This window comes from Dipodomys spectabilis, unplaced genomic scaffold, assembly GCF_019054845.1.
Source record: "Dipodomys spectabilis isolate Male_0828 unplaced genomic scaffold, ASM1905484v1 ptg000163l, whole genome shotgun sequence".
NCBI lineage: Eukaryota > Metazoa > Chordata > Mammalia > Rodentia > Heteromyidae > Dipodomys > Dipodomys spectabilis.
This window is the reverse complement of record NW_024870840.1, coordinates 17984483-18056571: the sequence shown is the minus strand read 5'-3', so window position 1 is coordinate 18056571 and position 72089 is coordinate 17984483.

Here is a 72089-nt window from a genome sequence, read left to right as displayed (position 1 = left end):
GTCATTAAGTGGAATTATTCTTTCACCTGAGGCAGAAGCTCATCTCAATCCCAGCTTGTGCCAGGAACGTTCCGCCCATCCCATTGCTGGCACCCTGGTTACCTCCAGCCCCAGAACGTACACATGCCGTACCTATTAAGCCTATGGAGATGTGGGGCCTGCAATCAGTCACCCTGGGCTCTTGGAAAAGCAATGCAGAGGCAAACAAGAGCTTGAGTCAGAATGGAGCAGGTTGTTATTTTCTGTTGGACTCCATCTGTGAGACGGGTAGAATTTAGAGAATTAAGTGTAAGAATTTATGTAGTGCCCAGCTGGTTTGCATTCAGGAACTGTACACTTTGCTGATGATTTATGAGGTGAGAAGTTGGGGATTTAAACCGTTTTATATTAGCCTTTGCACTTTTTAAAGTATTCCTAGCTGCCCATGGCTTCCCTCCAAGTCTGACAGTCCCCAGGATAGCTTGCTTTCAGACTCATCCACTACCAGCAGCTGAAGAACACCCAATGGTTGGTTCCTTGCCATGAAAGTACTCTTGCTGTACCTACAGAGCATTCTGGCTGCTTTCCCAGACTTGAAATTCTCCACTATCTGTAAATTTAGAAAACATCTTCAAGCTTCTCTGGGCTTCAACATTTCAAGGCTCAGTGAAGAAGCCATTGACTACAGGTAGGAAGGACCACTGTAGATGAAATGAAAGAGGGAGGGCCAGGATGGGAGAATCCGTGAGTGTCTCATAGAACCCAAAGGAGGGGAACACTGCAGAGCCACTCAAGCATCTATGACCACAGACAGGAAGGCCGGTATGAAATGAGTGGCCACAACCCAGTCTCCACTCCCTCACTCTCTCACCACCAATATTCCCCATCTCCCCCAAACTCTGCATTGCATGAGTTGTCTCTTCCTCCTTGCTGGAGAAGTTTCTCCTTGGTGCACAGGTAGAGACGGTTGTTCCACCATGCCCCCTGCATTCTGCATCCTCACTTTCAGCCATGTCACAACTGACTGGCTGTTGTTTTTCTTTGACATTCTAAAACTGCCATGACGTCTTTTAACCATACTTAGAGGATGCCTATGATATGCCAGAACCTGTTCAAAGGCTACACAAATTTCCACTCATTGAGTTAAGCCCCAATCCAGCATTGTAAAGGTTGCATGGTAACTTGTATCTAATGACACAACTTTCCCACACAAATATACCAAGTTATTGGAAAGAGAAGACTATCAGGGCAAATTTGTCCAGGCATGGTGTTATATGCTTGTGATCCCAAGGTAGAGAGAGGAAGACTGGGAAACACAGAATAAGATCACAGTTCAAAGTCATTCATTCCCTCTTTCATTTCTGTATGCCTAAACTCATCTTCAGTGGGTCCTTCCTACCCATAGTGGATGAGAGGGCTTCTTCACTAAGCCTTGAAATGCACAGGCCCAGAGAAGCTTGAACACGCTTTCTAAATTTATAGATATTGAGAATTTTGTGTCTGGGAAGCCAGCCAGAATACTCTGTATGTACAAGAACCTATCTCAAAAATGACTCCCAAAGCCAAAGACTGGGATATAACTCACGTGGTAGAGTGCTTTCCTGGTCATCACAAAGCCTTGAATTCAGTCCCCAGTACCACCAATGGAAGGGAGGAAGGGAGGGAGGGAGGGAAGGAGGGAGGAAGGAAGGAAGGAAGGAAGGAAGGAAGGAAGGAAGGAAGGAAGGAAGGAAGGAAGGAAGGAAGGAAGGAAGGAAGAGAGGGAGGGAGGGAGAGAGGAAGGAAGGAAGGAAGGAAGGAAGGAAGGAAGGAAGGAAGAGAGGGAGGGAGGGAGGGAGGGAAGGAGGGAGGAAGGAAGGAAGGAAGGAAGGGAGGGAGGGAGGGAAGGAGGGAGGAAGGAAGGAAGGAAGGAGGGAGGGAGGGAGGCAGGGAGGGAGGGTAGGTGTAAGGTTCACCGGAAAGGATATCCACCACATGGTTCTGGCAGAAAACATTGCGGGGAGAGCAAACTGCGGGCCCCCCAAGACGGAGGTGTGCAGAGGCAGAGAGGAAGAAGAAAGAGAAAAAGAAAGAAGAGGAGGGCGCTTGTGTTGAGCAGGGTTACATAGGAAAAGGCAGGCGGCGGGACTAGAGTAGATGCGGATGTGATCTCAGAGCCTGGGGAACCTATTACTGTCTGAGGAAGGCGTCACCAATGCAGTTCAGGAAATGACCTCAACCGCTGAGGAAGTGACCTTAGCGCTTGGGATCCTTTGCGAACTCACAGTCAGGTGAGTGATAGTCAGGTGATTACTCGTTTCAGGCAGGTGAAGAGGAAGGGGGAGGGGCTGTTCTCCCCACTGACCTAACAGAAGGGAGTGAGGGAGGCAAAGAGGGAGGGAGGGATGGAGGGAGGGAAGAAAGGAAGGATGGGAGGAGGAAACAGGAGGGAGGAAAAGAGGGAAGGAGGGTAGAGGGAGGAAGGAGAAAATGGGAGGGAGAGAGGTATATAGAGAGAAGGAGGGAAAAAAGAAGAGGAAAAAAGAAAATATCAGGTTAAGGCAAGTATCACTTTTATTATTAATGAAGACTAGGAAAACATGTGAGTCCTACGTGTTGACAAATAAGGCTCTAATGCCTAACCCTACAATTTAAAAGCTTTTCCTCTCAGACACTTCTTACCCTGTCAGGATGGAGCTCCAACCCTGCTCAGACAGAAGACTTCCTACCTTCCCGAGCTTCTCAGAACCCATTTACCCTAAGGGCAGCTCACTCTAAAGGAGAAACAGGAAGAGATGAGTTGAGCTTGATCCTTTTACTTCTCTTAAATTTACCGGAGATAAATCACTTCCACTTCCCTGCGGCTAGAGCTTGAAGAGGCTGAGGGGCCAGAAATGGTAGAACTTAGTAAGTGCCATCTACAAAGAAGGAAACATCAATAATGGACGTACTAGGGCTCTGCATAGAGCCTCCGAACTATAATCTCAGCTATTGACGAAGCAGAGATTAGGAGGATCACAGTTCAAGGACAGCCCAAAGGGAAAAGTTAAAACTTTATCTCAAAACAAAATTAATAATAATAAGCCCTTTGTGATGGTACATCCTGTAATCCCAGTTAGTCAGGAAGTGGTGTTAGGAGAATCATGATCTATGGTCAGTCCTAAGCAAAAACTGGAGATTTTATTTGAAAAATAAACTAAAGCTATAAAAGGCCTGAAAGGGGGGTGGGGGGGCTCAAGTAATAAATATAGAGCTTGCCTAGCAAGCATGAGGTCCCAAGTTCAAACCTCAGCAATGCCAAAAAAAAAAAAAGATTAGTAATTCCCTTCCTCAGTCATATTCAATATGGTTTTCTGGTTCTTTTGTTCTGTTGTGTTTTGCTTTGTGCCTTTGCTGTCTTTGTTTGGGTGCTGGGGACTCAGTTCAGCTCTAGGTCTGAGTTACATCCTTAGGTTTCAGTCTCCATTTTTTAATCACTTCAGTTTTTTTTTAATCTCTCACTTGAAAATCCAATTCCTGTTGCTGCTTGTTTTCATTGTGTGGGCACATTTTTTTAAACTACTCTTTTGAAAGGCTTGAATTTTTTGCTGCTATTCAGTTTTGTTTTTTGGGTTTTTTTTTTGTAGTACTGGGGATATGAACCCAGGGCCTTGCACCTACTACTCTACCACTTGACCATCCCTCCACCCCACTACCAGTGGTTGTCTTTTTAGGTTTATCTTCCTTTATATTTATTTTATTTTTTTGTCGGTCGTAGGGTTTGAACTCTGGGCCTGGGCGCTGTCCCTCAACTCTTCAGCTCAAAGCGAGCACTGTACCACTTGAGCTACAGTGCCACTTCCAGTTTTCTGGTGGTTTATTGGACATAGGAGTCTCATGGTCTTTCCTGCCCTGGCTGGCTTTGAACCGCAATCCTCAGATCTCAGTCTCCTGAGTAGCTAGGATTACAGACATGAGCCACCAGCACCCAGCTTTATCTACCTTTAATACTTAACTCTTCTTTTCTCCACCACGAACCATAACAAAGGAAGTTTATTTTGCCTTCCCCTCACATCTTCTTCCTTTCAGTCACCATTCAAGTTTAGTTGTTTTTATAATATTAAAAATATACCTTGGTTACATGGTTTATCAGCCTTACGTGATATTTGGTGGCCTCTAGCTAGCAAAGATGAAGAAGGAATTCCATGGACCGCTGTTTTCTACTCTTCCAGGCTTTTGTTCTCTTCCAGCTTTTCATAGTGGGATGGTTCCTACATGGAGGGATTGGATAAGTTTTTGTTCTGAAATCTAATGTCCAGATTCTTTTAGTCATTATCTTCCATTAGATGGATTCCACACACAGTGATTCTCCCTTCCAACCTGAAGTTCACTGTCCAGTGGCTTCTTTGGGCTCTTGGAAAATTCATGCTGGATTATTTTGTGCCCAAGAATATCAGCCCCCCTGCTTTTTTCACGCAGAAAACAACGCAGTGGCGCATGAAACATTCTTTTACCACGACTTTTCTGCTTCTTAGAGGTTTTGTGAGTATTGATCCACTCACTACTTTCTCTCTCTGAAAATGTCTGTGGAGAAGTGGTATGATATTTTCCTGGTGCTGTAAAGGAGTGGTTTTCCCCCCTTTGAAGTTTAGTAAATCTAACCAATAAAAAGCCTAGGGCTGATCATCCTAGGCCAAAGTCTCATCTGTAGGCCCATTCCTTCTGAAACATAGATGAGAGAGAGAGAGAGAGAGAGCATAGATGATGAAGTTGTAGATAAATGACAGATAAATATAGACAGTTACTTTCTAAAATGTATTCATTGCCTTACTCATGTAACTGTAATCCCTCTATATGCCATCTTTACAATAAAATAAAATTAAAAAAACTTTCAGTGAATCACATATGAGAAGTTTTTGTTCTGCTAGGTTAATATATAGTCTTCCTATGTTAACAAAAATACCAACATTTATTATGCACAAATTTTGCTCCTTTATCTTCTACTGTTACTATTTCTTTCTTCTTTCTTTTCTTTTTCTTCCTCTCTTTGTTTTTCTCTTTCTTTCTTTCCCCTTCCCTCTTCTTCTTTACATTTTTTTTTACAGTTCTGAGGATTAAACTGCTCTACCATTGGTACCAGGACCCCAGACTTTTTGGTTTGACAGATGGAGTACTGTACATTTGCACACAATCCTCCTCTTCTACTTCTGGAGTACTGGGGAACAAAAGCAAGTACCACCACACCTGTCTTGCTTTTGAGATAAAGTCTCACTAACATACTGGTCTGGCCTCAAACTATAGTCCTTCTATCTTCTCCCAAATAGCTGGGATTACAGGCATTAGCCACTGTACCTGGCCCACTTTCCAACCCATTTTAATCCTGTGACTTTAGCCACCTTATTTAATAGGATTTTTCCCCCTAATCTTCTCTGTGCTACTTAATGAGTGTAGGCCTGTTTCATCTTTGTTTGTGTGCCTCGTGACCTACTATCACTTTATTCTCAGTCTTTTTTTCCTGAGTTCCACCAACTCACATTTCAGATCCTTTTGTTATTTTATTGTCCATGACTTATTACATGTCTAATTCAAGCTCTCATTTTATGGAGGTGATTGTTTCATTAAGGGTTTTTTAAGTGCTGATAAAATATCTCTTTCAACGATCTTTGTAATTACATACTATGGTAGAGCCCTAGAGCATTACTTGGTCTTGAAAAGACAAATTAGTCAACCAACCAACCCCACTACCTAGCAAAAAAAAAAAAAAAAATCCACAAAGAGAAGAAAATGCCCCAACCTCACAAACACAAACTGCCTTTGCAGTCTGGACCACGCTCTACTTCTGCTCACGTCAGATAGCATCAGTACTCTAGGATTCTCTGCACATCATCACTGATTGTTGGACTACCTTCTCACAGAACAAACAATATTCATTAAACTCACCACGGACATATCTTTCCAAATGTCTAGAGAACTTTCTTTCTGTGCTCTGGAACTCATAATCTACTACCAGCAAAATAAGGTTGTATTTTCAAACACTTCTCTAAATTATCCCTTCTGCTTCCCCGTTAACGTGAAAAAATTGGTCCTACTTAAGGACAATTCACTCACCACAGGAGCCCAAAGCCACAGTGGTGAGACTCAGGAATAATTTAGTAAAGGCATCACTTGGGGATCGGGATGCTTCCATCAGGGTGTTGACCTCTAGGGCTGGAGTCCAAATACAGAAAAAGCAAATGCTTGGCATACCACCCCTTTCCACTCCTCTTCCAAGTCTAAGCCTCACCTGTGTGTCCAGTTGGGAGAGAATTTACATCCCAAACTGTAACTTCCTCCGAGAAAGCAGTGTTCAGATATCTTAACTAGCAAGTGTAGAAAAGCATTAGAGCAGATGATGAAGGAGGCTACCCGAACTACCCAACCCTGTCTTGGCTCTCTCTCCCTACTGCAGAGCTCACTTTATTAATCCTTAGCTAAACCATACACTGAGCTGCCCCGTTCCCCTTCCCTTAACTCTTGGTCCTTTTTTTTTTATAGGTATCTATCTATATAACACTACACTACATTCATTGTCAAATGTGTTCATTATGAGTGAGAGCCATAGATTCTGCTAGTCCCGTTTTGTTGACTAGGACACAGAAGTCCAAGAAAAGGTGAAATAATATGTCTAATGTTAACTAGCCAATAAAATGATGGAATGGAAAACTTAACCTCCTGATTGGACTTAAAGAATCAACTTTCTTCTGTTAAATCAGTGGGCTTCTTTGACTGGGTCTCCTTGCCAGCGGAGAAAGACATTAGCTTCTCCAGGGAAGTAAAATGAATAGGTTGTTTTCTTAATTGTGATTTCTCTGTGATGCCAGCTTAAGTTATGTCTCCCACTTCTGTGAGCCCAGATGGTTGACACTGCTGCCTACCTGACCAAGAGCCACATAGAACATTACTCTGCTCTTAAGTGGCATCTGTCTCACAAGTTTTCCTTCGTTGGTAAAAGTTATTGGTGGTTCTTTGCTCCTGAACTTCTAAAACCACCTAGCCTCTCGAAACCACAGGATGTATTTAGTCAGCAAACATGGGGGCCTTCGCTCCTCCCAACCTTTTTCTAATAACCATTGTTTTCTTCCAAAGAATTTCTTCCTGGATTAAACCCTGCTTTTATGCTTTGCTTTTGCTCTTCTCTTCACGTGGATTCTCTTTCTCTTTTCCAATGCTTGAGTACCCAGTTCTTAACTCAACTTGTCAGATTTATCCTTATGACTTCCTTTTTTACAATATCTCCCTTGAATTCCTAGCTAGAAGCAAGTTTCTAAGTCTTAAGTTATTTTTATTATTCTGTGTTTAACTCTTTCATAATACTCCTGAATTCTTACTTGATATTAAACAAACAATCATGCTATAGTTTGAAACACCTGCAGTAAATGTTCAACTGTGGTATGATACAGTCGCATTCTTGTCACGGACAGGAAGATGTAGCTTTGGGCTTGGCATGGGACTTAAGAAGCTTGAGGTTCTGGGCTGGGAAGGCGGCTCAGTGGTTGAGCACTTGCCTTGCATGCCTGAGGCCCTGGGTTCAATTCCTCAGCACCACATAAGCAAAAAGAAAAAAAAAAAAAAAAAAAGAAGCTTGAGGTTCTCTTGAATAGTTGGGTCAATCCAACTGCATTTCTGCCTTTTACCAGAACAATGTTCATCGGGAAAATGTTGACTCAAAGAGGGTCATAGATCAAATACTTATTGTGTATGCTGCTATATACTAATGTCTTTACCCAACCAAGTCACCAGTCAGTACAACCTCACCCCATCCCCAGACCCTGCACTTCCAAGGCCAACCTGCCTTTTCCTCTTCCATGTGCATCTTTGTAACATTAACACTTTGTGACAATAACAGCATCTAAACACTGAGGATGCTTACTATGCATGATGCAAAAATAACCCTGAAGCCCAGCATGGTACAAATAAATTATCTGAACTTACATCATGAAGTAAAGATGAACTTGGGGTTCAAACCAGGCAATCAGACTCTGGAAACTTAGTACAACACATTCATAATGGATGTACAAGAATACAAATATGGGTTGAAAACTGAATTCATGAGCTGAAAGAAGGAAAGATATAGAAAAGAGCTCTTTGATTTTTTTTTTTTTTTTGCCAGTCCTGGGCCTTGAACTCAGGAGGGCCTGGGTGCTGTTCCTGAGCCTCTTTGTGCTCAAAGTTTAGTGCTCTACCATTTGAGTTATAGTGCCTCTTCTTGCCTTTTTCTGAGTAGTTTATTGGAGAGAAGAATCTCATGAGTGCACTATAGCTCAGTGGTAGAGTGCTTGCCTAGCATGCATGAAGCCCTGGGTTCAATTCCTCAGCACCACATAAATAGAAAAGCCAGAAGTAAAGCTGTGGATCAAGTAGTAGAGTGCAAAAGAGGCTTAGGGACAGTGCCCAGGCCCTGAGTTCAAGCCCCAGGACTGGCAATAATAATAATAATCTCATGGACTTTTCTGCCCAGGCTGGCTTCTATCATGATCCTCAGATGTCAGCCTTGTGAGTAGCTAGGGTTACAGGTTTGAGCCCAGCTATGATTTTTGTATCAATTTTTAAAACATTTCTACATTTGTCTCTGAGATTCTTTTTTTTTTTTTAATTTTATTTTATTTTATTTGAGAACATACTGTACAGAGGGGTTACAATTACATGGGCAGGATAATGCATACATTTCTTTTTTTTTTATGTTTACATTCTTTTTTTTTTTTTTTATTTTTCACCTCCCTTCCCAGCCTCTCCCCTCCCCCCCACCCAATCATACCCCCTTCCCCCCACACACACCGACATTGTAAAGCTGGTTTTGACATGACATTTTGTACTTCTCATTGTTGCAACAGGTCCACCTGAATCCTTAAACGACTTGTTTGTCCCCATCTCCTCCACATGTTATACTGACATCAAATATAGTGAAAGCGGGGGTTATACTGTGGGGGAGGGACATACAAAGCAACCAAGAAATAATCTTATAAATGTGTTAGAAACAATCACATGAAAGAAAAAAAACATTAAAATACATATTTAAGGGTTCGTTTTCCTAACATCACATTATCTGACCTTTTCCGCTTGACTCATACCTATACTAGATATTGCAAATAAGGGAAACCATGGGACCTATGTTTCTTTGGGCCTGGCTTACTTCACTTAATATAATTTTTTCCAAACCTTTCCATTTCCTAACAAATGGAGAAATGTCATTCTTTCTGATGGAGGCATAGAATTCCATAGTGTATATATACCACATTTTCTTGATCCATTCATCTACTGAGGGGCATCTGGGTTGGTTCCATATCTTAGCTATGGTAAATAATGCTGCAATAAACATAGTTGTGCTGGTACCTTTAGTGTGGTCTTTTTTGTAAACATTAGGGTAAATGCCCAAAAGTGGGATTGCTGGGTCATAGGGGAGTTCTATGTGAAGTCTTTTGAGGAACCTCCATACTGCTTTCCAAAGTGGTTGAACAAGTTTACATTCCCACCAACAATGAAGTAAGGTTCCTTTCTGTCCACATCCCCTCCAGCATCTGTTGTTGTTAGAGTTCTTGATTTTTGCTGTTCTAACCGGAGTGAGGTGATATCTCAATGTTGTTTTGATTTGCATTTCTTTTATGGCTAGGGATGTTGAACATTTCTTCATGTGTCTATTGGCCATCCTTCTTTCTTCTTCAGAGAAGCTTCTCTTTAATTCTTTCGCCCATAGCTAGCAAGATCAATAGAAAGTCCACGGACTGGGAGAAGATCTTTACTAGCCATACAACGGACAAGGGTCTCATATCTAAAATATACTTGGAACTCAAAAAATTAAACCACCCAACAACAAATGTCTCTGAGATTCTTGAAACATAAGAGTAATTGGCATGCTCCCTGTTAGGAAACACCTCTACCTACACAACTTAGGTGATGTGTTTCTGGGCCAGGCCTTTCCACTCGGGTCACTTTCCTTCATCATGGCACAGCCAAGGGTGTAGCCTTGTTTTCCAAACTGGCCAGTTGGTTTATCCCTCCGGCATGATAGGACAGATGGAGAAATATGCTTAGTTGTCCTGGGAAGAGCATCTCAGCCTCACTACCATGGGCTGGGAAGCCTTGGCTGGCCCTCCTGCTCTAAGCTCCACCTGAACCACTCAGCTGCTCCCAAGTTTCCCTGTCCGTGTCCCCCCACCTCCCTTACACCCATGAGTTCCCAATGTGCTTCCAATACCTTTTCTGTCCTGTTTAAGAAATCCAGGGTGGGTTTCTGTTGTAATCAGCAATGCTGACAGGTTCCGCTCTCTCTTTCTCTCCCCAGTCTTCAGAGCCTCAAAGCAGACAAGGCTCAGAAAGAAGTCAGTTCCCAAGACAAAGTTGTTTGTGAGTTGCCCTTCTGTCAACTGCAGTGAGTGGGAGAGCGCTCTGGGCCAGCACCCAGAGGGCTGCTTTTGTCCACTGCCAGGGGACAACCATAAATGTGTTCTACTTGACAATTGTCCATCACTAGATCGTAGAATGATAAAATGAGACAGAATCTTAAACAAGGTCTAGTCTTCTCTCATTTGACCAATGAAAGCAATCTGAGTCCCTAAGAGAAGATGAGGGGCTCCGAGTTGAGCAGCCGAGTAGCAATATGGAGAAGGGATTGGGGCTCTCCTGGTTCTTGGCATTTCCAGCTGCATGTCCTTAACTAAACACAGCAAGAACCTTAGTAGTAGATATACAGATCTCTCTCTTTCTCTGTCTCTGTCTCATACTATAGTCTGAACTCAGGGCAATACACTCGGTACTCTACCACTTGAACCATACCCTACTTCCTTTGTGCTTTGATTATTTTTGACAAAAGGCCTCACATTTTTGCCTGAGGCCATCTTGGACTAGAATCCCCCCTACTTATACTTCCTGTACAGCAGGGATTTCAAGTACACACTACCATGTCCAGCTTTGTTGTTGAGATGGAGCCTTACTAACTTTTTGGCCTCTGCTGTCTTGAATTATGATTCTCATGATCTTTGCTTCCAGAGTAGCTGAGATTGAGATTACAGGTATGAGTTACCATGCCCAGCAGTGGAGCTTAGTTTTACTAACAGCTCATATCTAAACGGTACTGCTTATCCACTCGGACCTCAGAGAATCACTTACCAGTCTGCACTTCATTTTACTAATTTATAAAATGGGGATCATGGCAATATCCCTCCCCCTAAGATTGTTATAAGGAACAAATATTGCAAGTATGTGAGCCTAGTTGTGGGCATATAGCAACAGCTCAATGAACATTAGAAAGAACTCCCATAAGAAAACCATCTTGAATATCAATTATTCCTTACTTTCGCAATGAGGAAATAAGGTGCAGCTATAAAGGGACCTGTCCAAGGTCCTGTCTCTTGTCCTTTCAAAGACCAAAGTGATGCTATTCCCATAAAACATGTGCTGCTATATAGGCTGAAGGTTTGTGTCCCCTGCTCCAAATTCAGACATGGAAACCTAGTCCCTAAGGCAATGGGAGGTGATGAATGCGATGAACACATTCATAAACAAGACCCCACAGAGCAACTTTGCCCTTTCTGCCATGCAGGGAATTTCATGAGAAGATAGCTATGTAACCATCTAGAAGAAGACCCTGCCCAGATGCCCCAGACGCTAACCCCTTTACCTTGGACTCACAGTCTCTACAATGGTGAAGAATTAACTTCTGATGTTATAAGCTACCTGGGACCATGGCATTTAGTTACAGCAGTCTGAACACCATCCATGTCACTGTAAGCCCAGGTTACTTCCAGTAGGAATTCTCTGGAAATCTTCTTTTAAGGAGAAGTAATCAACTCAGTTAACCTTTCTAGAAAGAATGGTGGCTGATTTCAGTAGTGTTGAGTTCAGTAAAAATTAAATAATTTTTTCTTCTCTCCCTCCCTTCCCCTTCCCCTCTTTTCTCCCTATTCCACTCCCATCTTTTGGCTTTGTTTCTCACTAAGTTGGCTTTACTATTAAATGACAAAGCCCTTCTCACATAGACACTCTTGACTCTTCAGCCTTAAATTAAATGACAATTGTTGTGGGCAGGGGGGAAGCTATGATTCCCTAATTATTCTTACCCAAGTTCTGGAATCCTGGTGACCAGGGATAATTGGAGTCAAATCTTCAAGCCCGACCAGTCCCTGGGCCAAGGACGCTCACTGTAGCGATTGGGCAGGCTTAACTTACCCACTCATTGCTGGGTCCAGGGAGGATGGGGTCATCCCAGAGAAATGGATGAAGGGGATTTGGCATGAGAAGAGAAGATGGCATGCTTGGGCATGGGTGAAGGCAGCCAGCATCAGGGGTGCCCTCCCTTTCCGTTCTCCATTACGTGAAGACTCCACAGCATATGGTACCACACTTCCCAACTCTTCGCTCCTCTCCAGCCTCCTCCTCCCCTCCCATCTCCACATTCCCTTACACTGCCTCTTTAGGACCTCAGCACTCTTAAACGCCTCCATGGTCCCTAAGGGATCCTCAATCCAGTCATTGAGTGAAACTCTGTGCACCAAATGCAGAAATGTGGCAACCTACAAGCACAGTTTTCTTTGAAGCAGCTCTTGGAGACTCCACAATAAGAGGGTGACCTACTTCTCTTTCTTTAGCCATCTCAGAGTCCGCCTGGGTCAGAGGCTATTGGCTTTGGGACTGTCTTCACCTTTAGCAGCTGGGGTCCTCTAAAGAGAACAGTAGGGGCTCATTTTTGTTAAGAGTCAGCCTGGCTTTGAACACAGCAAGGCAAAGCTAGTCATCCTCTCCTACTGGGGGAAGCAGTTGTACAGTAAGCAGGCTGTTCCATCACTTATCCAGAAGGCCAAGGGCCAGACAAGGGGCTGTATGCTGGGAAGGCATTGATTCTTATACCAAATCTGCCACTCAGTGGTTAGATGACCTGGAGGAAAAGTAGCCTCTTAGAAGTCTCTGTATTCCAGAATATTAAAATAGGAGCACCACAATGGAATTCTATACCTCCATCAGAAAGAATACATTGCCCCATTTGTTAGGAAATGGAAAGACTTGGAACAAATTATATTAAGTGAAGGAAGCCAGGCCCAAAGAAACATAGGTCCCATGGTTTCCCTTATTTGCAATAACTAGTATATGTCTGAGACAAGCAGAAAAGGTCAGATAAGCTGATGTTAGGTGAAATGAACCCCAAGGTAAGGACTCAACTGGTTTTTCTTTCTTGCAATTGTTTCTAACATATTTATAAGATGATTTCTTTGTTGCTTTGTATGTCCCTCCCCCACGGTATGACCTCTGTTTTCACTGTATTTGATGTTGGTATAATTTGGGGAGGGGAAGGGAAAAAACAAATTGTTTAAATAGGGATACAGGTGGATCCATTGCAACAATGAGATGTACAAGACGTTATTTCAAAAAACGAACTTTACAACTTTGGCTGGAGGGGCAGGAAGGCAGGGAGATAGGAAGGGATGGGAAGGGGAAATAAAGGAGGAGGCAACAATGCTTGATAAGAAATGTACTCATTACCTTGCTCATGTAATTGTAACCCCTCTGTATGGCATTTTCACAATAAAAAAATAAAAGTAAATAAAATAGGAAAAATTAAATAGCCATCCCAGGAATGATGTAAACCATGAATGCTGTTATGTGTTGACTTCTAGGGGATGCTCTCAACTCAATTCCTACTCTCATTTTCCCCCATTTCTGCTCTTTGAGAATGACTCAGGATCTTGAACAAATATCTCCACGTACACCTTCAGGAGTTGTTTCAAGATGATGAATCATACTATACATTCTAAGGTACAGATGCTCCACCTCTTTCTCTGGCTTTTCAGGGTGAGAAATAGGACTGCCCACTGATCTCTTCCTTCCTTCCCTCCCTCCCTCCTTTCCTTCCTCCCTTCCTTTCTTCCCTCCTTTCCTTCCCTCCCTTCCTCCTCTCCTTCCTTCCCTCCCTCCCTCCCTTCCTTTCTTCCCTCCTCTCCTTCCCTCCCTCCCTCCCTTCCTTTCTTCCCTCCTCTCCTTCCCTCCCTTCCTCCCTCTGTTCCTTCCTTCCCTCCCTCCCTTCCTTTCCCTCCCTCCCTCCCTTCCCTCCTTCCCTCCTTTTCTTCCTTCCTCTTACTCTTTTTTCTTTACTTCCTTCTTTCTCTCCTCTTGGCTTTAGTTCCAGATCAAGAAATATTAGTGCTTGTAGTCCCAGGCATTTGAGCTGATTCCTTCTTTCTCTTCTCTGTGTCTCCTCTCTTCTACTCTTTCTCTTCTCTCTGTCCAATTCCATATCCCCCAGAGCTGGAGAAGAGCCACCTCACAGTGCCATGGTCTGTTGTGAAGCTCTGGTCTGAGCTTAAGAGATAACAGCATTTGTTACTCTGGTTTGGTTGCTAAGCTGTCTTTACAAGTAAGAAGCAGAAGCTTCTGATTTAACAGTCAGCTTTTGAGCCAGATAGAGTCCAATGCATTTTTTATTTTGCTAATAAAGTTTTATTGGCACACTGCCACATCCACTCATTTACATATTTCTATGGCTTCTTTTGTGCTCCAGCTACAGGGTGGAGAGTATGCAGCAGAATCCATATGGCTTTGCAAAGTCTCATGCATCAAAGAAGTTCACAAGACTCCATCTCAACCAATGGCTGGTCACAGTAGTACACTTCTATCATCACAGTTACCAGGGAAAGCACAATGGCTGAGCATGGTGGTGCACACCTGACATCTTTAGCAACATGGAGAACTGTATGCTACTTTGAAAATAACCAATGCACAAGGGCTAGGGCCATTGCTCAAGCAGTAGAGCACCTGTCATGGAAGTATGAGACACTGAGTTCAAACCCCAGTACTGCAAAAAAAAGTTTTCTGACCCTCCACCTATGTGACCTACCTAACCTTACCAGACTTCAACTTTGAGGTTTGGGACCAAAACCCCATTAAATAATAAAGACGACTTTTCTTTCTTTGATGATATCACTCCCCTTATAAGATTATGTAATAGGCCGTGGTCAAGATATGGATATACCTAGATCTTCAGGCAATGGAGGCCAAATTTAATACCCTTTTCAACAATATTAGAATTCATTCTCACTTAAATTGAGTACCATGATCATCATCGTTCATTGGTCCACAGTCATGGGACAGGAATAGTGTTCTAGCCTCAACAAAACTCATTAAGCCAACTGCAGTGCAACATGGCTAACATGGCTAGCAGGTAGGTGCAACACTGGGTGAGAGACTTAACCTTCCAGGACCTCAGCCTGCCCATTCACAAAACAGAGAGAAATAAACCTGGACTGCCAGGTGCCAGTGAAGATATTCCAGGTCTGTGCTGGGACTAATGGAAGCACTAATTGTAAATCGTCCATCCTTTACTCTCATCCACCTTCGTATAACAAGATGGCATCTATCTTTTTATGGATCGCTAACCCAGCTCTATGAGGTGGCTGCGATAAATATATGTCTTCCCCAGACAGGGCCCAGGGCCCAGACATTCATCTTGCTCCATTTTCATAATGTATCTGCCAATGCCCTGTCTGCTCAGAGCTCTTCTCGCTCATATCAAACAATCAAATCATCTGAGAGGCTGTTTCTGTATCTCTTTTATGACATTCATCATTTTGCTTTACAGTAAAGGGAAGAGACTTACAGCCATGCAGTCTGCACTCTGCTAAGCGCCAGCTGTATGCCTTGGAGCACATCCCTTCCTTTTTCTGATTCAATTTCCTGTTGTGGCATCGGGTCAGAGATAGTGTCCTTATTATTAAAGCATTCAAGGATGGTTATGACATAAGCCATATAAATACAGGGTAGTATTAGTACATATTTATAGAGAGATTTTCTACCAATCCCTCTCTCTATATATAGATCTCTCTCTTCCCTACTGGAAAGTACTTGCCTGAAGGCAGCGTGTCACCATATTAATGCATCATCCATCGCATCATCTGTCTGATGGCTCAAGTTATAGCAAAAAGAAAAAGTAGTCCATCTGTCAAGTAATTGGCTTTATGGAGATGGTCTTTGAAAATACATTCCAATTTATTCAACTTACAGGACCACCTTTGGTGAAGATTTTTTTCCAATTCATTGTGCCTCGTGTCTGTATTCTCAATGTCTACTTGTTACCCAGTAAACGGTTTCTAGATGAATGATTAAACACATAAATGAGAAAGAAGGCATGTCCTTCTCTCCATTGTTTGCTCTTCAATGTCCCTTCCTCGTACATGCATTGATGGCCTGAATTGTGATGGGTGCTTTGGTGTCATCAAACTCCTTGCTTCTGGCAAGAAGAACACACATCACACAGTAATGATGATACATTATATATAAATATACATATATATCATAAGAAAGTGGCAATGTGTTGTGAGAGAGGCACTGGGTTGTAATTATTAAGTTATTATCACAGGCTCTGAACTGAAACTGAGCTTAAACTCCAGAAAAATACCACTTATTAACTCTATGACCTTGGACTGGTTAAGAACTTGTGTCAGTAATGTGTACAAAGCAATTAGAATGGTATAGGCACATAACATTATTATGAGAGAGATCTCATATTATAAGAGAGATCTGCGGATCGAAACCCAGTCATCTGTGAATTTGACTTTAATTTGTGGATGTAGTCAAATTAAAATAAAGCAATCAGACTTGATCTAACATGGCCAATGTCCTTATCAGAAAGGAAATTTAGAGATAAATGCACCGAGGGACGTGAAGCAAAGATACAGAGAGAACATGTGTGAAGGGAGAGGGAGAGACTGGAACTAGGAACTCCCAAGGATTGCTATAAATCACCAGCACCTAGGAAAGCACAGGAAGAGTCTGTCGAGCCTGTAGAAAACAGGAATAGCCCTGTCAACACCTCGATTCTGACTCATGAGACAATACATTTCTGTTGTTAGAAACCTCATAGTGTGTCATAGTTGGCTATATAGGAACTTTAGGGAACTAACACCATTGTTGATCATCAGTATTATTATGTGGTTGAAAAAATTATCGAAACAAGAATGGACTCACACATTTGTTTATCGAAGGACACCTCCTTTAGATGTCTTGGGTTCTTTGGAATCCTAAGTATAAAGATTTGAGAGAACAAACTAGCTTGTAGACACATTCTTCTCTTCTCCTCAAGGCACCACAGACATAAGGCCATGGCTCATTAGGTAAATTTGAATGGAGGATTATGTGTGTCATAAAAATTCCTGCTTCTTGTATATTCTCACCATCTTCAAATAGTCTCACCCCCAATTCCCATCACCATAATAAGCCTTATACCATGATAAGCGACAGACAAATCTTATGAGATATAAGAAGAACCAGCCAGGCAGTGCAGCCTCAGCCCAACTTCAGAAGTGCCTTCTCTCATAAGTTACATCTGTGAGGGTTTACTCCATGCATCCGGGTCTCTTTCCCATGAACTCTGAAAATGATCTGCACACAAGCTGACTTCAGTCAAAGAATCTTGGCATGGAGCACATGGTCTAAAATCCTTCTTCCAAGAGTATGTCTGTATCAAACTCACATCTATTGCAAAGTGTGTGTCTCTGAGGGCTAATGTGTATCCATGTGACACAGTTCATTGCCAGCCAACATCCCTTTATCCCTCTTTCTCTCTAGCTAAGCAGCAAAGCTGGTCAGGCCTAGCCCTCCTTTATAAGCCATGCATCGCTGGACATTATTGGCTTCGGACATGGCACTTTCCACCTGAAGATGTAGGCAATGCAAGACAGCAGAGAGGTTTGAGTGAAATTGGATCGAGGAAAATGTTGGCCTGCTTAGTCAGTGTTAAAAACAGACATAATTTTGGATATTTTCTACTATACGATCTTATAAATTTTCTTGACTATTTGAGCCAATTTGAATGAGCGTTGCTTCTAGTAAGATTAAATACATCTTAATAGGTAAAATGTCACATATTTTAAAATAAAATGGACAATGTGAAAAAGATAAAGTTTATTCCAATGCCTTTCCACATGCTAGGAGCATTTTCCTTATCTTTATAAATTTAATCTTGGAGGGGCATTATAATGTTTTGAAAATGCATCATAACTTACTTAACTACTGAATATATTTTGGGTAATTAGATTATTTTCATTTCTCAGTATTATAACTAAATAATATTGAGGTCAACATCTATAAACAATCCTACTTAATTGCTTAAGTGTTAGAAGCATTACTAGTTCAACCAAAAAAAAAACTTTTTAGAGGCTCTTGACATTGCCCAACTGCTTTCTAGAAAAACTAAATCAATGTATCTTCCCAATAGCATGACAGAAGAGAACAGATTTTACCACATGTGAATTGCAGGCAATTTGGGATAAAAGAATTATATTGTTCTTGTTGAAATGTTTTGATCCATACTGACGTTACATTTCCCTTTGTTCATGGCCACATACCCCTTTCCTCCACACACTGCTCATTCATACACTTTTCTTGTTAGATTACTCCATGTTATTCCTTTCTTCTTAATTTTTAAAATTTGAATGAACATATATTTGTAATATGAGGGGGTTTCATTATGGTATTTCCATATATGCGCACACTAACGTAGAAGAAGAGTGCTCCCATGCATCACTGACTAAATCCAAGAGAAAGGGGAGATATGGAAAGCCTTCTCTGAAATTCCACCTGCCTCTCAGTCTTTCTCTTCCTTTCTCCTCCACAGCAGCCTTTCTCCTGCTGCTAATCAGCGATTATACACAATATGCTTCAAGATTGCTAATATAAGGAAAAAAATCTCTCTTCCCCGTGTTTACAAATCAAGCTATTACGTGTAATCTTCTATTACACTGTCTCTTCGTGACCTTGAGTTTCCTGCCCATTCTTTCCCATCATTGTAAGCAACTAGATAGACTCAAACTCCTCTGATAGACAAAAAGACTATGATTCCTAGCCTGCACACAGAATGGTCAAGAGGCAGCCGAGGGCCCCAGAGCTATTTGGCAGATGAACAGAGACATCTCAAGACGCAGCTGGGATCAGACCCACAGGCAGGAACTCTGAAAACATCAGAAAGTGGAAATATGGCTCTGAGATTCAGAGAAAGCTGAAGATGGGGACGTTTGGAGGGGGCACGGAGACGTCAAAGCCAAGTCAGGAATAGAAGAGACTTACTTGTGCTGATGGGAGCAAAGATCCCAGAGGCAGGCGTGGGCATCAAAACCCACCGACAGGGTGGCGCTGGGTCTGTTCCACATCTCAGTTCCTCCTGTGCAGACTGCTGGCACTGGGTCGGAGATGAGGAATGAGTTTCATCTTGTATGTCAGCTCTAATCAGTCAACCGTCAGCTAAACACTGTATTGAGAAGGATTTAAGGCTACCTGGGCTCATAGAGGAAGAATACAATGATGGGCCGGCAATGCCCACTGTAGATGTGTGTGAGGAGAATCACAGCGGGCATGCCCGGTGTTCTCCATCTCTGCGGTGGATTACCCTCTAGACTCAGATTTCAGCTCTAATACTCTATGATTCCAGACAGGCATGACAAAAATGTAAGTTTTTCTTTCACTACATCACATTTTCCCCCTAAAATTGTAGTTATTACCTCCCATCATGGAATATGAGAGAAAAATAGGATAAAAAGGATATTTAAAAGAGGGGACATTTGTGGCTCCAGAGCTACTAGAAATAGGAGCCAATTAGAGTGCGGGGAGAGACTGGCTGCTTTTTGCCTCCCTGGGAGAGTTGGAAGGAGGAAGACAGCTGGCAAGATTTAGGACAGTTGTACTTGAACTTTCCAAAACAACCCCAGGCACTGCGGTTTCTACTACATACATCCTGCTCACAGAGAAAGACATACAGAAACACAGCCTATAGGGATGAAAACGCCACGGCACGTGCTCAGAAACACCTGAAAGACAGAGTTCAGTGAGTCAGGTCCTCTGGTTGCTGCAGTCTGGGGACAAATGGAGATCCCTGGCAGGAATTCCAACCTGGTGTGTTCAGGGAATGGTGATCTTTGGTCACAGAATCCCACAGCCAGGGGCATAGATAGCCCTTCCTTAGGCTCCACTCTCCTAAAGCTATACACTGAGATGCTCTGGGAGGGGATATTCAGATCCTCGATACTTGAGCAACCTCTTTCTTTCTGCCCTTTCCCACTGCTTCCTTGGCAAAGGTCCTCATGGTCTTGCAGTTAAGCTCTCTTTTTTTCCCACCTCTTATCTGATCCTCTGCACTACCCTCAATCCTACATGCAGAATGGTTTTTTTCTAGATGTACATGTCACTGTAGTGCTTCTAGTTCAATCCTGATCACTCTTTCTTTACATTTAGATAAACTCCAAAGTCCAGAAAATGTTCCGAGAGACCTGGCCCCTAACCACACCTGCAAACCCGCACTCCATAGGTTATGGGTGTCAGCACAGCTGAGCGTCCTTACACAGTGTGCTCCGGCTTCCCTCTATTCCTTTGCCCCTCTGACTTCATCTGGAAAGGCTGATCCATCATTGTCTACCTGGTTAACTCTAGTCCTGCATCTTGCTCCATTCTGCAGACTTCTGCCCGCTACATTGACCTTATTTTTCTATGATCATCCATCTATCTCTCTATTCTTACAGGTGGAATCTCTCCTTGAAGATAGAAATCACAACCTCATCCTCTCCAATTTCTGCCCTCTGAATATGTGCTGGGCACCCTGCAAATCTTTGCCAAGTAAAATGAGTGTATGTATACAAAACAAGTTCTGACCTTATGTCAGCTTCCAGCTCTTTAGCTAACTTGCACAGTGGAAGATCTGGTGTATCCTAAAAGGATTCCATGAGTCAACTTTGTGCTGATAACATTCTACCTTTCCCCCTATCAACTAATCTCATTCTAGCACTGATGGATCATCATGGTTTTAGAGAGCAGGTGAGGAAACCTTGGCAGAAAAGCATAGATGATCTTCTTCCTTCTTCTTCTTCTTCTTCCTTTCTTCTTCTTCTTTCTTTCTTCTTCCTTTCTTCTTCTTCTTTCTTTCTTCTTCCTTCTTCTTCCTCTTCTTCTTCTTCTTCTTCTTCTTCTTCTTCTTCTTCTTCTTCTTCTTCTTTCTTCTTCTTCTTTCTTTCTTCTTCCTTCTTCTTCTTCTTCTTCTTCTTCTTCTTCTTCTTCTTCTTCTTCTTCTTCTTCTTCTTCTTCTTCCTTCTTCTTCCTTCTTCTTCTTCTTCTTCTTCTTCTTCTTCTTCTTCTTCTTCTTCTTCTTCTTCTTCTTCTTCTTCTTCCTCGTCCTCTTCTTTCTTCTGCTTCTGCTTCTTTCTTCTGCTTCTGCTTCTTCTTCTTGCTTCTTCTTCTTCTTCTTCCTTCTGCTTCTGCTTCCTCTTCTTTCTTCTGCTTATGCTTTCTTCTTCTTCTTCTTCTTCTTCTTCTTCTTCTTCTTCTTCTTCTTCTTCTTCTTCTTCTTCTTCTTCTTCTTCTTCCTTCTTCTTCTTCTCCTTCTTCTTCCTTCTTCTTCCTTCTTCTCCTTCTTCTTCCTTCTTCTTCCTTCTTCTCCTTCTTCTTCCTTCTTCTTCCTTCTTCTCCTTCTTCTCCTTCTTCCTTCTTCTCCTTCTTCCTTCTCCTCCTCCTCCTCCTCCTCCTCCTCCTCCTCCTCCTCCTCCTCCTCCTCCTCCTCCTCCTCCTCCTCCTTCTTTCTCTTTTGTCCATCTAGGGCTTGAACTCTGGCCTGGGTGCTGTCCCTAAGCTCTCAAGGCTAGTGTTCTACCACTTGAGCCACAGTGCCACTTCCAGTTTTCTGGTGGCTTATTGGAGATAAGAGTTTCACAGACTTTCCTGCCTAGGCTGGCTTTGATCCTCAGACCACAGCCTCCTGAGTAACTAGCATTGCAAGTGTGCGCCACCAGCACCTGGCAAGTCCCTGTATCTTTTCTGCAAATTTATGACATCTCAATAGGGTCCACATTTATTCATTTTTTTTATTCCTTGAATATGACTAACCTCTCAAGTTTCTGTTTCTGTGTGTGTGTTTCTGTCTGTCTTTCTGTGTCTGTGTGTGAAAGAGAGAGAAGTATGCATGTCAGAACCAAGCTTGAGACCATCCTATTTCTGCTTTGCAAAGAAAATATAGTAAAATTTCATTTTGTGAAAGAAATCATATAATTGCTTAAGATAATAAGTGGAATTAATCTGATTTCAAAGGCTGCTGGAAAAGTATGTTGTTGTTGTTGTTTTCCTCTGCCTGATTCTTGACATTTTTCTGCCCTAGAAGGAATTCCCACTTAGTCTAATTAGGTTCTCTTTTCCCTACTACATCTCCATCACTCATTAGTTTCCAGCTGGGTGATACATTAGGAGGGATTTTCTAATTACCTTTATTTTGTAGGCCTCCTTACCTGCAGGTGGCCATTGAATGCTTATTCAAGCCAGATTGCTGATCTTCACTGACCAGCAATCTAGTACCTCCCATCTGTTTGTCCTCTTTCTTCCCCTATTAGGAAAGGAAGAACAAAGAAAGACATGGTGTACAGCACAAAAAATACTGCCAACTATAGGTTTCTTAAAGTATGAAGTCATTAGAAACAAATGGACTCACTATTGCATTTAGCCTCCTTGCTGCCTAGGGTTTATTTAGCACAAAATTTCCAGTCAGAGCGTCCTGGCCTACCAGACTTTCTTAGGCTCTACCTTCTGACACTTTGAGCTGGTTACTACTAATTGTCACTCTTTACGTACTCTGCAGCTCAAAGACATTTTTCATGTTGGCAAGCATGTATAATAGATCAAATGTGCAGAAAAGGTCAGATAAGTTGATGTTAGGGGAATGAACCCCAAGATAAGTATTCAAATGTTTTGTTTTGTTTTTTTTCCTTTCATGCGATTGTTTCTCAACATATTTATAAGATGATTTCTTTGTTGCTCTGTATGTCCCTCCCCCATGGTATAACCCCTGCTTTCACTGTATTTGACTTTGTGACAAACCCTCCGAGCTATGACCAAGTTCTTACCATGATTTCTTACTTCAGTGTTGATTGTTCCTTATCTCAAATGCTTGGGACCTCAATTGATTCAGATTTGGCCTGCAAGTGACAGGAAATGGGTCTTTCTTGTGTTCCTAGCACTTAGCAGGTCTCCCAGGATACGTCATTGTTGGTTTTGCACTCAAAAGTCCCTGCCAAGGACCATGCCTGCTAGTCACTCAACAAAAACCTCTGGAGCATGGTGATGATGACAGCCCATTCATTCCTCAATTCATTCTTTTCTTCCACTAATTTAAATAAAATTTGGGGGCACCTTTCCTATACCAGCCAGCTTCTGTACAAAGTAAGAGGTACTTGATCTCTGTAACTTTATTTCTTCACATTCTCTCCAGTGGATCCTTGTGCCTCTTAATTCTTAAATTTTCCTTTTCCATGTTGCTGTCCAAAACACTACACCTATTTTCTAGCTTCGAAGATTTGTACATTTCTTTCTTTTTAAACTAAGTCGGCAGATTTTTGATGCCAATATACCACAATGGGATGATATGATAGATTAATTCCTAAACAGACTTCATTTAATTTCCCTTCTCCAATAAACCCAATGTACCTCAGTGGAGGTGTGACACATTTGGTTAGACACTGTGCTGTGGGAGCAGACAGGCTTAGGAGGAAGAGAGTATGTGTGTGTGTGTGTGTGTAAGTGTGTGTGTGTGTGTGTGTGTGTGTGTGTGTGTGTGCAGGATGATAAGAGGTTAAAATGGAGCTGGGCTCCCCATCCTGACATAAGTTGTAATGTGGCAGAATGTCTGGTCCAATTGTTCTTCCTGTCCTTCTGATGCTCTTCAATTAGAGATGATTGTGGGGTGGGGGCTGGGAAGAAGAGCTGGGTTCAGCCCCCACTTAGGACCAGATTGCATTGGGAGAAGAGATCCACAGAGGAACATCAGCTGCATCATTCAGAACTTGGGCTCAAAGCCTCGTTGGTCAGAATCCAGCCTCTTAGAGCCCTGCTAGGAAGAATAGTTCCGCCTCTGACACAGCCATTTTGCTCAAGAGCTCTTAAAGGAGACACTGATTTTGTAAGTCACTCTTTATGCAAATTTCCACATTAGATGGGTGTTGGTTAAGTACCTGTTTAACAGTTAGGACACAGGATTTTTTGGCCACATTATTGTGACCTGCTCTGGGTAGAGAGAAATGAGCAAGACTTGCTAATTAGATGAGTAGCTCCAGAAAGTGGAGGGACATCTAGTCATCATTTATTAATTAATCTCTTCTCCAAACCTTCAGAGATTTGAGCATTCAGCTTTCATGAGAGTACATCCTCAAGCTCCCTCTCACTCCATCACTTCCTTTCTCTGACATGATAAAGACATATTTCATTCTCTGTTTCTGCCCTGACCAAGCTGTGTAGCTTCTGGCTACTACAACCTCTCTCGTTCCTTAGCTCACAATGGGTGAGGATAATAGGAGCAAATGGAGATCATGAAAAGTCAGCTTTTCATCGCTGCAGCAAAAACCTGGGTGAGGCAACTTAAGGAAGGAAAGATTTATTCTGGCTTGATTCAGGATTTTCAGAGGTTTCAGTCCATGAATGGCAGGGTATTCTTGCTTGGGCTGTGGGAGCATGGGATGGAGAGTGTTCATTCCAGCGGGAAGGTAGCAAAAAGAGACCAGCAGGTAGGAGCCACAGATAAAAGACTCCCCTCCCACCCCAAAGACACATCTCCGGTGACCTGCTTCCTCTAAACGGACCCTGCCATCCATCACTTCCCGAAAATTCCCTCAGATGATGAGCCTCTCAGTGGATTAATCCATAGGTGAAGTCAGAGCCCTTGACATCCAGTCACTTCCCAATCCTCACTTCTGCACAGCAAGCCTTCCACACAGGAGCCTTTGGAGCAGATATCTCATAGGCACACCGTAATAGCAAACAAAGCAACATGAAAAGCACCAGTCTGCATGTTCTGAGGAAGGAAGGCCCACTGCCTCGTCACCACCAGGCCTGCCTTGCTCCGGAGGTGGACACCGTTCAGACAGCCTGCTGCGTTCAGCAAGAAGCATCCATCACCATCAGGAGTGCAAAATGACCACGAGAGAGAGAGAGAGAGAGAGAAAGAGAGAGAGAGAATGAACACACCCCTTCTCGGTGGCTCTTCAGAACAGAACCCAGATTTTAATTAAGCAATGAAATGGGAGACACCATGCATTTCTGGGCCATGGTGGGAACCACGGTGGGGGTATTGCACATTAGAAGGCTGCAGTTTGTGGGATTTCTGAGGCTACATGTCCACGGAAATCCAGAGTCTGGCCTTGGTGGCCATGAGGAATACTATATGTCAATGACGTGACAGTGCTGATTCAGATACAGAATTCTGGCCGCCTAGTTCTGAGCACACACTGGACAGTTCCTGATCCCAAGCAACAGGCTTGATATCTCATTTCAAGGCATTAAATTCACGTCAGCACCTGAACCACAAGAGCAGGATAGGGGTATTATAGACGTGTATCACCATGCCCAGCTTGTTTATTAAGCTAGAGTCTAACTTTTTGGAGATTTGATCCACCTCCATCCAATGTCCCAATTTTGTCTTGCCTCACCCAGAACACTAAGTTTATGAAATAGTTAAAGCTCTAGAATGTTCTTAAGGTTCAGGGCTGTCCAGGACTCTCATCTAAGAAAATACAAAAGGGAATGAGGTATTTGTAGAGGAGAAAAAAACAGGAGCTTTTTAACCTATGAGGTATGTTATGATTTAATATTTCTTTCCTTCCTTCCTTCCTTCCTTCCTTCCTTCTTGCATTTTTCCTCTGTCTCTCTGTCTCTGTCTCTCTTTTTGAACAGAAGATTGATAGGATGGGGTTTAAGGAGGTAAAGAGTCTACCATCCAGAATGGGGTAATTCGGTTTGATACGTCAAAGTTGAACTACTTAGAACACCTGAACTAGATCACTCTCCTCCTATAAATACAACAGCGCAGCCTAACCTATTTCCAGGCAGCATGACATTCATTCAAGAGTGTGATTTAAAAACAGGCGATCAGCAGCATGGCCTCATTTGCTGTGATGACAGGCCAACCCTATTGTTTTCCTGTTTCCTTCACTGCCTTCCAATCAATTGCCTTGAAATTTTAGAGCTAGTTACATTGATTCCTAAAATCTCTCTATTCACCTTTCCATCAATACTGAGTTCAAGGTCACCGGAGGTACCATTTGTCTTATTGATGCAATCCTCCTCCTTTTTTTGCTAGCCTAGCTGGGATCGATATTATTAATAATATAGCCGGTGCCTTTCCACACCCTTCCCCTCCCTCTGTTTTCAACTACACATCCACTTTTGCTTCCCTCTTAAAGTCATTCCCTCTGTCTCAGAATATTCTGGAAGATGACACCCTCAAGAATGAAGCCTCCTTCTGTTGTTTGTGCGTTAGGGTCATTCAGCCTTCAGTGACTATTTTTAAAAGTTCATAGTGTACCAACAAGGGCACACGCTTAGCAACTCTTCATTTCCAGTGTTTACCCACTGTTTTCATTACACAGAGTTCTAAAGTTCAATCTCAATTTGTTTCTTTTTTTGTATAAGCCATCGTTATTTTCATATGTTGCATATCCTTTTCTCTATTATAAGCATCTTGAAGGTAGATGCTATGTTTTAGCCAACACTGAGTCTCCCTCAGAGCTCCACAGAGAGCTGGAACACACACAGAGGTGCTTGCTCATCATCAGGAGAAAGGGTAAGTACATGAATTGCCAAGGTTTCCACAGGAATGGAAGTTATTCACTTAAAAATTTCTAGTATAGGGGGCGGGGGGAGGATGGGAAGGGATGGGAAGGGGAAACAAAGGAGGAGGCTACAATGCTTGATAAGAAATGTACTCATTATCTTGCCCATGTAGTTGTAGCCCCTCTGTACAGTATTTTCACAATAAAAAAATAAATAAAAATTAAAAAAGATTCTAGTATATAATAAACTCAAGATGGTGGCTAGTCTTCCATTGTAAGGACAAAATACCTGAGATAATCAACTGACAAGGTGGATGGACTTATTTGATCTTCCACTGTCAAGAGATCTCAGTCCATGCCTCTTGGCCCTGTTACTTTGGGGATTGTGTTGGGAAGGAGAGAGGGAAAGATGGGTAGAGGAAGGGAAGAAGATAAGAAGAAAAAAGGAAGAGAGGGAGGAGAGAACAAGATACAGAGAGGAGGGGAAAAGAATGGAGAGAGGGAGAGAGAGAGGGGCAGACAGACAGAGAGAGATTTAAACCACAAGAAACATTGAGAGAGTGGTGGGAGATGGAGCTTGCCTATACCCTGGAATGAAATATACTTGTGCCCTTGAAGTGTACTTGGGATGGAGGGGCCCTACTGGAAGGTCAGATATGTCCCTTTCCTTCCAAAAGCAGCCATTCTGCTGTCTGACAGCAGTTCTAAGACAAGGCACACTCAACTAAGCCCTCTCCCTCTGACTGATCCTAATGTAGTTCTCTAGAGTGATGGAGATCTTTTTAAAGTTCATTCAGACTTCTCAAGGGAGTCTCAACATTTTTAAACTGAGATTTTATCCTATAGATGCATACTCTTTCTCAAACTATATCTATTATTTATGTACTGCTTTGTAGTGGATAAAGTGCTTTCAAGCTGATTTTCTGGTTTCAGTAGAACTGGTCTTAGGTCTTGTGCTTGCTACAAGGCCTCAGTTATTTTTCGTACAGGGTCTCATGTTCATGCCCAGGCTGGCCTAGACAACAATATTACTATTTATGTCTCTTATATAGCTGGATTAACAGGCCCATTCACCGTGCCCAGGTTTTTATTGATTGAAATGGGGAGTGTCATGAACTTCTTGCCTTTGCTAGCCTTGAACTACAATCCTTTGGATTTCTCAGAAGTCATTTTCTCATTAGTTAGGAAATAAAAATGATATCCTGGAAGTTAAGTGTGTTTTATTTTTCAAGACAAAGTTGGCAGTCTAACCCAACAATTTTGAATATGTCATCCATATTTGAAAGAGGCTCACGACAAATTAGAGACACAGGCACTTCTTTGTGCTGGGAAATACTGGTTCCCAAAGAGTCTTTCCTCTCCTTCTTTGGCAATATCCACACTGTCCAATTTTACTTACGTATGTGACCACCCAAAACAAAAGCAGCTCTAAGCTTCCCCAGAAGTGAATAACATCCAGTGACTAAGTTCTAGCAAAAAGATGTAAGCAGAGAGTTGTGCCCATTCATCCTTTAAGAACTCTTCTCTGTTCTTCATACTTCTGACTACATCCACAGATGTAATGGCAAGACCCGAGCAGCCAGTATGAATGAATACTATTTCCAAATGGCCAACTAAGAAGGACTTGGGTGCCTAGGGATCATGGAAATGCCTGCTAACTCTCCCTTGGACCACTAATATTTCTGTAAGGGGGAGTGAACACCTATCCATTTTGTTGAATTCATTAGTACTTCTTAAGGTCATTTTCAGCCGATCCTAACATTAACTGATATGATTTTTTTTTATTTACAAAGGATCAACTAGTTTGAATTCTGCAAGATACAGGTAGTTTGCAGAAACTGATTTTGTAGCAGATACTTAGAAACTGTTTTTGGTGCACAGCACTAATTCCATACTGAGTGCTCCCCATATTAGGGGGTTAGGGAGAGGCAATAACTAAAAGCCAGAGAGAAGCATAGCATCCCTTCCTCCATTTTTGAATCTGTGTCCTCTGCCTTGAGCCACTCTCTCTTACAGTCACTTAGAATCTAGGAAGGACAAGACTAAAGGATAAACACTCTGTAACAGAAGACAAAGCTGTCCTCTGTCAGACAGCAATGTCTCATTCCCTACTTGACCAGTCTTGAGAGAATGAGCAACTGGTCTACTTCATCACACCTGTGATGAGCATTGTCAATAATAGTGTAACATCTCTCCCCCTGCCCCTACTTCTCCTTCTCATTAATCCTGGAATCCATGTCTGTATGGGGAAGATGGGCTGAGGTTCATACCCTGCCTCTTCTCCATCCATGCCTGTGCTATGATAACTAACTCTCCTTTCTCTGCCTTCACTGTGTAGCTCCTTATTTGGTAGATTGGGAGAGTGGCTGGACCTGACCTGTTCAGGGCCTGGGTTTGGGCTTGTAGCCTTGAACTCTGATTTCATTTTGACTGCCTGAAAACTGTAAAAAATATGTGAGAATGTTTGAACTAGACTTGTACTAAGCTACAGAATAATGAATAATAAAAGCTGAGATGTGGCTGGGGGAGGGGTTCCTTACATGGATGTTGACACGTCCTACGTGTTTTAGGCTTTGCTACTGGTAGAATTATTGCCAGTTATAAACACTGGTTAAGTAAGTAGGCTTTGTATAGTTCATTTATCTTGCCTTTTTTTTTGTTGGTAGCAGCTTTCCTGAGAGATAATTCACACAGCATCCATTCATCTGTGTAAAGCATATAATTCAGTCACCACAACATTCATTCTTATCAAAGTTTGACACATCAGAAAGGAACTCCATACCCTCTTATAGTCCCTCCCTTCTCTTCTAGCTCTCTGGTCTCTAAGCAATCATTAATCCACTTTGCACTGCCAAGGGCCTGTGTATTCTAGACATGGAATATAATAATGGAATCACTCAATGTGAACCTTCATGATTGACTTTCAGGACAGCTAGGAGTTTCAAAGAGTTGGAGTGTTTCACATGTGTTGGTAAAACTGGAAAGTGTTGGCATTATAAAAAAAGAAAGAAAGGATAGGGACCAGCATTTCCTAAGTGTCTTTGCCCCTTCTTTGCCACAAGCCTCTTGCACATGTTGAAAATATATTCAAAGTTCTTGGGCTTGATTCCAAACTCTGTGTTGGAAGTTACCTCCATATTGTGACTAGGATTTCTTCTTCCTTTTATTAGAGAATAATATCCTGTATATATGTTGTGTGTTTATCCAGTGTATTTAGTGGATGGACAGAGAGGGTCATTCTAGTTTGGGGCTATGGTGGACAGTTCTTCCATGAGCATTTATTCGTGTGCTACTTTGTCTTTGAAGAGTTCTATGATCAACTTCCCATTCACAGTAAATTACATTCCTGCATTCTCTAAGTTTCAACTATTGTTCCTCATTTCATTTCCTGATAATTATCTCTGAAGGATACATGAGTAAACTTACTAGTAAAGTTGAATTATAGGCATGATGGCATGGAGGGTGGGGAAGGTTGTTAGAAGAGTCAGACTCTATCAACAGCAACAATGATGTGGATAAACAATCATAGCAGTTGCCAGTTGTAGCGATTCAATGTGCTTATCACTTTCTATTCATTTAATTAAGGTGGATTGATGCACCATAATTCATGTAATAATCTCCCCACTAGAAGTGAGCTAAGATAATTTTTTGTTTTATATCGTAAAATATTTTCATGCCAAGTTTTCTTATGGTTATTTTCTTAGGATAAATTTTCCATGGTGCTCCATGGAGATAGAACTTCCAATGGGCTTTGATGTTTAATTGCCATATCAATTTCTAAATTCATTTAGAAATATTGGCTCCGGCACCCTTCTCTAGCAGCTGGAGATAACTTTTTAAATATTTATAAATTTTATCAGAAAAAAATCCCCACAAATTCCTCAGGAATGCCTTCGTTTGTCTACTTCTGATTACTGGTGAGAGTAAGCCTTTTTCTGCTTTTGTGAAAGATGAGAGGTCAGTATCTTTGTGGAATCTTTGTGTTAAAAAAAAACTGAATCAAATGAACACAAACGTAGCCCAAATTTCCTCTGGAAGAACTAACCAAAGATGCAATATCATGTTTGATTTGCACATGATTTCTGAGAACAAGAGCAGCCTCTGTGGAATTTCCCAGTGATGGCTGAGAAGCTCAGTTACATCCAATGTTTTATCTTCATTAATGATTTGGGAGAAAAGAGTAAACAGCACTGAAATTAACTTCACAGATGGCTCTCAATTGAGAAGATTGTAAATGGCAATGAATAATGAGAATCACACAGGGACCAGAAAGGTGAGAACTAGCAATATATAAAAAAAAAAATCCATCCAGGGAAACAAGGCTGCCTATTCAAGAAAGCCGAGACTGTCACCAAGAGCAAAAGCACTGTGCCCTGGCAATTACCAGGGGCTCACATTAACTCCCAGACTGTTTTATCATCACTTGCCTCTGCGCCCAGCTTGGTCCTTCAGCTTTGCTGTTCTTTATGAAGGCCTCTGCTTGATCGAGACCCTCTAGTCACGAGCCGAGGGGAAAGGCAAAATAAAAGGGGGATGAATTCACAAGGCCTGTGAGAGAAAATATTGTCGTTACTGTACTCTTGTTGAAGCTTTCCTTACTCACAAGTGACCCCAGCCCTATGCACTGGTCCTAGAGATAGGAATTTCTCTCAATAGGTATTCAATGCCCCAAAGCTAATGCTGCTGTTCACACCCTAGAGATGATCTGGTTTCAGTCTATTGAAAATGTATTTATAGGGCTGGGAAGGTGGCTCAGTGGTAGAGTGCTTGCCTTGCATGCATGAGGCCCTGGGTTCGATTCCTCAGCATCACATAAGCAGAAAAAGCTGCGAGTGGTGCTATGGCTCAAGTGTTAGCATGCTAGCCTTGAACTGAATTGCTGAGGGACAGTGCCCAGGCCCACAGTTGAAGCCCCATGACCAAAAAAAAGAAAATATATTTATAAAAGATACATAAACTGTTTTGACTGCCATGAATTAACTTAAAAAGAAGAGAAAAGCCTAGCATCTCTACTTCTATTTTGTGTTGTCATTGTTCTAAATCATTCTCTCCAGAATAGTTTGCAATCACCTGGGGCTCTAGAAAAGACAAGACTAATCAATAACATTGTTATGACTAAGAAACAGCAGTGTCTTACAGGACAGGCATCCCCCAGGAAGGATAATTACCTATAATGAGGAGACTGTACCCCAAATCCAGAGCGATCATCTCAGTGGAACCACACTGCTCCCCTCAAGTGATGGCAGGAAATCTCTAGAACCCAAAAGAAGCAGAATTGAGATGATAACCGGCCAGGCCACCTGTAACTAGCCCTTGTAAATTATACATGCCTTTGCCTCCCCTCCCCCCAATTTTCCCTGTGCTCAAAGCTAACATGTCTGACAAAGATGGCTGAAGATGCACAGAAGTGCCACCTTCTCTCAGGATCATAGCACTTACTAGTGTCCTTCCTCTGCATGTTTCTTCCCTAATGAACTTTCCCATCACTTCCTGTACATTTTGCATCTTGCCTGAGTGTTTCTCTGGCAGGGTAGACAAATGCACTGATTAATAGCAATGCTCTGAGGTCCTGTTCAGACAGGTTACCTCTTCTAGGGACCTGCTCTGAGTGGCAGCTACCTAACCCCCATCTTTACTTTCTCAGCCCTTGCAGATGTACTACAAAGGATGATAAAACTCAAGAGCAATTAGAAATGAAAGAAAAAAAAAACAGTAGGAAATTAAGAACTCAAATAGACAACACAGAACAGTAAATAAACTATAGTGACATAAACCAATAGAAAAAGAAAGATGAATGACAGAATTTTTAAAGGAAAATAAAAAGAATTCAAAAGAAAAAAATGACAAAAATATAAGACAATAATGTGTATAAAGTGGTAGAAAGAAAATGAACCAAGTCCATATCAATAATACTAACTTCAAACTTAATTTTAAATTTGAAACTATCTCTAACAGGGCTAAACAATATAAGGACATATTCTAATAATGTTTCTTGGCTTAAATGGGAAAAAAAAGCAAAGACATTTTGAGCATCCAGTAACAGTAGTCATTTATAATAGCAAGAGTCCCAAAATATCATCAAATTTTTGTCAGTGGAAACATATTTAATAACTCTTGTAAGAAGAAAACATAAGCAAAGGATTTCATATGGACTTCAAAAATATTGTTCCCAGAGTACCTCTTGGGAATTTATTTGGGTATAGGCTTCAACTGTCCAAAATAACAACAGCAAAAGCAACACAAAGGTGACATATGAACATGAAATACTCACCCTAAATATGCCCCCACATAATATGCATATATATACACATACACAGACACACATGATCACATATACACACATGAACCCATACAGACACAAACATATACACACAGAGACAGAACCACATTCATACACATGCACATATACCTCACAGAGCTATTACTACTGTAAGGGAGAGTGTACAGAATGGAAGGACTATGTTTGGACTCTGTGAATGCAGCAGATCTATCAAAAAGGGGAGGTATGTGAGGAAACCAAATGCAAATTAAATTAAACTAGTTGATTTATAATTATTAGCTGGGAATAAACAAGTACTAATGGAGCAGAAGAGAAGAGATGGGGAAAAAGAGATTATTAGCTAATTTCAGTATTGTCCATAGTAGAGAACACTCAAAGCTGAAGGAACTGAGAATATCTAGAGCTATAAAATATGGACAAAAATAGGAATGAAGAATATCTCTCTATGTTGTTATGGAGTGAGTCCATATAGATATTACATACATATATATGTTTTATACATATTGTATTATGGAGTGAGTGCATACATATATATGAATATATATTCAAGAAAATTGCACACAGTATGTTCTGGTTAAAGAGTTGAGCACATATGTATATACTTGCATTTTTTAAAATGAAAAGTATACCATAATATTTTCATGGTTATCCACAAAAGAGAGAAGAAAAAGAATAAAAGGTGGAGACAGAGTATCTGGACTTACTTGGATCTATCTTGTCTTGAAGATTTGACTTGTAATCATGAACTACTTTATGTAACTGTAAAATGAATGACTAAAATAAATTTAACCACACCTAAAAAAATCCTAAGCTAAATTCAGAATAGCAGAAGATGGGAGGGAGAATACTGAAGCATGACACCAAGCAAGATGCATTGTGCTCATAAACTCACATGCTGAATTGAAGGTTCTTTGTGTGAATACTGTAAAATAATAATAAAAATTTAAAAAATAGGGCCAGAGTGATCATAACAAACAATTAACCCAGATAACTTTTTAAATGTAATAATATTAACCATAAATCCCAGTGTATTGTACACTTTAGGTTTTTTAAAAATAGAAGACAAAATGTTGGTCTCTTCAGTAATCACCTTAATTGGAAATAATTTAATTATTCTGTTGGATTGTAACAATAAGGCAAACTTCTGCTCAATTTTTGATCCTGTATGTTTTTCTCATTTTTTTCTAAGACCAAGAGTCTCAGAGTGGAAAGAAATTAGTTGTGATGCAGAAGATGTTCAGGAGAAATCCTGTGATGCTAGCATTGGATTGGAAATATCAGTATAAAGTCATGATGCATTTTTATCTCTTTAAAAACATTTCTTAGTGCTCTCCACTGAAACTAGAACTAGAACAATGAGTACTCTACCAGTAGTGAGAATTTCTATAGCATTGATGATTCCATTTCCAAGTAAAAGAAATCAGAACTCCTTAGAAAAATGACTAATTCCAAATGGAGAGCAAGGTACAGACAAGATGAACCTAAAATTGCCAAACCAAGTTCTTAGAAAACTATCAGAGACAACAGAAGTAATGTCAAAAGAAACCATCCACCTAACAAGAGATTCCACTAGCCAAAAATGGAACATTTTTTAAACATCAATTGAAAACATTTTGGTGGATTAAAATAGGCAACATTTATGTATACTCACAAGTACATAACAACGCTTTTTTCCTCAAAATTGATTACTATTGTATGCAATCTATGTCTTAAATTCCTACCTTCATGTTGTACTCCACATTTTGCAAGCAACAACCATTGTAAGTGACCAGGAGTAAAGTTCATGAATCTCTCTATTACATCTTACAATCATGTGAATCTATAATTATATCAGTAAACATTCGAGTTAAAAATACAATGTAGCCTAGTGCCAGTGGCTCATTCCTGTCATTCTAACTACTCAGGAGGCTGAGATCTGAGGATCACTGTTCAAAGTCAGCCCAGGCAAGAAAGTCCTTAAGTCTCCTTATCTCCAATTAAACACCAAAAAGCCAGAGGTGGAACATTGGCTCAAGTGATAGAGGGCTAACACTCAGCATTTAGGCCCTGAATTCCAGCCTCAGGACTGGCACAAAGAAACAAAGATAAAAAAGTAGAGGGTATATGCAGAGGTATAAACACAGATTAGTGACACTAGAAGTGAATGATGAGTACATTACTTGTCCATCATTGTTACCCTTCCCTTGTTGTTTTCCCACTATCCCTTCCTTCCCCCACCTCCCACACTCCCTCTCCGACCCTTACCCGAAGTTGTAAAGTTCGTTTCTAATATACTGTCCCATGGGTATCATTGTTGCAATGGGTCATCCTGTGTCTTAGTTTCAGCATTTCAAGACAGACTTAATTCTTTTGTTTCAGCTTCCCAGTTTCTGGGATTATAGTTGTGACCATCATGCCCAACTATAATAGAGCTTTAACGTATGGACTTTTTATATCTCTCCATTTATCAGCCTCTCAAGTACGAGATTTACATCTTATACATCCCTATGGCTCCAGTTATTTGTGGAGGAATTGGTTGAAAATAAGTTGGATCAACCATGGATAGGTAAATGGAAAACCAGAGTTGTGAATAACTTTGTAACTAAATTGAAAAATACAGGGAATAGAAGAGAACTACCAAATTGAATTCCAACAGTTACCAATTACCAGCAAGCTAACAACTTTGAATGATAGGAATAGAAAAGACCACTGCTTAGCCACATCTGATTTGTTGCCTGGCTGGAGAATCATCGTTCTGGACCCCGTTGAAATCAGGTTTATCATAAGAATTGCATTTGTAAATGAAATATGATGGAAAGTCATCTGTGCTACTGTTAGGAAAATCTATCTGTAGGAAACAGTTCCCCACAGTCTCTCTCTTTGCCTTGGACAAAAACACTTGCATTATTCCATCAAGACCCCATTCCGGTGCAAGGGTTCTAGAATAATATGGAGCAGAGAAGCGGCTGATTGGTAAGGAATATGTGGTCCATGTAAGAATGAAATCTTTGTTGTTGAAACTTGCCTTGACTGTGTTAGCTTTTCCTCATTTAAAAGGATGGTGGGTTTGTTTCTGGCTCATCATTTCAGACCTTTAGTCCATGGTTAGCCAACTCCTTTGATTTAGGCATGAATCAGGACAGATGGTCCCTGGGGTGGCAATGTGTGTAGGAGGAGGCTGCTCACTGCCTTTGTGGTCAGAGAGCAAGAGAGAAAGAGGGATAGAGTGAGGAAAGCCCCTTCAAAGGGGTGTTCCCCAGAGCCTGCTTCCTCCAAGTAGGCCCCTGAACTCAACAAGGGTGCATGATAACTCAATCAGCTCCCCACAGTACGATCACCTCTCAAAACTGCCATCCCCTGGGAACTAAGCCCTCAACCACATTGATATACATGGGGAAAATACAGCTGACTGAAAAGGTCAGTTAGGTTTTGCCTAACTGGAGAGAGACTATTAAAGGCTAACCCTGCAGCAGCCTCCAGAAAACAATTGATAAGCGGGAGTGGAGAGAGATGATAGTACAGAGGAGAATCCTCAGCACTGGGACAAAGCACACAGGAGACCAGGAAAGGAAGACTCGAAGACCTGAGAGCATGGTGGTCGCATCTGCAATCTTGGCATTTGGGAGGCTGAAGCAGGACCATCTCAAGTTTAAAGCTAACCCAGGACACTCAGTGAGACCCTATCTCAAAAAGCCCCCATCCCATCCCACCTCACCCCACCCCCCAAAAAAGAGAAAAAGAAATAATAAAATGAAAAGGACTCCAGGGGACTCCCGGGAAGGCCCGTGTGAATGGTGATGTGCTAGAAGATGAGGAGAGGCTTTTATGAGAGATGTGAGGATTTGAAAGGCTCAAGCAAGATTAAATTTGCAGTGTACATACCTTGGCTGCAAACTAAGCAAACTAGAATCTTGAAGCAGACTGCAAGGATAGGAAGAGTGGAGATGTGAGCCAAGCTCTTCCCAAGGTCACAGATTCAGTCCTGGTCTCCAAGCTGGGCTGGGCCTGAAAAACTCCTGACATATGGATATGTTCATGCTTCTCAGTCTTTGCCAGGAAACTTCCCCAGGAGCCTAGCAATAGCTAGCAAGGCCTGTGGTCAGCACGTTTCCCCCTTAGTAAGCACCTACATCCAGCCCAAAGGTGGGCAGGGTGCAAGAGTGTTAGTCAAGAATCACGCTTATCAAGGCTTTCAAGAGCTGGCTTTGAAGGTAGGGGTTCCTGAATGTATGGAGTCATTCTATGCTTCAACCTTAAGCAGGCCTCTTTCTAAAACCTCTTTTCTTGTCAAAAAGAAAACAAGCTATGAGAGATAAATAATGCATCTCTACTTGGTAGCTCCCTATGCTAATCATCTATTACTGGCAGTAGGAAATAACAAAATTACAAGAATAAAAATTACATTTAGCACTTCATTATTTGCTAGATATTATGCTGAGTGCTTCATGAACATTCCTTCCTTCCTTCATGTAGCTTTTGCATCATTAGCATGAAAGCATAAAAGAAATAATGAGATATAAAATACAGGCCCTATTTACAGAGAAAGATAAGATCTGTGGGTCCAGGTCTTGCCTGAACTGAGTAGGATGACAGGAATACAGAGGTAAGCTTTGAGGAATCAAAATTAAATTGTTCTATGACATCAGAAGAAAGTAGTAAAGGGAGAGTAATGGAAAAGAGGAAAAGAAGATAAATTTCTAGAAGTTGGAGCCATGAGAGAGTAAAGTCTCTCATACACAAATAAACATACATATGCAAAATACTCATGCAAAATATTGATACATACTCATGCAAAATATTGATAAGGGTCTGGACCTACCCAACAAGCCAGTGATTGTTGCATGATGTGCCATGTAAAATTCCTCTGACTTCCCTCTATAACATCTTTAACAAAAGAGAAAAGCTGAGAGTGAAACTCACTGGTGGATGACTTGCACTGTGTACATGAGGCCTTAAATTCTATCCCTGGCAATGAAAAGAAAAAAGATGTCAGCAATCCCCCAAATCTGCAGGCCAAGGTAGGCCAATAATGAGTTCAAAGAGCCTGGGCTACATACAAAGGGAGATTGTCTTAAACAAAATATAGATATTTCCCACTACCGCTTTGAGAAGTTATAAAGAGGTCCTGCTTCAAAGTTAGGACACAGCAAAAATAAGGATGCTCATGAGGTCTGTAAAATAGAAACAACGGTAACATTTTTATTGGGCAAGACAATGCAAAGTTCTATTTGAAATAGATCAATAAACTCTGGTACATCTATAAAATGGGATAGTACTTGACAATGAAAAATATTCAGCTGTGGATTTAGTAGCAATGCAGATACATCTCACAGGTACTTTGTTGATTGAAAAAAAGAAGTCCAGATCTGAAAAGCTTCATAGTATATGATTCCATTTATGTAACATAAAAGACAAAAAGCACTGGGTGCCTGTGGCTCATGCCTGTAATGCTAGCAACTCAGGAGGCTGAGATCTGAGGATCACAATTCAAAGCCAGCCTGGGTAAGAAAGTCTGTGAGACTTTTATCTCCAATAAACTATTCAGCAAAAGCCAAAAGTGGTGCTGTGGCTCAAAACGTAGAGAGCTAGCCCTGAGCAAAAGAGGCTCAGGGACAGCACCCAGGACAAGTTTAAGCCCCAGGATCAGTAAGTAAAATAAAATAAAAAAACAAAGTTACAAAAATAGATAACAGAACAATACTTGCCAAAGGTTAGGAGAAGTGGCAGTAGTGATACAGATGAGGTCACACAGGAGAATGTGTAAGGTGATAAGACTATTCTGTGTGATTCTGAGGAGTGAGTATATAACACTAGGCATTGAAAAAATACTTTCACAGCATACACTTCAATGTACACAGACTTCCTGTCTTTTTGCCACAGAGTGAAATAAGGAAAGGTAACTCTCCGTAAGACAAAGCACAGATATCACCAGGTGCCAGGTGTTACCTTCACCTGGCTATCAAGTTCAAGTTCATCCAGGCTGAGTCATGAAGATATCATCCCTCTGTGTTATGGACAAATAAGAAGAATTCAGCCAGTCTCCACCAAATCCAAGAACCCCCGTTTAAGGAGAAAAACATCAGTAAAACTAAAGCTGGAGGAACATTCTATAAAGTACTAAACCAGTGATCTTTAACACTGGCCAAGTTATAACTAACAAGGGAGGAACACACACGTGCCACAGACTAGATGGTACTCAGGAGACGGAGAGACTATACGCAGTGACATCGCTTGGACCAGATTTGAAAACACACCCAAAAATGACATCCAGAGAAATGAGGTGACTCTGAGCGCAGTCTATAGTGCAAGTAACAGAAATGCATCCACATGAATGCTTTAGTTTTTGATCAGCATGCCACAGTTATGAAGGATATTCCTGTCAGGACCAAGATAAAGGGTATGTGGGAAATCTCCATATTATCCTTGAAATGTTTCTGGAAGTCAAAAAACGATTCCACCGTAATACCATAACCTGAGTTGACTGTAACACCTCTGCCCACATTCTACTGGGTAGAACTCGGACACAGGTAGACAGTTCCTAACCCGCCTGCAGAGAAACTGGGAGTACACAGGAAGAGGAAAAGGAAAGAGAGACAAGTTGGTGAACACTCAGCACCACCTCTACCGCTATCAAGACACAAGCCAGAGGCGGAGGCAAGGTGAAGTTCACCATCTCAGACTCATGCTGCATTTTCCCTCAAATGAAATGCTTTTGACCCTAGCCTTTTACCTCCCACAGAGCAGCCAAAATGCTTTGGGAATAGAATCAGGATGTGGCCACAGCTGTGGTATCGTGGGAAGATTGTGTGGCAATGGTGGGAGCTCATCTTTGGAGCCCTTAAATAGCTCTGTGCTTTGGATGTGTGGTCCTGCTGCATCCCCAGAGCCGCCTGCCAGCTTTAGAGATGTAGAGCCTGAGGATGTGAGAGGTTTGGGGTTTGTTCACCATATGGACCTACCAAATATCAAGCTGTGGGCGTCTGATGAGTTCATTCCATTAAAAAAAAATTTAAAAACCAAAAGGAAAATCTATTGAGTCTTTGTTAGAGCTTGAATTTTCTTCCCCCAACTCCAGATCAGATGCTGAACTCCAGCATCCCAACATTTCTGCATGGTTCTGAATTTGGAGTTTTTTCAGAGAGGTACTTTAGTTAAAATGAGGCCATCCAAGTGGAGCCTAATCCATTATGACAGTCTTTTTATAAGAAGATGAAATTTGGCTATAAGCAATGCACGGAAAATGGCAGCCAAGCCCCAGAAGAAACCAACTCTGCAGACATCTTGATCTGGGTTTCCAGCCCACAGAACTGTGAGAAAAGGTTCATGTCATTTGTGCCCTCTGGTCTGTGGCACCATGTTATAGCAGCTCTACAAAATGAACACAGTTCCTCTACAACATGAAAGAGGGAGGATCGAGTTTCTATTCTTACAACCTTTCCCAAATGGAGAATTCGCCCCAGATGAAGCCAGATCCTCCCTGCTAGCTTTACTCCTTAAAGCAGCAGATTCTTCATCCAGCCCACCTCCCCTGCTGACGTCAGTTGCCTCCCTAGAAAAGTCTCATGGGACAATCTTAGGCAGTCCCACTTCTCAAATGGGCCATCAAAACCAGTGAGACATCTGTAATTTGCCCAACAGGCTAAACAAGCCTAATAGTTGCTAGTGCTAAAACACCATACCTAGGACAGATTCAGCCAGAGCAAGGAAATGGGATCTCCTCAGGGCTCTCCTCTTGTGAGATTTTTGGTGAAGAGCCAGTGCTTGAGAAGGAGATGTACCTGGGTGCTCAATCCTAGGTTAGCTGCCATTGGAAGTAATAACAAGAGCTCCTCCCAAAATGACTCTTGGGACCCCAAATGGTCATGCTCATGAAGATCTCAGCAGAGCGTCTGGCATAAGTGCACATCAATGAAGTTATTATACATTTAAAAGATTTTCTTTTCTTTTTTGGTTGGCTGTGGGTCTTGAACTCTAGGCCTGGACACTGTCCCTCAGTTCTTCATCTCAAGGTGAGTGCTCTACCAGTTGAGCCACAGCACCACTTCTGGTTTTCTGGTGGTTCATTGGAGATAAGAGTATTGCAGACTTTCCTGCCCAGGCTGGCTTTGAACTGTGATCCTCAAATCTCAGCCTCCAGAGTAGCTAGGATTACAGGTGTGAGACTCCGGAGCCCAGTTACTTAAAAGAGTTTTTACAGGATTTTCTTTTTTCAGGGTCATGCCTTGTATAAGCCCCAACTCATCTGGATTCATTGGAGGGTGCTGTGTTCTAATCACCAAGTGGCTGGTCTTTAGATGGACAGAGCTTGAAGCCTGATCATGCACCTGTAGCAATTCACAAGGAACATGATGGAGCCCCACAGTGTGTTTTTAAAACCAAGCTTTCATGGCTTCTGGGGAATGGTTGCCTCTTTACAAATCTTTATTTTGGAGATGTTTTTTACTTAAAAGGGCAAAAAGAAAAGTTTGGGGAAGGAGGAATCTATTCTGGTTCCCAGACATCATTGTGGAACAGGGAAAGAAAGTGCTCCCAACAGGTTGGCATTGATACAATTCTATATTTAATAGTGTGGTTTGCTTCTGTGAATTCCTGACTAGCTGGTCATTAAGAGTATAATCGCTGATTGGAATCGGTGCACAGGGAGGACTTTGCTTGCTGTCTGCCTCTGAATCTTAATTGTAAGGCAGATGGAATAACTTTGCATACTGACCCAAGAACAGACCCAGAGATATATTTTAATGGAGTCTAAAACAAACAAACAAACAAGCCCATAGGAAACCTGGTTTGGGGCAGGAACAATCTCAAAGGCAGCAGGCCAGGCAAAATGAGCAAACCCACCGGGGTTAAGCTCTAGGTGCATTGACAAAGGGACCCAATGTCCCGAAGTGTCCTCTGCAGCATACAGATCCAATGTACTGATCACATAGATCCAAGAAGCTTGTGAACATCTCAAGTTAGTAGCTCATGCTGTATGCTTCATTACATGCCAATCACATAAGCCTGGAAAGTTTCTCACTCTCCCCAAGGCGGAGGCTCTGATTCTTCAGTTCTAGAATGAGAACCACAGTGCCTACTTAATAGAATTGCTGTGAGATTTAATGAGCTGATGTTTGGTACCTGGTAATTGTTTGGCATGAATGATGATAATTATAATAAGACTTTATACCAAGTGTTTACTATGTGCAAAGAATTTTGTGTGGGTTTAATACACTCAATGCTATCAGTAAGTACTATTATTCTTATACTAATTGAACTTAGCCAGTTGTTATTGGCTCACAACTGTAATCCTAGCTACTCAGGAAGCTGAGATTTGAGGATCACAGTTCAAAGCCAGCCTGGCCCAGAGTAAAAAGTGGAGCTGTGTCTCAAGTAGCAAGGCACCACCCTTGAGCAAGAAAGCTCACAGCACCCAGGCCCTGAGTTCAAGCCCCAAACACCATATACACACACATATGTATACACACACACACACACACACACACACACACACACACACAGATTTACAGATTTAGCAAAATTCAAAGCTTTCCTTGCTCACAGAGTCCATAAGTATAGGCCAGAATTGGGCTTTAATCTCAGGAAATTTAATTTCAGAGTCTGCATTCTTAATTTTTACAATATCATGATCATCAGCAGAAACACCTAAATACACTTGACTGAACCACAATTCTGTTCCCCCAAGCAGCTTACAAACCAAAGGGGGAAACACAGAGGGGACCAAACAATGATGGCTGACCCCTGGAAAGGAGTCAAACAGAGATGAGATTCTCTGAACGCTCAGTGAAAAGAAGAGCTTCCTTGTCTGGAGTTGCAAAGACCTCTCAGAGGCATCAACATGGAAGCCAAGGAAGAGAAGGAAAGGGAGGGTCAGGTGCAGAACAGAAAAGGGATGAGCAGGGACAGGCCATGTCTTGCCCAGGCCATGATGAAAATCGCAGGACATCTTTCATGGATGGAGTGTGAGTGGGGAGAACAAGAGGTCTTCGTAAAGAGGTTTGGTGGAGACAGAAAATGAAGTATCTCATCATAATAACAATGATATCTTATAATAATATCATCGTACATAATAATATATTAATATATAATATAATTCTAAAATTGTACCATATACAATTCTAATATAATTATATATACAAATATTTATTATATAATATACAAACAATATAATAAATATATATTAATTGCTATAATAATGAAGTGTGATGAATAAGGGTAGCTTGTAGAAACAAGGGGTAAACTCTCTGGTGGTCGTAGTTTGTGATGGTGGAGACAGTTGAGTAATGGGGCGAGAAAATGGAAAGAGACAGAACCCTGGTGTCAGCAAACTGTGCCTTACAAACTCTGAGCTCTCTGGCCCAAGAATGAATTATTTGTCCACAAACTTGGGAATCTATTCAAAGTGAGATGCATAGATACAAGAGACTTTCAAATGAGAAATGAAGCTCACAGGTAGAGCACTTGCAGTGGAGTGTGTGAGGTCTTGGGGTTGATTCTCTACACCACAAATGAAGAAGTGAGAAAATGAAGGTAGGCAGAAAAATCATTTTTTCTGGGGGTGGGGGGATCCTCATATATTTGGACATTCAACAGGTTCAGATTATCCATTCCTTATGCTACAGGTATAAAGATGAACCAGTCGCCACCATTCCTGACATCCAAGAGCACATCATCCAGACATACAAACAACAGTGAGCCTGGAAGATTCCTGGGGCCACAGACAGAGACATGGGGAAACAAGCCTGGCAATCTTTGTCCCTTCCTACACAACAAAGCCAAGAAACAAGCAATGTGGCCCCCAGCATCACCAAGGACATCTCTCAAGTGTCCCACTGAAGTGCTGAGTAGGACTCAGTCAAGACAGCCTGGGCACCATGAATAAAAAGTATGTAGATTCTACACACCAAAAAAATGGGAGATTTAAGTGGTAGAGAAGAGTGGCATTTTGTACCAACACTAGACAGCGTAAGTACCCTTTATCCAAAATGCTCAGAACCAGAAATGCATGGAATTTGGACTAGTTACATATGCTTAGGTTTTGGATTATTTACATATGCTTAATGAGCTACCTTGGGGACAGATCCCTCCCAAGTCTAAACAGGAAGCTCATTTACATGTCATAGATGCTTTCTATATGCAGGGCGAGGTTAATTTTGCATAGTATTCTAAATAATTTCCTGCTTGGTAGAAAGATCCATGGTGTAGAGTTCTCCACTTGTAAAGACTCACGTCAGGGCTCAAAAGTATGGGATTTCGTGATTGCAGGTTTTCAGATGAAGGATGCTCAAACAGTGATGAGATAGAACTCTCCTCCTGGCCCAGAGAAAGTAAGGAGAGGAAGAAAACCCAAGAGGAAAGATCAAAGTCAAATGCCAACTTTCTTGTGACTGTAAAATTTAAAATTTAGTAGCTTAAGAAACAACCACAAAAAAACCAATTTACTTTGCTCTGACAGCTGTCATGTGGACAGAACTAGGTAAGGACTGCCAGCTCTGTTTGATTTGGCATCAGTTGAAGCTGTTCCAAGGTGGAGGGCTAGAATGATACGGAGGTTCAAGGGCTCACATCGCTGGCAGTTAATGCCGCTACAAGCTGGAACCTGCGGCCAGGACCTGACAGGTGACCCCCTTCATCTACCGGCAGCCCCAGAAGACCAAGAGGAAGACATGCTGCCTTTTATGACTTAATTGTATTAGCAGGCACAAAACTTCAGGTCTATCATTTTCAGAAATGAGAAAACACAGGCCCTCCTCCCCCCTTTCCAAATGGAGGATTATCAACATCCGCTGATAAGAAAGGCAACTGGCAAACTGGATGCTGGTAGCTCACGCCTGTAACCCTAGCTACTCAGGAGCCTGAGATCTGAGGATGGCAGATCAAAGCCAGCCAGGGCAGGAACTTCCATGAGACTCTTATCTCCAATTTAACCACCAGAAAACCAGAAGTGGCGCTGTAACTCAAGGGGTAGAGAGCTTCGGGACAGAGCCCACGCCCAGAGTTCAAGACTCACAACTGATAGAAAGAAAGAACGAAAGAACAAAAGAACGAAAGAAAGAAAGAGAAAGAGAGAGAAGGAAGAAAAAAAAGGAAGGAAGGAAGGAAGAAAAAGGCACCTGGCAGGCGAGATGAGTATTGGTGTAACCATCTTCATGAAAGGGAGGCTAACATACTTTCTGGATCACAGGGTCGAGTTTAATAGAACAGCTATTTGTGAAGCTATGTGGTAAAAAAGCAACAAGGCCAAGCTACAACAGAAGCTGTAAAGTCAAGGAGACAAAAGGAGGAGGGGTCCTCAGACATAGTCACAGATTCCACAAAAGGTTCAAAACCCACCAATGCCCAGGCACCAGGAGAAAGCCAAGGGGCTAAACATCTCAACCCTATGCTCCCTGCCTTTCCATCTCCTCCCCCAGTCAGCAGCAGTGTGTGCACCTGCCCAGGGATGGCACTTGGTGCACAGCAGAAAACAGAGAAGGAAGTGGGGTGTGGGGGAGAATCTCAGCAAACAGAATCATCTGGTACAAACCCCACTTGGGAGTACCTAGGTTTAGGTAGGGCTGCTAGATGACTGTCCATCTTCCAGTTCCCAGTCCCAAGCTGGGATGACATTGACCTCACTATCGCCTCCTCCTGGCAGTGTGGCCAGTTCTCACTGGCCGGGACATTGGTCCAATGGTGATAATTCACGTCTGGAAATGGGAGGTGGAAAGAGTGGGGAAAAGATGAAAGTTCTTATCAAGAAAATAAATAATAGCCAGGAAAAGATCTTACACCCTCCCCTGGCCCTGACACACATCCAGCCTGCACTCCCTAAACAGGATCCAGTCTCCTCTTCCTTTCATCTACCTGCTCCGTGCCTTCCATGGAACTGCAAATACCATTCTCTCCGTGGGAGTAGAGTGTGGTGGAGAGGCAGAGATTTTTGTCAGAATTAAGCCAGCCGCATAATCCATCTGTTTCGGGCACATCAAAGAGACCAATTTAAAACAAAAAGCCTTTTCATGGCATTCCGGTATTTCCCATGTACACAAATCACACAAGAGAAGGCCAGCCGTGCCTGTGTTTCTCCGTCTTACCCCTTTCAGATTCTAACAGAACCCGACATTCTTCTTCGGGGCAAATTTTCAAATAAACAGCTAGGAACGGACAGGAGGCAAATGCTTTGTGCAAACATCAATAATCCTCTTTCCATCTTCTTACATATTGACGCATCCTCCCTGCCATCTCTTGTTTTAACCCTGTTCTCCACTGGAGGAAGACACAGAGGCTCCGAAGGTGATTTCAATGACAGAGCAGGGAGTGGTGGTACTGGGGGGGGGGGGGTGCCACCTCCTCCGGGAGTACACCCAGATCACCCCAGCATGTGGACTACCTCTCTTAGTCCCCCCCCCCCCCCACAGCCACTGCAACCACTATATAGTATTTCTCCCTGTGCATGTCCACTCTTCCGCTACCCATTCACGTAGCAGCAGCGACTCCTGGATTCTATCTTTCCCACCTCTACAGAGCTTAGCACCCACCTTCTTAAAGATGAGATGAGAGCAGAGGGTGGGGTAAAGTGGATGGTGTGTCATGTACGGAAAAAGCCATCCACAGAGACAACTCAGACACTTGTGCTTTTCTCAGCATTCAATGTGCAAATGCTTGCGATGCTCTGTACTAGGCTAAGTGCTACGCACCATGGCAGGGAAAACTGTGGCCAAACTAATACAGACTGGCTCAGATCTCAGCAAGAAGCAGCACGGGTCAAGAAAGGACAGCTTCAGTTCCAGTCTCAGGACCACCTAGGACTTAAGCTGTGTGATCTCCATCAGGTTGTTTGCCTTCTCCGTGCATCATTTGCAAAATTAGGAATCTACCTGATGGAGCCCTGAGACCCAGGAGTCCGGCTACAGAGGTTTTGGAGCTGTGCCTACTGTACAGACAGCACTATATTACAATTTGCTTGTACTGATAATCATCATTATTAATATGATTAGTATTCGTAACTTGTACCTGACTACTGCTACCATCTCTCACAGTCTTTGAAGTGCTATGATACAAGAAATCCCACATCCCAACCTCCTGCTACGTGACCAGTCACAGAGGGATTTAAGATCTTCTAAACACATACTAAGTGGTGAGGTAAGTGCTGGGTTCTTAGTATAAAGACAAGTGCTAGATACTTAGTACATACCATCATACTTTGGTTTCCATAAAATTCAGTGACATTATTCTCTCCCTATTTTTACAGAAGAGGAAGCAAAAGGCAAAAGGAAACTTAACGTCAACCCACAGTTTAGAAAGAGTGGAACTTTGAATTCCCACTGAGAAGGCCAAAGCTTTGTCCTTAATGAGCAAGTACTTCCTTAGCTCCTGTCATGCTCTGGGCTCCACGCTGCAGACAAGCTGCAGATGCAGTCATTTCTTGCTGCTCAGTCCTCTTTGCCTCTCTTATTTAGTATGTCTACAAGTACCAGGTGGTTTCTTTCATTCATCATTTTCTGAACACCCACTAAGTGCTAGTGTACTATGGATACAAATGATAATACATTCATATCCCTGGGGAACTCTGTGTTTCACAGGTAAAATATCAATTAAGCCATTTAATTCATTGAGCCACAGTAAACGTTTTCAACTGAATCCTTTGAATGTCAGGTAGCTTGCTTTACAAAAGATTGTAGACCATGGCAGATGGCACAAGAGTCTGAGGCAGGATATCAAGTTATAGATATATACAAGTTATATAGATATAAAGGAAAGTGGTTTTCTGGGATCTTCCAAGGCAGCTCAGAACCTTACAACAACATCTGTGCGCCAGTCCATGGCCCTTATGGTTCAAGAGTTTGCCATGCATGTCAAGGGACTTTGCTTGCTGTGTGTATGAAAGGATCACCTGTGTGGATACTGAAGACAAGCATCTTATGTAACATTTTGAGAGAGGCCCCAGGAGAGAAGCCGTGGCATAGGCCACAGGCACTGCATTTACCAGGCCCATCCCATCAGGGCTGCAGTAATAAAACCAATAACTCCAGAAAACTTGCCAGAAATGCAAATCCTCATGGCTCACACCAGGCCCAACACAGACAGCCTGGGGGTAGCTCTGTCATCTGTCTTCACAAAGAGCTTGTGGTGGTTCTGAGAATACTGGCTTAAAGAATTCCAAATAAAGCAGAACAATTAAAAGAAGAAGTGTCTAATACTGTTGACTATTCTTTACCCAGAACTCTCAACAATGGAAAGCTCCAACAACTTCAAAGCCCAAGGTAGAAATCTGAGAGACTTCCAACTCAATTCCCACCTCCAATGCACCCCTTTCCTTCTTTCTTTCTTTCTTTCTTTTTTGTCGGTGGTAGGGTCTAAACTCTGGGCCTGGGCGCTGTCCCTCAGCTCTTCAGCTCAAGGCTAGAGCTCTACCACTTGAGCCACAGGGCCACTTCTGGCTTTTTCTGTTTATGTGGTACTAAAGAATCGAACCCAGGGCCTCATGCATGCCAGCACTCTACTACTGAGCCACCTTCCCAGCCTACCTTTCCTTTTCTAGATTCATTGTTTGTCTGCTTTGCTACAACAGAGACCATGTGACCTACACATCTAAAATATTAGCTACTTAGCCCTTTAAGATAAACTTGGCCTCAATACTAAAATAATGTCAAGAAATAAATCTATATAAACATGGTCTACTGATTTTTCACAAATGTTCACAGGTAGTTCAAATCATAGCCTTTTCAGTAGGTAGTATTAGAACAACTGGACAATTTCACTCAAGAAAATAAATATTGAAGGGCTGAGAAGGTGGCTCAGTGGTAGAGCGCTTGCCTTGCATGCCTGAGGCCCTGGGTTCGATTCCTCAGCACCACATGAGCAAAAAGAAAAAAGCTGGAAGTGGCGCTGTGGCTCAAGTGGTAGAGCGCTAGCCTTCAGCTGAAGAGCTGAGGGACAGCGCCCAGGCCCTGAGTTCAGGCCCCATGACTGGACCCCCCCCCCAAAAAAAAGAAAATAAATATTGACCTGTATCTTGTGTCAAAATTATAAAACAAGTTAGAAGAAAACATTGACAAAAACTCAGTTTCTTTAGACAATTTTTTTAAATGATAGCAGAAGTACACTTCATAAAATAATGCATTGATGAAATATATCTCATTAAAATTAAATTATTGTTCAGCAGAAGGCAATGACAGATGATGAGAAGGACAAGCTTGAGTCAGAAAAATGTTGTCAAATCACATACCTAACAAAACCATGTATTTTAAACTCTTAAAGACTCACCAATAAAATGAGCACTGGAGGGTACTGAGTTTCATGTTTCAACATCTGTAATCTTAGCTATTCAGGAGGCAAAAATTGGGGGATTGATAGTTGGAGGCCAGCCCAGGTAAAAAATTTCTCAATACTCCTATTCTCAACCAATTAAGGCTTGATCTGGAGCCATGTGCTTGTCAGCCAAGCTATAAAGAAGGATGAATAGGGGGATCACAGTTCAGGCCATCCAGGCAAAAAGCAAGATCCTATTTGGAGGCATGGCTCAAGTGGTAGAGTATCTGCCTAATAAGAACAAGGCCAAGTTCAAACCTCAGTATAACTAAAATGGAAAAGAAGGAGAAAGGAAAGGAGAATGAGAAGGACAGAAGGAGGGAACAAGGGAAGTCAGAAAGGAGAAGGAGGGAGAAAATGGAAATAAAGGAAAAAGGAAAACAAGCTATCCAATATTTTTGAAAAGATAAAAAGCACATAAAAAAGGTTCAAGTTTATTAGTCATTAACAATGTCAATAAAATCATGAACTACCCTTAACACAGGTATTAGAATAGCTAACATTATATAGTCTCTCTCTCTCCCTCGCTCTCCTTTTCTCCCCCTTTCCCCCTCTCTTCTTTGCCAGTCCTGGGGCTTGAACTCAGGGCCTGAGCACTATCCCTGAGCTTCTTTTGCTGAAGGCTAGCACTCTACAACTTGAGCCACAGCACCACTTCCAGTTTTTTCTGTTTATGTGGTGCTGAGGAATCAAACCCAGAACTTCATGCATGCAAGGCAAGCACTCTGCCACTAAGCCACATTCCCAGCACCCCATATAAAATCTGATATATAGTCTACACACACACACACACACACACACACACGAAAATCTACCATTAATGAGGGTGGAGATCCTTAGAATCTTGCATTGTCACTGGTAGTAATAGAAAAATGATGCAGCTGCTCTGCAAACCATGTTAGTGATTTCCTTTAAAATCGCAAACCTGCACCTTCTCCACAGCCAAGAAACCACGCTCCTTATATTTACCATAGAGGAGTCAAAAAAACATGTGCAGCCACAATTCCACCAAGGAAAGGTTACAGTGGCCCTATTTAATATTGCCTAAAGTTGGAGAGCCACAAAATGTCCTCTGTCAGCAGGTGAAGGAATAGGAAAGTGTGAAACAGCTATCCAGCTACCCACTGGGAGGCAACAACCAAGAACAACAAACTTCCAGTCCCAGCTTGGATGACCCTCAAAGGCACTATGTGGAGGAGAAAGGTGCCAATCTGGAAAGGCCACACACTCTATCGTTAACATGGCATTCATGTGACATTCTGGCAAACACCAGCTCAGAGTGACCAAGGAATAGGAAGACTGTGTGATGACCGAAAAACTAAAACAAAAACAAAAACAAAAACAGCATGGGGTGAGAAGGTGGGTTCCTTCTGTGTCATTATCTTAAAGCAGAGTCATAAATCTACTCATGTGTCAATACTCATAGAACTAAATGATCCCCCGGTGAATTTTACTGTATGTAAATTTAAAACTTAAAAAGGAACATGGAGATTGCAGACTCTGGGATATTGGATTATATTTGGTTTCCAGGTACAATGTTAACAGAGCAAGTAAGCTTAAGGGAAGGAGATCACTGGAAAAAGATGAAGTCTCTCCTTGCCTCTGTTTCTGAGGCATCACATAGCAATATTGCCTACATCTCAGAGTTTTGTGGAGGCTAATTGAGAAAATCAGAGTATAGCACCCCGAAGAGAGCTTAACATACAAAGTGTGATAATAATAAATGCTTAGTTTCACGATTAAATTCAGTATGCTTGTCACATCAGAAGTAATTTTGTCATTAATTTGCAATTAATTCATGCCATCCTCTTTGATACACATCTTTGTCCAGCTGTGATCAGGTTCAGAAGACTTGGTGAATTCTTTGTAACTTGCCTCCTGTCCCCCTCCCCCGCACCCTGTTCCTGCCCTCCCCCCACCTCCACCGCAGTGACCATACGTATTTAACTTCCAGGTTTCCAAGATTTTTCAGATCTGATGGGGAAATTCATTTAATGGAACAATCAGAGCGCAGAAATCAAGTGATGAAGACTGTTCCAGTTTAAAATTCCTAAGCTGGGTGCCGGTGGCTTACACCTGTAATTCTAGCTACTCAGGAGACTGAGATATGAGGATCACAGTTCAAAGCCAGCCCAGGCAGGAAAGTCCATGAGACTCTTATCTTCAATTAACCACCAGAAAACTGGAAGTGGCACTGTGGCTCAAGTGGTAGAGCACTTGTCTTAAGCTGAAGAGCTGAAGGATAGCGTCCCAGGCCCAGAGTTCAAGCCCCATGACCACCAAAACAAAGAAACAAATACAATTCCTAGCCAAAAATGCACCTCATCTTGAATACCACCAACTTTTATGGAGCGTATTGTAATTCTAGACACATCACAATGAATAACTCCTAGGCAATTCCTCCTCAAGGATGGAATCTCCTCAGTCGTTGTTTTCTTTCCTGTCTTATGGTTCTCAAAACAATCCCCCTTTTCTATTATTCCCATCCCCTGCTCACAGCTTCCCCCAATCCTATCACTCCAAAACCAGGAGATGACAACCTTTGAGATGCCATTTTCGTGTTCAAAGGACAGACTCCCTAGTTTCCCCTTCACCAATCATTGTTAGCTTCCTTTAGCACATCTTTTCACTGCAGATAATTATTGTGACATGTTCTCAGTTCCTGTCCACAGAAAGTGGAGTGTCACCCAAGGCTTTTCAGAATTGCACACAGACCACAGTCCTCACCAGCTGTCAATTCAAGGGGGTAACAAACACAGATGAATATCATTTGTGTTACACATAGTGGTAAGGATGTGACTAAGACATGGCTCCAAAGAGCTACAGGAATTCTCATACACCTCTGGAAGAACACTCAAAGAAACAGCTTTCCATTATTAGTAAAACTAAAGGTTGACCTATGACTCAGTAACTCCATTCCTGAGTATGTTTTATTGACTACAGAAATCCAGGCCCAAGTGCACCAAGATTGAACAGAGTCCAGAAGGAATCTGGGAGGTGAGCACAGACATCTACTTGTGGCTCTGAGTGCAGGAAGCAGAACTGGCAACAGAGAGAGTTCTAGAACTCCCTGCTTCTCCCTTCTATCCATGCTCTGGCATCTAGACCCCAAGCAGTGTCAAGAAGCCAGCAGTAGAGGCCCATACACGCAGCCATGGGAGCCAAAGACCTGAGACCCCCTAATGAAGAAACAAAGACTGATCGTTTTATTTTCAGTACAAAGACATCTTTTTAATTGTTTGGAAGTTTAAGATTTGCACAGTATCAGGTCTTGGTGGCTCATGCCTCTAATCCTAGCTGCTCAGGAGGCTGAGATCTGAGGATTGTGGTTCAAAGCCAGCCCAGGCCAGACAGTGGGTAAGACTCATCACCAATTAACTGCCAGAAAATGTGAAGTTGCATTGTGGCTAAAAGTGGTAGGGCACTAGCCTTGAACAAAAGAACTCAGGGACAATGTCCCTGCCCAGAGTTCAAGCCTCACGACAGACCAAAAAAAAAAGATTTGCAGAAAAATTTGTCAGATGGTAGAGACACTTATATACCCCATACTGAATGTTCTCTACTGCAAACACCTCACATTAGTTGCCCTTTCTCTGCCTTGTGGCTGAGACCTGGGACCTAGGCACAAGTGGGTATCTGTAAGAGCAAAAAGAAGGCCAAAGGGAGGCCCCAGGCAGGGCAGCCTGGAGTGCTAGAGACAGGAGTTCAAGCAAATGACTGACTGTGTAAGGTAGTTTATGAATTCCTGTACTCCCCCCAACTCTGAGAAAGAGCAGACTTGATCCTACTTCGTGTAACAAGCAGGGCTAGAACAAGAGCTGGACTAAAGGAGCCAAGTCCTCATACAGACACTTAGTGTGTCTGAAGAGCAACACTGAACTGATATTGGAAACACAGGCTACCAAGGGGGCTGGAGTGCTGCCGTCCAAATGTAACCAGATGGATGGCCTGCTAAAAGTAAGCCATCAATACCTCCATAGGAGTTAAATAAGGCCCAGAGTGGCACATACTACTATTTAAAATGTTCAGAATTGAATCCAGAATTACACAGCATAGCAAGATCCAGGGAACTCTTCTCTCCCATGGGCAGAAATAATCAGAAAATGTCAATGCTAAGTTGACAGAGATGTCGTAACTATCTAACAAAGACTTTACGGCAGTCATTATACAAATGTTCCAACCAGCAATTGTAAACAACTTTGAACTGACTGGGGGGGCGGGGGAACCAGAAAGTAGCATAAAACAAATAGAAGAGACATGGAAATAAAAAAAATGAAAAAGAAATGTAAATTTTGTAAACCCTCCCTTGGATGGGCTCCATTGAAAACTGTAGATGACAGAGGAAATATTAGTGAATTTGAAACTGAATTAATAGACACGATCCAATATGAACAATAGAAAGATCGAAGAAAAGCAAGAAAATCCTCAGGGACCTGTGGCAGTAATCATAAAACATCTAAGATCCTGTCAGCAGAATCCAAAATACTGAAGAGAAAGAGAGAATGACAGTAAAATAAAATAAAGACTGAAATCTTTCTGCATTTGATAAAAGCTATAAATCTACCAACTGAAGATACTCATTGGGCCCAGATCTACTCACTGTCCAAACACAAAGATACATCACAGTCAACATGCTTCAATTGCTGAACTGAAGATGGAGGAGGAAGTCTTGCAAGTAGCCAGAGAAAAACAGCACCTAAAGGGGAACAGTAACTCAAGTCACTGGATGTCACTATAAAAATGAAGACCAGAACTACAAGAGTACCGTAATGTTGCTACTATGCATCGTATTACATTAGTAACTGACTATTGCTATGTGTGGCATACATATATTTATATATGATACATGTATACATCATATAAATATGATGGTTTTGAGTGAAAGAGAATAAGCTAGAAGTCTATATTTAGTTAACTGTATCTAGTAATCTAAATTTAAAAATGAAGTAAAATTAAAGACAGTCTCAGTTTAAGACAAAGAGAATTTCTGTATAGCACATATCAAAAACAACCTGGTTTTAAAGGAATTGCTCTTAAAAAAAAACCCTAGATTAGGAATAGTAAGAATAACAATAGTAGCCTGGCACTGGTGGCTCACACCTGTGATCCTAGCTACTCAGGAGTCTGAGCTCTGAGGATCCTGAGATTCAAAGCCAGCCCAGGCAGGAAAAGCCATATACACAATTAACCACTAGAAAACTAGAAGTGGAACTATGGCCCCAGGACTGACAAAAAAAATATTATTGTATATTAATGGTTAATTTTTCTACAATAGACATATAGCTCAAAATATCCCATTGCATCTCATAAATACAATTTTTCTTTGTTAATTAAAAATGCAAATAAAGTGAGGTACCTACCAATGGGTGGCTCACACCTATAAATCTAGCTACTCAATAAACTGAGAAGATCTTGGTTCAAAGCCAGCTAGGGCAGGAAGTCTGTGAGACTCTTATCTCCAAGTAACCACAGAAAAAGCCAGAAGTGACACGTTAGTTCAAATGGTAGCGTGCTAGCCTTGAGCAAAAGCAAAAGGAGCTCGGGGACAGCTCCCAGGCCCAGAGTTCAAGGCCCAGGATGAGCAAACAAACAAACAAAACCCAAAAGACAAGGATAACAGAATGACCCAAGAAATAGAAAATAGGGTGATATCATGGATAAATCTCTATTGTTGAGGTTTTTAAAATGGATTTTAGTTGGAAGATTTAAAATGCAACATTTCTAGTGGGATTTTTTTTTTGAGGGGGAATAGGAGGAGTAGTTATGGAGTTTAACATCTGGGCCTGGGTACTGTCATTGAACCTTTTTGCTCAAGGCTAGTTAGTACTCAACCACTTGAGCTACTGCTCCAGTTCTGGATTTTTGTACGTGCATAGTTAATTGGACATAAAAGTCTTATGAATTTTTCTGCCCAGGCTGGCTTTGAACCACAATCCTCAGATCTAGCCTTCTGAGTAGCTAGGATTACAGGTGTGAGCTACCAGCACTTGGCTTCTAGTGGGATTTTTATTTTTATTTTTTTTGGGGGAGGGGGCGTCCGGTCATGGGGCCTGAACTCTGGGCCTGGGGGCTGTCCCTCAGCTCTTCAGCTCAAGGCTAGCACTCTACCACTTGAGCCACAGCACCACTTCCAGCTTTTTTCTTTTTTGCTTATGTGGTACTGAGGATTCGAACCGAGGAATCGAACCTCATGCATGCAAGGCAAGCGCTCTACCACTGAGCCACCTTCCCAGCCCTAGTGGGATTTTTAATGAAAGTAATATAACATGTCTGATAAAATGAAGATGGGCAGGTAAGGGAGTCTATATGGTATAAGGTTTCTACATTCCACATTAGATAATGAAAAATGTATTGAAAGTAAACTTGAACACTAAAATTACTATAGAAGGAGATAGTCAAAACCTAAATAAACAAATTAACACAGAATACAAAAGTACTCAAATACCTCCCAAAAGAGGTAAATAAACAAAAAATAAGTAGCAAATGAAAAATATACAGATTGAAATGAAAGCAGATCAGAAACTACAGATGATATAAATGGTTTAATATACTAAATAAAATATGGAAATTTTTGGCAAAGAGACACAAGACCCAACTATGGGCAATGTACCAAAAAAGTCATTTTAAACTTTATGTTATCAATAAGTTAAACTTTTTTTTTAAGGGAAGATTGACATTTACCCTCCAAGGAAACACTAATAAAAAGACAACCAGGAACCAGAGAAATTCTTACTGAAATCAGTTCAAGGGAAGAAAAGAGCTGAGGGCCGAGTATATACCTATGGTCCCAGCTACATAGGAGGCTCTCAGCCAGCCTGAACAAACAAATGAGACTGTCTACCTGGGGGAAAAAAAAGAGCTAGAGGAAAAGGAGATGGAGGGAGGGTCTGTTAAGTACAGGCCTTAAATTCAAGTCCCACGGCCTCTCCTCAAATAGTAGTCAGAGTTGAGTCCCAAAAAGTTACAGGTTCAAGAAGGAAGCAATCCACAGGGTCCAATGAAGCAAGAAGAAGTGAGCTGAAAATCGCTGTTCAGTAGGACTATGCTTTGCAAGTTTATCTCATTGTACCCAAGTGCTCTCACTTCACTGTCTAGCTCAGAAAACCTTCTTGTACCTCTGTCTCTTTCTCTGTAAAGTGTAGCTGATAATACTCTCTCATTGAAAGAGAAAGGAGCCATTGGCTATAAAGCACTTGGCCTGGCGACCTAGCATGTGGAAAGTTTGCAGTGAATCTGAGCTGTAAATATTCAAATGTCCTTCCTGCCACCTTCCCGGGATGAACAGACTTGACCTGTGTGGAAACAAAACGAAGTCAGCATTTGACTCCTTATTTCCTCAGGCCATCTCAGTGCTAACAACAGAATTCTTGCCCTGGCTTTGTGGACGCTACCAAATAGAATTCAAAATCAACATCATGTTTGTCCAGGAATGAGAATCAAGGTTTCCAAAGCTACCGGTTCCAGACCTTGATTCTACCACCACGGAGCTGTGGGAATCTGCAGGTCCAGTGAGTTCCTTGAGCACGGGTTTCCCGGTTACTTCATGCCAATCTTTCTCCTCTCATCCAGTGTCCTTTAGGGCTTCAACTGGCCCCTCCCCTCGCGGGACATTCTGAGAATCAGTGTTACCCTCTGTCTAACATGGCCACACTGTGTCTCACCTGGGAGATTGTGAAGATGAGTAGGCCCGTGGTGGATGGATGATTGATGGACTGGCACCTGCTCTATGGAATTTTAATCTCTCTTTGAGTTGCATTCCAAGAGCTCCAGAGCCCACTCTGCTTCCACAGTCTCCTCCAGGATGAACCTCTGAAAGCCCCTCCACTTCTGAGCATTCTTGCCATCAGACAGCTCCCCTTTAAGGTATGCAAGTAGAAGATGCTCTGGCACCAGATTCAGGAGACTGCAATGTTAGGCCAATTATGACACCAGTTAGTGTTACATCAGTCCCCTGTGGGATCTCGAGCAAGGTGCTTCCTCTCCACAGACCCCAGCTCTCCAGTCTGTTAAAAGAAAAGGTTGGCCTCAGTCATTACAAGTTGCTGGGTTATTACAAGTTCACGTGGGTCCCTGGCTGCGGAATGAAAGGATCAACGAAGTCATCCTGAACTTCAGTGGAAGGACCTTGGTGGGTTTTTCACCTATCAAGAAAAAGAACTATCTGTTTTCTAGAGTCAATGGGAGGTTCCCAAGAAGCAAAGCCAAAGCAAGGAAGATTCCAACTAATTCTTTGTAAGAGACATCTCCCTCTACCCTAAATTTACTTAGGAGGTTGCCTTTTGATGTCCATAGGAGCATTTTTAATGTCCCATAGCAAATTGAAGATGATGGTGCTACAAAACAGGACATGACAGATGGATTCTCAGAGCTGCCTCATTCAGGGGCATAGAAGGAATCGAGTAACCATCAATGCCCAATTATTTCTCCTCCTGAAACTCGTTAAGGCTTTCTGGATTCATAATCAATACATTAAAGTCCCTCTCTTTTATAAAAAACACAGTTCATCAATATTTTATGCTTTGAATAATTTATGTTTTATTACAGAAGCAGATGGAACCCTACAGAACCCTTGATCTCTTAAGAGAGAGAAAAGGTAAGAAAACCTGAGTTGCAGATTCTGGAGTTGAAATAACTAGGTTTGCTAGATGCAAACCACCCTTTTAGGTCTGGGAGGAGAGAGTTGTTGGTGACCTGCCCAGCTATACACTTTACCAAGGAAGGGGCCAGTGTCTATTAATCCTTGACTATCTACCCTGAGTGAGGCATTGTCTCGCTGAACCCCAGTAAGAGCTACAGGAGTTGAGGACCACCACTTCCACTACACAGATGGGCAAACTAATCAGAGTTAGCAAGTATTATAACCGCCAAGACTGCACAGGGAGGAATTAGCAGAGCTGGGATTCAAGTTAGGCCATGTACACTTAGCTTTTCTACCCTAACAAAAATTGACATTCCTTCTCTTGGTTTACTGAACACCAATTTTCAGAAGCTCTGGGGAATGCAGTGGTAGTTGAACTACCACTACCTCATGATGCCAACTCTAGTTGGGTTAGACCATAAACAAATGGAGGTTTTCAAACACTGAAACAAGCAGGTGCATCCAAATCCCCCCTCCAATCAGATCCAGGTGGCCTATCCCAATGGTGGGGCTATTGCAGTGACTTGGAAGCCTTGTGGAACTCTTGCGGACCAGACTGAAGACCTAGCCTGGACCGTGGTGAGAAGCACGTTAGGTTCTGGCTTTGGGGAATATTTTTGCCTGGGATCCTGTTTTCCCAACACACAGACAAATGTTCCCCTGGGTGCTTGTGTTTTCCTGGTGTTTGTTGCTCCCAGGAGAGCCATGGCTTGCTTTTTACTGGGGATAGAAGCTTCCTTCATTAACATCAGAAGGAACAGCAAGCTAGTACAAACATTTTGTGTCCAGTCCCAAATTGGAAATAACATATAACAGTTCATTTCCCCAGCTTCTATCATGGGTTTAAGGAACTGTTACTTCCTGTTCGTTTCTTAAAGCTAGAGTATATGGCTCATTCTGTGTTACCTTCCATTGCCAGGCACAGTCCTTGGCACATGGTAGGTATTCAATAAGAGTTAGATGAATAGATCATCAGTTCGAAGCCAAGGCCACTATTCATATTCTGTGCAATTTCTTCATAGTTCTGGGGCAAGTTACTTATCTCTCTGCACTGTTACTTTCCCCATATTGTATAAGAGCATACAAGAATATCATCTTGCCAGGAGGTGATGGTTCCTATCTGTTATCTTACCTACTCAAGAGGCTCAGTTCTAAGGATCATAGTTCAAATCCAGCCCACAGCAAGAAAGTCCATGAGACCCTTATTTCCAACTAACAACTAGAAAAGTGGAGGTGGAGTTGTAAATCAAGTTGTAGAGTGCTAGCCTTGAACAAGAAAGGCACAGTGCCCAGGTGCTGAGTTCAAGCTCGGCAGTGGCACAAAAAAGAAATAAACAAAGAGCTCCCTTCATAAAGCTCTTAGGAGGAGTAAGTGGATTTGTGAGCCTTAGAAGGACGCATGATGAAACAAATAAAGAAAAAAAGCAAAGAAGAGTGCATGATACAATATACACAGAATCAGCGTTACTTTGTTGGTTGGCCACGGTGGGAATAGATTTTCCTACTGAGTATGTTACCCATATTCAGAATATGCTTCAGTAGAAGTGATGCATGCTGACTGTGTTATCTCCCAGCAGATACATTTCCCTGTGCATAGTTTTCAGCAATTATTTCCTTTTAGGCATTGTTTTTTTCCTAGAAAGGAATTTCTCCAGAGATCTCTTTTCTTTTCCTGATGATATTTCTTCTGGGGAGGATTTTAGTGAAAATTCTTTGTGGTGTGTATTTTTGCCACACTGCATATGTTTCCAGGGTATCTTTTCTAGAATAAAGATGATCTCCAGTAGCTGTTTGTCCAAGTAGGCATTTCTGCCTACAAGTTATTTATGATTCTGCCAAGGAACACAGTTCTGATAGTAAGCTGAGTTGTGCCTCTTTGAAATTTATACACTGAAGTTCTAACCCAAAATAAGACGTCGAGCCTTTATAGATAAAGATAAGTCATAAGGACAGGATTCTAGTGTAACAAGACAGGTGCCCTTTTAAGAGAATCAACAGACTTAATGGTTTGTGCTCGTAATACCAGTACTCAGTAGATAGAGGCAAATGGATTGGAAGTTCAAGGCTAGCTTAGGATTTATAATGAGTTCTAAGCCAGCCTGTCCTACAAAGCAAGACCCTGCTGAGGAAGAGAGAAAGAGAGAGAGAAAGGGAAGGAGGAAGATGGAGAGGGAATGTAGAGCACAGAGGATGACCATATGCTAACAGGCCTTCTATACAGTACAGAGAAAGACCTCAGGAGAAACTACGCTGCCAATACCTTGATCTCAGACTTCTAGCCTCCAGAAAGGAAACAAATAACTGTTGCTGAAGACACTGAGTCAGGCATTTTCTTATGGCAGCTTGGTTGTACTGGACCATACTTCCTATTTCTTTTTTTTATTGATTTTATCTTATTTATTTATTTTATTTTTTATTGTGAAAATACTGTACAGAGGGGTTACAGTTACATGGGCAAGATAATCAGTACATTTCTTATTAAGCATTGTAGCTTCCTCCTTTGTTTCCCCTTCCCATCCTCCCCCTGCTCCCCCACCCAATCCTCCCCCCTTCCCCCCCGCCCCCCCCCCCGCACCAAAGTTGTAAAGTTCGTTTTTGACATAACGACTTGTACATCTCATTGTTGCAATGGGTCCACCTGTATCCCTATTTAAACAATTTGTTTTTCCCCTTCCCCTCTGCAAATTATACCGGCATCAAATACAGTGAAAGCAGGGGTTATACGGTGGGGGAGGGACATACAAAGCAACAAAGAAGTAATCTTATAAATGTGTTAGAAACAATCATATGAAAGAAAAAAACATTTGAATACATATCTTAGGGTTCATTTCCCTAAAATCAGCTTATTTGATCTTTTCTGCTTGACTCAGACATATACTAGATATTGCAAATAAGGGAAACCATGGGACCTATGTTTCTTTGGGCCTGGATTACTTCACTTAATATAATTTTTCCAAGTCTTTCCATTTCCTAACAAATGGGGCAATGTCATTCTTTCTGATGGAGGCATAAAATTCCATTGTGTATATATACCACATTTTCTCGATCCATTCATCTACTGAGGGGCATCTGGGTTGGTTCCATATCTTAGCTATAGCAACAAACCAAAGAAAGGTTGGACAAATGGGATTGCATGAAGTTGCAGAGCTTCTGCATGGCAAAGGACATAGCTAGCAAGATCAATAGAAAGCCTACGGATTGGGAGAAGATCTTCTCTAGCCATACAACTGACAAGGGTCTCATATCTAAAATATACTTGGAATTCAAAAAATTAAATCCCCCAATAACAAATCCTCAAAGAAACAACTGCCCAATAAATAAGTGGGCTAAAGACTTAAAGAGAAACTTCTCTGAAGAGGAAAGAAGGATGGCCAATAGACACATGAAGAAATGCTCAACCTCCCTAGCCATAAAAGAAATGCAAATCAAAACAACATTGAGATACCACCTCTCTCCAGTTAGAATGACAAAAATCAAGAACTCTAATAATAACAGATGCTGGAGGGGATGTGGACAGAAGGGAACTCTACTGCATTGTTGGTGGGAGTGTAAACTTGTTCAACCATTTTGGAAAGTAGTATGGAGGTTCCTCAAAAGACTCCACATAGAGCTCCCCTATGATCCAGCAATTCCACTTTTGGGCATTTACCCAAATGTTTACAAACAAGACCACACTAAAGCTACCAGCACGACTATGTTTATTGCAGCATATTTCCTATTTCTGTGGCTAGAGCTGTGCCATGAAGACATTTCTCTTTTGAGCCTCTTTTCTTTCTGTTCACCACCCACAGGCATCCCCTGCTCAGCCCACAGGGAACACTAAGGTCTAATTCAACAGAAGCAGAAAGTCTATACTGAGTTATGGCTCCTTTTTTGTGCTGATGGAAAAATACTCTGTCCTTAATCCAATTCATTTTCCAGCCTGCAGCTTTCCATAACTCTAGCCCTGAACAACCTGAGCACATCCGTGTAGTCTTTCTGTTGATGCAGCCCTGAGGTTGTACCATAAAAGGGGGCAGGTACATAAAGATTGTGAGGAGCACAGGAGAAGGAGCATGGGTCCTTTTGCCTGGGTAATCACTCTGGGAGAAGGGAACCTGTTTTCACCTGAACTCTTCATCCACTTTATCCATGTTCAGAGTTGTTCAGAATCTGTCCTGTCCACTAGGGGGCGGCCAACCACGGTGGTATAGTTGCTCTGAAGAGCCACCTTACACATTCCAATGTGAGAGTCAGAATCATTAATTCTGTTAGCTCAATGGAAAAAAAAAAAAAAGCCAATCCTGACTGCCTATAAGAGCCAGAGATTCAGATTGGAAAGTCCAGGTGAATTGGAAGAAGATACTTCATGAATAGTCCCACATATCACATGCCAAACTCCCTTCACACTCTCCCCGCAATTCCTTCTGCATTTGCTCCTTTCATTTCTCCATTAATATTTTTCTCAACAACAAAACTAATTAAAAAATTGTTGACACGTTCTTGAAAAAAATCACAGGATTAAAGGGAGAGAGAGAGAGAGAGAGAGAGAGAGAGAGAGAGAGAGACCACATCAAATTGCCAGGATGAACCAGTTGGTAGTGAGACACCTGGCTAGTACAAGACAACACTGTGTATTTCTCTGTCCTCTTCCTGCCCCCAGGAACCTTCATGAACAGTGCTGCCTTGGATGGCATTGGAAGTGGTACCCAGTCGAGATTCTGCAGAGACCAAGCAAGGGGAAAGAGGTCCCTCTCTCTGTCCAACCCAGTAAAGTGTCTTTGTGAAAAACAGATTCCTCATGAGTAGTAGGAAAAAAAAATACTGCCACCCCTCCCTCCTGAATCTGTGAGTGTTAATTTACATGGCAATAGGGACATCACAGAAAAAGTAAGGTTATCCCACACAGCCTCAGGAGATCAGAGTCAAAGAATCACCAGGCCACACTGATGACTTCAAAGTGGGATTCAGAGCCCAGGAGTTCTGGTAGTTCCACAGCTGGGAAAATCTAGGGACTGGACTCTTCTCTAGGCCTTCCAACAAGAACAAGGACTAGCCACTAACTTGATTTTAGCCCAATGAAACACATTTCAGACTTCTGACCTCTAATACTGAAGGATGGCAGCTAGAGAAAAGAGATATACAGGAGCCCAAACCACTGCCTTACAGAGGCAGAAATTTTCAATCAGCCCCAAACTGGACCATCTACATTCCATTACAAGGATGAGCCAATGGCAGAATCCCATTTAGATAGATATCTCGCTACAGCCATCAGCTTTCTCTGCTTCTGAAGGAGGAAGGCTGCTCCCTCTCCTCCAGGAATATCTTGGCCAAATAGGACCAACGTGCAGACTTTACCACAATCCATAGCAGCCTCACCAGAAGTACCATCCTTCCACCACCCATGAAGAAGAAGAATCAATCCCATAGTTCCCATTTTACAGCTCAGAGAGGTGGAGCAGGTCCAGATCTTGCAGCCAGCACATGGTATTTTGGAACTCAAGTCATCCTCTTCAACCCCTTGCTCGCATGGTACGCACTGGTATTGTGGCCACCGGGTGACATGGAACACTTCCGCCTCCATTTTAAGTCTGCATCTCGTTCTCACCTATAAGCTATGTCAACAGGCCCTTAGGGGGTCTGTGCTTGCTTTACCTTAATACTTCCCACATTCCTGATGTCTAGCAGATGTTCATTGGGTGTCAGTGAAAGGAGGGAGGGGTCAAAAGCAGAGGAGAGAAGAAGGAAAGAAGAGATAGAGAAACATAGGAAGGAAGGGAGGAAGAGGGATAAAGAGGGAAGAAGGGAGGGAAGGAGGAAAGGAAAAGGAAGGAAAGAAAGAAGGAAGGGAGAAGGAAGGAGAGAAGGAATGAAAGGAGGAGAAAGAGAAAGGGAGGGAAAGAGGGAACAAAGGAAGGGGAAGAGAGGGGAGGAAGAGAAGGAGCGAAGACAAATAGGACAGAGAGGAGGAAGGATGAGGAACCAACACAGACCAGGGCCTTAGAATTGGCCTATTATTTCTGCTGCGGCGTTTGTCTAGCCGGCTTGACCGCTTTCTTTAGCATTTCTGATGCATCTGTCCAATGCTCGCTACTTCATATGGCTGGATGACATCTTTCAATTGTGGCCATGACTCTAATTTCCAGCTAGCAGAACAGGAACAGCAATGAACTCTTCACATGGAGAAGTGATTGACTGGTTCTTTCTAAGCCTTAATTCCTGGATTAGTAAAAGTAGGTGAGTATGCAATATCTAAGTGCAATATCTCTCACTTTCTCCAGAGTTTAGTCCAGGTCTTAGGTGATGTCGTTCTTTTTTTTTTAAATGCATTTATCCATCAAATGTGATCTTAGTGTTAGGCATGTTACTCTCGGAACAGCATGTCTGTCCATAACTAGCTCATTCCTGAAACAGGCTTTCAATGGACTAGGCCTTGAGTCCCACATCCCATAAAAGCCATCTGCAAATGGCTGGATTTAGCTAATTCTCACTTGTCAAATGGCTCCTAATTTAAACACCCTTTCTGATACGTTTTTCATCTCCCATCACCCAGCTCCTTGCCAACTATACACCCACAGAAGACGATTCTAAATCTTCCAGGGTGGACCGCACACCTGCAAGGAATGAACAAACACGTCTTGATTTCCTCCCATTAGGGGGGGGGCAGGACTCGAGAGGGAATGGCCACTCTCTCCTAAGCCAACTGCATTCCTTGTCCCTACACGTTATGTTCCCCTTTCAACTCTGTATCAGCAAAGAAGACTTTCTTGCCTATTTGTAATTGTACCCTGTCCCATAGTGACACTATCTATTCTCCTTCTCTGATCTGATTTTCCTCTGTAGCCCTTGTCATCTTCTGCTCATGAACAACTACTTTTCTTTAGCATCTCCTTAGCCCTCCTGGGTGTGGGCTCCATGAGTACATGCTGTCATTCTCATTGCTGTATTCCAGCACCTAATGAATTCAATGGCTCATAGTGAATGCCCTGTAAGTACTCTGCATTGAATTCAACGTTTACTCTGCTCTGTGTTTATCAAATAGCTTTAGAGACGCCTTAGAGTTAGCATATTACGTTGTGTACCCTAGACCAGGGCAGAATTTCAAGCCCTACCCCGGACCTAGAGAATCAGAATTGGCATTTAACATGATCTCTAACACTTTCCATCCCTTTGGGATGCTGTGAGAAAAGTTCCACAGACAAGAGGCCGACACAACATTTATTTCTCACAATCCTAGGGGCCAGGGAGTCTAGATCAGGGTGCCCCATAGAATTAGTAACTGGATCATTTCCTGGTGCTCAGACAGGACCTTCTCTGGTGTAAAAGAGGCAAGCAAGCTCCCCAGTACCTCTGTGGTGAGGGCATGGATGCCGTTCATGGGGTAAGGTCTCATGGCCTCGACATTCCCAAAGGCTCCACCTTCTAACATTGTCCCAGCAAGGGACAGAAGTTCGACATGTGACCAGGGAAAACACACCCTCAGTCTGGAGCACCAAGCTACTCCTGAGCCTGTAGACATTTCAGGAGCGCAGGATAGCCCATGCAATGGAAGAGAAAGCCACGAGAGTGAGTCCCATGCTACTTCTGCCGCTGAACAGCCATGCTGTCTTGGCCAAGAACCTCCTTCCTACAACTCTGCTTTTAGTTTTCGCAATGCTTGCAAAAACGAGGAGAGGGGGAGCCAGTGGCTCACGCCTGTAATCCTAGCTACTCAGGAAGCTGAGATCTGAGGACCATGGTTTGAAGCCAAGCCTGGACAGATAAATCTGAGAGACGCTTATGTCCAACTAATCATAGAGAGCCAGAGTGGAGTGGTGGCTCAAGTGGGTAGAGTACCAGCCTGGAGCCAATCAGCCACAAAAAGCATGAGGCCCTGAGTTCAAGCCCCAGTATTGGCACTAGGGGAGATGGGATGGAACCCAGCACCTGTTCTTACAACACACAGCATCCCTCACCAATCATGAGCGTGGAACCTTGCGACTGTTAAACACCCCTTCAAGTCGCCCAACAACCTAGAAGAAGAGAGAGCCTTTATGCATTTCACATAGTCCCTTCCATGTGGCAGGCTCTGGATGCTCACCTGTGTCTGCCCCAGCTCGGTATTAATGTTCACTAAATGTTGTCAAACAGATGATTTAATTCCAAGGATCCTTCAGAGACTAATTAATGCATTGAATGCACACGGCGAGGTGATTTGCAGTTATTGTTGTGAGGGCTGTGTCTTCAGAGATTCCTCGTTAGTTCCAACACTCATCGAATCCGTGCAGTAAGGCACTTACTGTTTGAAGGGTTAGCAAGGATGAACATGTCTTCTGAGAATTGTAGCCGCTTACCGGATGGCGTCTGCAGGTTATTCTGACCCACTCATGAAGCCCTTCCTGGAGATCAAGGTTAGCAGATAATTCACCTGTCTGAAAAAAAAATACAATAATGAAATAAAATAAAAAGCAAGTGCTAACTTCTATTTTATGGCTAAGCTGGGGAGGGAGGGAGGGAGGTGGGGGAGCAGAAATAAAAGCAGCCGTTTCCATAACAACCGAAATGCACAATTTAAAGAACATAGCGTCTTGCTTAAATCTATTTATAAAGAATGTGTAGGAAATACAATTAAGGAAACCAACAGCAGAAGAAGTGCTCGGGTTCTGGCTTAATTTTCTATCTTCCGTCATTTGGCGTTCAAGAAAAATCGGCTGGTGGGTGGTTGGAGGGGTCAGTGGCCTTGAAGTTCACACAGAGGAGGAGCACACATGGCTGTCCTGTCTCTGTACAGACCTCCAGGGCCCCACAGTGGCAGCTCCCATAGCCCCAGCCCCATCTTGCATCTCAGACAGTTGTTTAAGTAAGCATGAGATGTCACCATCACCTGTAAGATTAGCTTTGATTCTCCCTTGGTATGGGTGGGTAGGTAGAAAGGAGCCAGGGTATCTCATTTCCTTCCTCAAAGAAACCCAGACACCTTCCCTCAGGACTCACAGCTCTGTCTACCTGTCTCTTCACCCCATATCATTGCTTGGTTCTGATTATGCAGTTCCTGGCTGAGAACAACCTTCCTGGACTGGACCACCCTAGCTAAAGGAACCTCTTTGCTCCAGCCAAGTCATCTTCTGTGCATTTGTTCCCCTCCCTTTGTGCCACTCATATTGGTCTACATTTATTGTGGTCACTTATGGCCACAATTAGTTCTATCTTCTTCCCTCTGCTGGCCTATGAATATGTTGACATCATGGCTCTCACCTAGACCAGGCAAGATGGCACGTGCTTATAATTGCATTTACTGGGGAGGCAGAGATAAGAGGATCATGCCCCAAGACAGGGACACAAGAGGTTTTATCTTTGTTGCTGTTGTTTTTAATGTACTTATAGTATACTATGTGATTTTTCTGTTTCTTTTGTATGTTCTTCCTCCATGGTATAACCCTTGTTTTCACTGTATTTGATTCCAGTGCCCTGCATCTTGTATATACATTTTTCTAATTTGGGGAGGGGAAGGGAAATAACAAAATGCTGAAATAAGGATACGGATGACCCATTGTTACAATGAGATGTACAAGATACTATGTTGAAAATGAACTTTACAACTTGGGGCAGGGGAGGGAAGAGTTGGAGAGAAATGGTAGAGGAAAAACAAAGGAGGGGGTAACAATGCTCTATAGGAAATGTACGCATTACCTTACTCATGTAACTGTAACTCCTCTGTATAGTATCTTTACAATAAAAAATATATTTAATTAAAAAAAGAGGATCATGGTCTGAGGCAAGACCCAGACAAACCATAAAGATCTATCTGAAAAGCAAATGAAAGCAAGGCTGGGCAAATCTAAGTCTCTGAGTTCATACCTCAGCACACCTAAATAAATAAAATTAAGAAAGAGTTTTCCTAGTTGTATTGTTGACTTCCATATACTCAAACTCCAAAACAATACCAGCTATAAAGTAGAGATTCAGTGGATGCACACAGTAGTGATATATATTTGTAGGACTGAACGAATGGCTTGACAATACAGTCTAATGATTGGAACCAACAGACTCAACACCTGATGTTCTTGAATGTACATCTCGCATTAACCACTTAGGACTTAACTGACCAGAGGCAACACACTGAACCATTCAAGGTTCCATTTTCTTTCTTTGTCAAACAGAACAAAATACAGCCTTTATTTCATGAGATGATGGTTAGAATTTAGTAGGATAATTCAGGCCAAGCACTAAATATAATGTCTGTCACACGTCTTCTACAAGTAGAAATTATAATCATCTTTTTATTTTCCTCTATTCTGTAATGCTCTTATAATAATGCCATTTTAGCAAGTTCAAATTCTTCCTCTGTCTTCCATATAGAAAGTCCTCTTGGGAAGAATGGTTGACTACGATCTTTCCCTATTGCCATATTGAAGTCTCATCTCCCTACAAATTACAGGGAATACAATGACTATTTAATGAGCATCTACTATGCCAAGGCATTCATCATGGGTTATATTCTTCTACCTCTTGGGTAGAAAGAGAGGGAAGAGAAGCAGATGCTAACAATTGCACCAAAATATTCTTCTGTCTTCCTTCTTTAGAGACAGAACGCTCATATTTGGGGGAGGGGAACAAATGGCATTCTGTCCTAGCCATGAGACTAAGCTGTGGCCAGTATATCGCAACAGAGGAAAGACCAGCAGGGATAAAAATCTATATCCCCTTCCCACCTGCACAGCCTCAGATGTGGACATGATGTCAGGGGCTCCTTCAAGGCTGGAACCACAGGTAAAGGGAAGAAGACATAGAGGGAATTTCATACCAGCCCTAGCCTCCCCATCTCTAGATCACTTTTGGGGAAGAGTAAAAATCACATTTCCATTTCCTTTAAGTTAATGATAGCTGAGGGTTTTTCCCCTTGTTATAAGCAACAAAACTCAAGCCTGACCTTTACACTTAGTTATTAAAAGTTCATGCTATTAATGAACAATCTGAACATCTGGAAGAATGCATAATGCATCTAAGATCACAAAGCAGAAAAGACACCAATTTAAAGTCGTGACCAGGGAACTAGGACAGAGACCCAACTGCAAGAACTCCATAAGTCAAGTCCAAGCCACTTTCTCCAATACACCAAATAAAGAGACAAGCAGTGGGAAGGCAGAAAACGGAGATCTGTTGTATGGCAAGGGCACACTGTGGGGAGAGACAAAGTAAGCATTTCAGCACGTGCTCAAGATTTGGAGGGAGAATTCGAGCAGGAAGAGAGAGGCAGTTGCTCATTGTTTCAGTTCTGGATTTCAGAGGGGGTTCCACAGAAGTGGTTAACTTGAGGGGAGCAGGGAACATTCTGGTTCCTAAGAGCTGATTCTTTTTTCTCCAGAGGGGCAGTCTCCTCACTGCAGGTAACTGTCTTCATTGCGGTTGGAGGGTCTGACTTGTGAGCCTCTGCCCTGCCTTTCCTTGGGGGTTGAAACTACCCTGATCAGTCTCATCAGAAAGATGTTATTGGTCATTATTATTCTTCCTGAAATGTAAGGGGATTTCAAGGGAAAGAGACAGATGTACATGGGGGCCCAGATGGCAAGCATTTCTCCTACTTTTAGATATTACCCTTTAGACATTTGCACACTCAACTGCTTTCCAACTAAAGTCTCTAAGTAGCTGTTACAGTACTTGAATATTTACAAACGTCATTCCAACATACAAATCTTTTCCATCAGAAGGCTTTGCTCTTCTTGCAGCAAAACGGATCTGAAAGGGACTTACCTCAACCAGTAGTAAATCTTTGCAAGTTCACCCTGATAAAAACTACCAGCCTTAGGCTTGATTGTTCAAAGGGACACCAAGCTGATGACTCACTGTTCACGTCTTCATTTGTAGGACTGAACAGGTACCACTGGCTCATGCTTGTAATCAAAGCTACTAGATGGACTGAGACTGGCAAGATCTTGGTTTGAAGCTAGCCTCAGAAAAGTTTGTTGTGGGGGGTGGGGGGAGGAGGGTTGGGGGGGCGGAGGGGATGGGAAGGGGAAACAAAGGAGAAGGCTACAATGCTTGATAAGAAATGCACTCATTATCTTGCCCATGTAATTGTAACCTCTCTGTACAGTATTTTCACAATAAAAAAATAATAATTCTTTTACTAAGAAAAAAGAGAGAAAAGTTTGTGAGAGCCCCTTCTCAACCCACAGCTGGCTGTTGTGGTACACGCACACCTGTCATATTCACCTACATGGGAATCTAAGACCAAGAAAATTACAGTTTCAGGCTAGTCTAGGCAGAAATCCTCAATGACGGAAGCCAGATGGGGCATTGATGGCTGCAAACTCAACAAGAAGCCTAAAGTAGTTGGATCCCAGCTTCTATACTAGACACCTCTACATGAAGCAAGACCCTATCTCAAAAATAACCAGTGAAACACTGGTCTGGAGGCATGGCTCAAGTGATAGTCACACCCAGTAAAAGTTGAAACCTCAATGATCCCAGGAGGAGAAGGAGGACAAGGAGGAAGAGAAGGAAAACAAGGAATAGGAGGAGGAGGAGGTAGAGGAGAAATAAGAGGTAGAGGAGAAGGAGGAGGAGGGGGAGGAGGAGGAGGGGGAGAAGCAGGAGAAAGAGAAGGAGGAGGAGGAGGAGGAGGAGGAGGAGGAGGAGGAGGAGGAGGAGGAGGAGGAGGAGAAGGAGGAGGAGGAGGAGGAGGAGGAGGAGGAGGAGGAGGAAAAGAAGTTGCAGTTTGCTTTGGTGTGGCAGATGAAGAAGTTATGTTGCTGTGGCAGGAGAAATTTACCTTTTTGAAACACCTATACTTATGACTGTCACCTTTCAACCACAACTACTGCTGTGTCCACTCAGCAATTCAAAGTTTCAAGTACCCTGGTTGTCTTCTCTCCGTCGGTAGAGACATCCACTCACTCCCTCACAGTGCAAACAGAGAGAGGCATTTCTGTGTGCCAAGAGCAGAGCATCGCAATGCAGACATGACAGGGCAGATGTGAGGGCTGACCTCATGGAACTTACACCCCAATAAGATTCCCTGAAATGACGCTGTCTGTCTTGTTCACATTTAAGTTAGCAAACTTCTTTTGGAAAGTGGCCTCAACAATGCTTCTTACCATGAGGACATGGAGTCATAAAGTGAGATTCTGAGTGCCAACCAGGCTCTGCCCCCAGTCCTCTTGGGCTTCCCATTCCTCATCTTTCTCTCTCAACCTATTGAGCTATTGTGTTGTCTCCTCAGAAAAGCATAGGCATATTCTAGTATAAATGAGAGAAACAATGGAGCTTAAGTTTCTGGGGCTTACTTCGCTTAAATATAATTTTTTCATGTCTTTCCATTTCCTTACCAATGGGGCAATACCATTCTTTCTGATGGAAGGATATAATTCTAGTGTGTGTGTGTGTGTGTGTGTGTGTGTGTGTGTGTGTGTGTGTGTGTCGCACATTTTCTTGGTCCATTCATCCTCTGATAAGTATCTGGGTTGATTCCATATTTTAGCTATGGTAAACAATGAACATGGTTGTGCAGGTGGCTTTAGTGTGGGCTGATTTGTGGTCATTTGGGCAAATGTCCAGGAGTGGGATTGTTGAGTCATAGGGAAGCTCTACATTTAGTCCTTTGAGACAGTGGCTGAACCAGTTTACATTCTCACCAACAGTGCAGTAGTGTTCCTTTTTGGCCATATCCCCACCAGCATCTTTTTTTAAAATTAGTTTTCTTGATCATAGCCATTCTAACTGGGATGAAGCAGAATCTCAGTGTTCTTTAGATTTGCATTTCTTTTATGGCCAGAGATGTTGAATATTTATTTCTTCATGTGTCTTTTGACCATGTATCTCCTTCAGAGAAGTCTCTCATTAAGTCATTAGCCCACTTATAAATGGAGTTGTTGTTTTCCTTGAGGATTTGTTTTTGGGGGTTTAACTTTTTGAGCTCTAAGTATATTTTGGATATGAGGGCTTTGTCTGATGCATAGATAGTAAAGATCTTCTCACATTCTGTGGGTTTTCCATTTATCTTACTACCTGTAGTCTTGGTCATGCAGAAACTCTTTAGCTTGATACAGTCCCATTTATCCAGTCTTTTTGAGTTGTTCTGCTTCTGGATCTTTACTTAGGAAGTATTGACCTATGTCAAGGAGTCCTAGTGTTTCTCCTATCCATTCCTGTAATATTTCATGGTATCTGGTCTTACATTCAGGACTTTGATCGATTTGGAATTGATTCTGGTGCAAGGTGATATAAAAGGATCTCACTTCAGTTTTCTGCATGTGTATAGCCAATTCTGCCAGCGTCATTTGTTGAAGAGCCTGTCTTTCATCCATCCTGTGTTTTTGGATCCCTTATCAAATATTAAGTCTGTGTGTTTATTTCTGGGTCTTCTATTCCATTAGTCCTCAGGTCTGTTTTTGTGCCAGTACCAAGTTGCTTTTATTACTAC